Source organism: Gouania willdenowi, chromosome 8 (assembly GCF_900634775.1).
Source record: "Gouania willdenowi chromosome 8, fGouWil2.1, whole genome shotgun sequence".
In the NCBI taxonomy this organism is placed as follows: Eukaryota; Metazoa; Chordata; class Actinopteri; order Blenniiformes; family Gobiesocidae; genus Gouania; species Gouania willdenowi.
In genome coordinates, this window is record NC_041051.1 from 3,097,318 (window position 1) to 3,164,691 (window position 67,374).

The window sequence follows — 67,374 nt, forward strand, 5'->3', positions numbered from 1 at the left end:
TAAATGTGTGTAGATGTGGTTGTTTGGGAAACAAACAATATGAAGCTTAAAGTAGTCACAGCTAACCCTCACAGTCTGTGATCTGTCCAACCTTTTTCTTTTCCACACTTTACCAAATTATTCACATATTACTGTAAAAAGCATGGCCTCTTACCACCAGCCAAAACTCCCAGCATGCTTTGCCCTATCAATTTTTCATTGAACAACCCATTGCTCACTGCCAGGTTTATTGGGGTCTCTCCCAGTCAGGCCACTTCCTTCTGCTTTCTTTCTACACATTCTCTGCTTTTTCTGCTAAACTGTATGATCAGAGTCAGAAGCACAACATAAAGCCTTCTCTTGAATGTTTTTAACAATTTTAATGCCTACTCAGCATTTCTGAATGCTGTGTTATCGTGACAGGAAGAGGACCCAGGCATTGGTTATAGGTAGACCTGCGTTCTTTCTGCCTGTGTGAAGTTTGTTCTGCTTGTTTCCCTTTATTTTTATGTAAATGTACCTCATAGTCACAAACCTAAACCATACATCCCAACTGTACTCAGGACAAAGCTAGTATAGATGGTTGAATATAATATCTGTACTTTAGAATTGTCATCAATATTTCAAGAAGAAACCAAAGCAATGGTGGGAAAAACGATTGTTGGATAAAAACAAGGAACGAGATTCACAAAATCTACTGTGTGTGTATGTGTGAGGACGGCGCCCTAAATGTGTGTTCATCTGGGTTAATGCTCAGGGACAGAGCTATTAAAGATTAACAGTGAACCACCATGTTTAATTGAGAGCAGCCCACATTTGGAGTCATAAGCTTCCCAAACACAGACAGTCTGTGTTTGTCTGTTCAATCAGGCTTTTATTTCATGTATGTGATCAAAGAAGATGTGTTCTCTAAAACCCTGATGCCACTGTATAGGCTACTGTACATTGGAATCTTAAAGTTCTTTCTCCTTTTTAAAGAAGCTCTACACAGAAAGGTCTCGTCTGTCTCTGCAGATGACTTCCTTATCTATTCACCTCCATTATCTGTAGAATCGTTGACTATGGCAGTGGTTCCCAACCTTTTTTGTCCCGTGCAGTTGTTTCAAATCACGTGTACCCCCTCTTCATTTCATAAGTACCCCTCCATACTTTCATAAGCTCTTTCATATGTGTAGTAGAAGGCTCTCCTTAACTCCTTCCTGTGTCTTGAACACAGTTTCCAATTTTTAATTCATAAAAAATTGCAACTTTCATGTGATTATTTAATTAGCAAGAAAATACTAATGACAATTACTGCTTGCCGTAGCTCGAGTAACTCTGATTGACTGACCGAGATAACCAATCCCAGACCAATTCATGTCTCCTTGTGCCTAAATCTAACCAACCATGGCAGGCATCACAAAATAATGAACCAATCAAAAGCAACACAAGGCGGGTCTTGCGAGCATCTCTGATGACACCTTACAAGGAATAGGTAGGAAGAAAAGACTTATTTTCATCCTTTACTTTTCCCTCCATGAACCTGTTATTAATACCTTTCATTACCTGTTGAACACAGGCATCTATTATCTCAACTTAATATTCATGAATAATTTTATATTTCAGCCATTTTTTCTAGCTTTGTAAAGGAAGTAAACAATTTAAATTCATCACTGAGACCATTTCATATATTTACACGAGCAACAGAAATACATCTAGACTTCACATTTGTTCAGACTTTACCATATTAAAAATTATAAATACCTCTTAAATTACATTTATTCTCTCTTATTTTAAAATAGTCTTGAATACTATCAAAAACAAAAAATACTTATGTACTATTTTAATATATACAATATCCTGCAATTTTAAGGTTTTTAGTTGAATAAATAATTTATTAGTTGCATCAATATATCCTACTTTATTAATAATTCTAATAGCTCATCAGCTCTGCAGTCTCCATGCTCAAATACATTTACCTGGTGGCCACTCGTTAACATGAAGGGGTATTTCATGGTAACGAGTGGTCCCATGAGTAACTTTTTGCTGCTCATTCATAATGAAACCTACAAGGATTTTCATGATTCAGGCTTCATTGCTTCATTGCTTCAGATCAGACTCCACGTTGCCCTCAGTGGAATAATATAAAATTAGCTGAGCGGGTCTTGTTTGAAGGTGAAATCTCAATGGGCTTATTGCATCCATCGGTTGCCGTGGCAACGGCGGATGCAAGACTCCTGCAGTGACAATGCTGGGTAAACACGGACTTCCCCCCGAGATCGAGACGACGGATAATGACACCACAGAGGAAGAAATACTGGCACAAGTACTTGTGAACGATCGCACGCGGGTACGAGGAAGCTCATGGGACTGGGATGCTTCCGTGGCGAATTACCCTTATTCAGTCCAAATTGGGCCACAGGATGGCACCTTCTCCCAGTTGCATGCAAGTGGACACACATTGAGATGGAGTCAATGCTAATTAGCTCTACAACCAGGCCCTGGCTTGCTATCCCCATGTGTAAGTGCATCCTGAGGTGAGAGAGAAGCAGTGTGCTGTTAGTAAGTCGAGTGTCAGGATCCCATTTTCTGTCCTCATTTACGGAAATGAAGTTTGCCCCCAGTGTGACCCGTATCTCCTGACACACAAAGGCATCAGGCTCCAAGAGAGGGCTGATAAAAGAGGGAAGGAACGTGACACGAGGCGTCAAAAGAGGCTGTGATAGTGTGAAGCAGACTGAGATGTGATATGAACACGGACAGGAAGCAACTGAGCCGTAGCGGTCAGTCAGACATTTCCTTCTAAGGTGAAGAGATTAAGCAGAATGCAAAGGCTTGGTGTGTTCATCCTCATGAAGCACATTCATGATTCCCATTCCTTATACAGCAGTGGACGCAGCACTGCAGGCTGTGATTGACACCACTGCACTGCTGTTACTTCTGTTCATCTTACCATTGCTGTTGCTGCTCTGTATGTTGTACCAGCATTATTGACAAAGGTCTTTAAAAAGTCATCAGTGAATGGAAATCAGAGATAACTTTAACAACAGTACATTCTGAGCCCACGTGGAGACGAGCCACCTTTGCAGCAATGACAGCATCAACTATGGATTTTCACATGAGTTTTTGTCCATTTGTTGGTGGGATCAGGCACTATTCTAATGCCAAAGAAACTCTGCTGAGCTCTGTGATTTCCTGACATGTTTTCTGATAATAAATGTGATGTGAATAAAAGAAAACAAGTCCCTGACTGAGGACAGCTGAGCTGAGTGAAGCTGAGTACGGGGAAAAGTGCCTTTTATTAGCTTTACTTTATCATGTGAGAACAAAAGACCAACATCCCCAGAACTCTTCCTTCAAATTATGAAGCACACAATTAAGAATCTCTTTGTTTTTCCAAGGTTAACCTTTCTATTCACTCACTGACACAAGCATTGGTAAACCAGCATTGGTAGTCCTTAAAGCTGGGGACAACCACTAACAATTCTGTATTTCATCCACTACTGATGTCAGGGTGGCCCCAAAAAAGTGATATTTCTGGTGTTTTCAGAGATTGAAAGTTGCACCAAAACATTGACAGATGTTGAAATTGTGGCTTCCACAGAAACACTCAAATAAGGAAGAAACTTTTAGTCTCGTGGTGTGACGTTATACCCTGGTGAACTCAATTAACAAACCAAAACAAAAATGGTGTCAAGAAAATCACTGTCTTCTAGAAACACAAGAAATCACAGTAAGAATGAAGAAAAACCCTTCTTTAGGAAACGTTAATTTTTCCAGCTTCTTAGTACAGGACCTCTTTATTTTCTGCTACTCAACAAAGGTGGTTGCATTTTCCTCTGCTCCCTCTCCCACCCCTATTTGCTGTTGTTGCTGGGTCTTGTGATCTAATCTTGGAGAAATTAAATGCTCGGCTTGCAAGTTAAGGCCACCTTATTGGGTTACTGCTGGAGACCAGGACTCAAGGCTACCAAAATTGTGCTAACCTGAATCAAAAACAAATCACTTATCATCATTGGCTCCCCACAGCCAGCCATTCAAGCAGACGGTGGGAGGGGCAAGTGTGGCCCACAAGATGCTGCACGTGCGTGCCCCAAGCAGGCTGGCTGCAATGGTTTCCTTTTCTCCACTCTAACCCCCAGTTTCCACTGGATGCGTCTCTGCTGCGTTACATCTACGCGCATATGTGTTTTTATTTCATTCTGGTATCATGAAATAATGGAAACAAACTAGAACAAAAATGATGTCCATAGAATCACTGTCCCCTTTGTCTGACGAAGAAACACAAGAAATCACGATATAAAATAAAAACACTTTTATGTGTGTGTTTACGAGACTCCACATCCCACAATGCAATGCCCAAAAATGTCAACATAGTTTAGGGGGCTGTCTGATGATGGGTGTTACGTTACGTTTTTTGGTGTAAATGAATTAATTAAAATTGGGAGCTAACCATGCTGTTGTGCTGACTTTTTTTCATTGCATCTTTGGACTGTTTTTTTCTCTGATAAATAGGAATAAAATGTTTTTATGTCATATCTAAAATGGCTTGTTGAAGCTTATTTGGTAAATTAATTTGTCATCCTGGTAACTTATTCATCTCCGTGTTAGTTTATCATTTCACTTAAGGTTCAATAAGTCATTCACACATATAGTTTCCTTTGATGCAGTTAATTTGTGTGTTTTTAAGCTACAGATTTCAACTAAAAGACAGATTTCATTACTGGTAAGCCTGAGTGTACATGAGCAAAGACAAGCACTAAAAAACGCATCAAATGTTTATTATTTCAGAAACTTAACAAAAATCCTTCAAAGGAATTGTGGAAACCCTATTGTTGTGGTCTGGTGTTGCTTTGTTTTTGCCACAGTATCACTTTCAGTACACTTCTTTTTTCCACAAGATGCAGTGGTTCCTCCACTCCGTCATCATACTTGGTAAAAAGCTGATGTGCAATGCTTGAATATGCATAAGTAGGCCACAAATCAGCCTGTTTGTGTAGAGTTGGTCAGAAAGTGACTTAAAATAAAAAGATAAAAGCGGGTCAGAAAAGGGATTAGAGGATGGATGCTGTTTTCCTATTTTCATATTTTTTTCTATTTTTATTCATTTATACTATTATTCTTTACTCTATTTATTCTTTAAGGGCTTAACTGGGAACCTGGGGATGTTATTTCATCCTGGTTGTGCACATGACAAATAAAATCCTTTAATTTTTTAAAATAAATAAATAATATTTTACAGAAATAACTGAAATATCTTTAAAAATAAAGCTTCTTCAAAAAAGATGAAAAAATATATTGTTTAGTGCATATCTAATAGTTATTTTCTTACTTTATTAAACTAGTTTTTAGGTGAAGGCGCAACACGTTTTTTATTTTTTTTTTTTAAAGAAAAAACTTTAATCACATTGTTCCATCATTACAAGGTTTCAAACAGTTTTAAATTACACTTTAGCCTCAAGGTGTGGATATATATCAAATGTAAATGAATAATAATAGTAACAATAATAAATAAATAAATAAATAATAATGATAATAATGATAATAATAATGGTAAAAAGTAAATAAAGTAAAACCCTTATTCGATATCAAGTTCTGTTTTTAAAAAAAACATCACTTCCAATCGGCCCGTGGGTGGATATTTATCTGCTTTTGATTTGCCTTTTTTTGGCCTCTATATAGGTTGTCATAGCAACCACAGAAGAATGTTTGTTGTACCAGAAAAAATACAAATCGTTTACATAAACCAAATGGATTCTATGAAAGTTAAGGGAACATTTCCTACGGAAGCGTAGAGCTGCCACAGGTGAAAATATATTTTGGAACACTATATTGTATGAACAATATAATTATATTGTACAAACATGATATTATATTGTACAAACGTGATATTATATTGTCCAAACGTGATATTATATTGTAAGAACAATATATTATATGTACAAATAATATAGTATAGTGTACAAATGTGATATTATATTGTACAAACAATATACTTATATTGTAAAAACATGATATAATAATGTCCAGATGGTGGAGGTAGTGGAGTTAAGTTGACGTACACGTACGCATGCAGTGATAAATGAGTGTCAAAAAATGGATTCTTCACTATTACGGTTTCTTTGTAATCTTTGTGTGTCTGAGCAGTTCCTTTCTCACATGGAGGACGAACATCATCTTTTTCTAGGGGCCAGGGCAGGACATGTTTTAAGGCAGTGTGGGAAGGGGCGGGTGTGCGTGCATTCAGACTTCGTAAAGTGTAAGTGTGCGCTGTATTCTACTTCTCAGGTCATCATCAATCCCTTTTTTGTAGCTTGCTCATTTATGGGTTGCGAGGGTCTGATGGTGACCATCTCCAGCTGTCATCGGGTTCTAGGCTGGGCGGGGTTACACCCTGGACAGTCCAATACTTTTAAGCTTTTTCCTCATAGTGTTCATAGTATTAATAATATCATCCACTCAAAGAAGCATCATGAGGATTTCTCCATGTCTCAGCCCAAGCATGAAGTAGAATTTGATCAAATCCTGCATCGTCTTATCAAAATCCGTAGGTTAGATCAGAACACTTTTGAACAATGTAATGATATTGTTTGTACAATATAATATCATGTTTGTACAATGTAATTATATTGTTTATACAATTTAATTATGTTGTTCATACAATATAGTAATCTAAAATACATTTTCACCAGTGGCAGCTCTACGCTTGCATAATTTCTCACTAGAAATGTCATCAAAACAATTCTAAAGCCACAATCTATCTTAAAATAAGGCAATTTCCCACTAAAGTATACAAAATTTCCGCTGTTGTTTTTCATGAGTCAGCAGTGACCTGACTTCAGCCCGTAGAATTTCGTGCAGTTAATACATTGTGCTGCTGTTGCACGAAGACAACACTTTATTCGTGCTCTTATAGCACTAATTAATAGATATACTGTTGTGGTGCTGATGCATGAAAATCTGAGACTGGGTTGTACATTTACAGCTAGCAGCAGCAGGTGCACATTTCTGTTAACTTACATTTTAAAAGAGTCTTGAATTGATACAAGGATATAGGTCAGTACTTGTCCTAAGCAATTTGGTGCCCTGGGCATGTTTTCAGGTGGTGCTCCTTTTCTTCCTCACACAACTGAATATCTTTGTTTTTGATTTGCTCCTTATTAATTAAAACACATACCTAAACAATAATGCACACATACATTTAATATTTAAATAAACAAACACTAAACATTATTTCAGAATAAAAATAAAATGAAAAATGGTTCAAACACACTGTAAACAAATGACATAAAATACATTATTTATAGAAAAACAATTAAGCCACAGCACAAAATAAGATATAGAAACAAATAATTAAACAGTGACGTGAAGTGGTGATTTCTGGGGTCACATTAAAAAACTCACCCATTCCCCCTGAGAACAGTTACATTCCAATCCTGTTTTTTTCCTTTGCAATCAATACAATGCACTTATGCAGCCATGTTGTTTGTCATTAATCATTTATAGGCACTTCTAAGCCACACAGCAGATTATACATTATTTCTGCTGCAGGTAAACCCTTTAAAGTTGTTCATGTTCATTCTGACATCTTTAGGACAGAAACAACATTCACTTCTGCAGCAGTTTGAGCTCTTTATTGCTATTAGACCAATGAGAGCCTCTATCTTTCCTTTCCTTTCTTGAATGTTTTTGTTACTCATTTCAAGTCTGTTTTTACATTTCCACTGTTTCCATTCCTTTAACTTTCTCCAATCAAATCACAGGCTATTAAACTTCCAAAAATTGTGCCAAACATCCCTAATCCGGTTAAGTGAGTTAACCATTTGTCATTTAGACAGAGCAGAAATGAGCTAAAAATAGAAAGCATGTGCTGAGATCATGACATTTTTTGTTTTCTAAAGCTAATCACTAGACCACCGTTTTATGGTAAACAATATAGTGGAAATGTGTGATATTGTCTTAAGAACTCAAATACACCTCACGGTGATACTTGGACATGTCATCAGTGATGGGTCATAGGGTGTTTCAGGTCTTAAATCATCAGACACCCTCACCCGGGCAACCCAGCCGGGGTGATCAGACCCCAGCCTGTGTCCAAGTGGCGCACCACGGATCCACAGCCACCTGGTGGTCTTTTCTGTGGCCTCAAGAATGTTCTTGGTGGCTTTTCTCAACTACTGTCCTGCTGTCCTAAAGACGTGTTGGTGAGGGTTTAGTCTGTGTCATATAGATATTTTCATTTCAGAAAGTGAGATCCCGTCATATCGTGTAAACAGATTTTACGGAATAATTTTACATTTGCCTCAACAGTACTCAACATTTATTTAAATATACCTTATAACAACAACACAATGAAATAATGAGCCACACACACAAGCCAATCCCAGGAAATGTTTTAGTTTAATACCAATAAATGAAAATATGGAGCAGTTTATGGCTGAGATAAAACAGAATCACAGCAGGGTAACAGAAAATAAGAAAAAGTCACACTATTATGACAAATGCCTACAATCTCATTATCGTTACAACACAGATTTTCTTTGGTCTTGCAAGGTTTTCTCTGCCTTCTTCCTGGATCTTTTAATTCAGTGGTTCTTAAACATTTTTGGCTCAAGCACCCCCTTTCTCTTATTTCTAAATCCAAGTACCCCCTTTGTCCGACTACCATAAAACTATTTAAAAACATCTGTGGAATGAACACATATTTTAAAGAATCTCATTTGGTAAATAAGTGGAAATAAACAGTATTTAGTGCAATGCTCTTTAACCTTTTTTGGATCGTAATCCCATTTTGATATCAAGAATTTCTGGCGACCCCAAAAACATTTTGTGTGTGTCCATATCAGCCTGTGATTGGTTGATCTGGTTAGATCTCTGAAGATAAGCACGTCTGGGCCTGGTTAGTGGTTGGATGGAGACCACTGAGAATTTCAGGGGCCACAGTGGGGGACAGTCGCTGCTGTGGTATCTGTCACTTCACCCACATTGCCTAGTATGAGTGTAGTGTGTGAGTGAGTGTTAGTGGTGGTCAGAGGGGCCGATGGTGCACTATGGCAGCCTCGCTTCTGTCTGTCTGCCCCAGGGCAGCTGTGGCTACAATAGTAGTTTACCACCACTAAGTGTGGAATTAAAGAATAATCCCTTAATGTTGTAAAGTGCTTTGAGTGTCTATGATAAAGTGCTATACAAAAGTATTATTACTATTTTTTTTCCCCTAGAATTAGTTTTTGATCATGTTTGAGCTTAAACATTAAAAAAAAACTGTCTACTGCATTTTAGTTGAACTATATTTATATTTCATTCTCCCGTCTGGACTGAAGTGCTTTTTTACGTGCCTGCAGTTATGCATTTCTCTCCTGCGCGTATTCTCCGGTCCAGCCTCCTGACACGCCCACTGCGCGTAAATCAACCAAAAGCGCGTAGTCTGTGATGTCATTATTTTTGGGCTGTCTAGAAATCATGGAATATGGAGTTTTAAAGATATATATATATAAAAAATAACAATTTCAAATATGGGCAGCGGGCCAAAACGAATCCCTTGTGGGCACACATTAAGAAATACAGAAATATTCCTTTTAGTCTCATTTTTATTTTCAAAAGAACATTGGACAAAGTGCATCCTTTATCAGTTCAATAAAGGCTGCATAGTTTTATGTTTTATGTACGATAATCTAAAGGATGGTTGGTGACCCTACATCATGTCGATGCACCTTTGACTGCATCACAAGCAGTGTTTTCTCCTGGTCACCCCCCTCAGATAATCCTCGTTTCAGCTCCTCCCACCAGTGATCAGACCTCGTGCTTGATCCGGTTGGATTATATCCACTAAGTGGTGTCGTTGTTAGCTGGGTTATCTCTACTGGTCTCAGGGAGATTGATTACTACTTGGATGATGTGAGTTACTGTATCAGAGCTGGAAGTGTCATGATATTAATCTTAACTTAGAGCGTCTGCATGTGTATCGATCATATTTGGCTCAGATATTTTCTACTCTTTAGGATTTTGGCTCATATGAACTGAACTTGAGAAGCAGAGCAGGTTAATAGCATAATAAAAGACAGGGTGGTGTAGCATAATGTAGCGTGGGAGCTAAACTCAACAACCCCAATGAAAACTTCCAAAAACAGCAAGAAAAACAGCTTCTGTTAGAGCTCAAGGGTTCGTCTTGTCGTCTGTACCTACTTATCCCGTACATCCAATGCTTATCCCAGCTAGCATTTAGTGACAGTGTGTTGGGGGAGACTTTAACCCTCTAAATGCCTAAATGTAACTTTTTTTTTTATTGAAACACACCCTGCACCCCCCCCCCCCCCCCCCCCCAAACTAAACCCAACACGTAAAATTCAACTTTAGTTTTTTAAAGTTAAATTCCTAAAATGATGGTTATCGTAATGATGTAATGACGCAAACCAGTTGCAGTGGATATGAAGGTCTACCTTGTCAACTAACGAACTAAAGACGGTAGTTTCCATGACAATTTGATGATTAAAAACTACCGCCTTAGCTTAGCCCACTCTCTCATCGTCATATCCGAGGCTGAGTAAAAAGCCACAAAGAAGAAAAATCCTCTGAGTTTGGTGAAAGCTCCATCTGGAAAGAGGTGGGAGTTATGTGAGAGTGTGAGAGGCTCAGTGGGATTAACCCTTCCTGCTGTAATGAGCGTTGATGGAAAGCCTAAAGATGAGGGAATTTGAAGCTTCTGACATCAGCTCATGTAGTAATCTGTGAAACATCTTCATCGGTCTCAGAAACCCACAGTAATATTTAGCTGTCAAATAATAGAAATCCATAATGGTCAAAAACATAGTGTAAATGGAACTACAATAAAGAAATTACTAATTCACTAAATGGTTCATTATTACCGATTATTATACAGAAGTGGAGCGAAATCCGCTTCGCGTAAAGCAAAGAGCGGTAAGGTTATGTTTTACCCTCCGTTTGTCTGTTCGTCATTCTGTGTGTTGACAAGATAACTTGAAAAGTTATGAACGGATTTGGATGAAATTTTTAGGAAAATTGATAGATGGGACAAGGAATAGAAGAACCCCCCCACCAAAAAAAACACATATACAGTACATATACAAATATGGCAAGCTGTTCAGGAAATTATATATATATATATATGAGACTTAATATATATATGAAAGTGTATTTATATATATATATATATGTGAAAAACCTGGACGCCATCTTTGTAGTCATTTATATTGTTTGAGACAGAAGAGGTAAAGACAGGCAGACACTGTGTATCAGCTCCAGCTCAAACTCATATTCTCACACCTCTTCTGTGTTGAATGACTCTGAGTAAATGGGCTAAAGTTGTAAACAGAGGTTTTTAGGGAACTTTCTAGACAAGTGCTGCACCTCATTTCGTTCTACCATTTGACACTTTTACAAAAACGATTTTTACGGACAGTTTATTTTGCACGTTATAAAATTTTTTAAACGAAACGTCATCGACACACAAATTACACCTCTGCTATCAGTGTGAGGTGGAAAACATGATACAAGATCATTTTTATCAAACGCAGCTGAACAAAAGTCTGTCTGTCGGTCGTTCTGTGTGGTGTTTTTCATATATATATATATATTATATTATTATACCTGTTGGCTGATATCACACACTGAGCAACTTTTTACTTAATTAAGCTTCAAAAACATGAGCCACACCTTAGCATAGCAGGTGATTTAATTTTTTTTATCATAAATTTATTTTAGTGATTGAAATGGGTACAATTCATTCTCCTCAGATGAGACTGAGGAATGAGATTTGGGCCCCTTGTGGCTCATGAGATGCTATGCAATTACAAATCCGTGTATCATTCGTTCATTCGTTTTTTTATTATGTAACAAAAACATTGAAAACGAAAAAAACACTCATTATTTGATATTTGTTTCCAAAATTAAAATGAAAAAATGGAAAACACCTTGTTTTTCAAATTCAAGCTCTTTTGCTTCAGTACAGAAAACGGCCAATCGGTAATAGAGAAAACAAATAAAGGTGTTCGTTTTTCATTTTTCCGTTTTTTCATTTTGGTTTTGGAAACAAATATCAAATAACGAGTGTTTTTTAAATTTTTCATGTTTTTGTGACAATGAAAAACAAATGATACACAGATTTACCTCGTCCGCCTATAGCTAGAAACACCTGTGAGTAAAAGCGTTTTTAACTGTAACAATCGTTGTATTTCTGATGCACTCTAAATTATTCAGTTTATAACCTGGGCAATATATCGAGAGTCATGATCAGTGTTGGGGCATTGTAACGCGTTACCGTCCCAACATTACTTTTTACAGTAACTAGTACTGTAACGCAATATTTTTTTAAAGAAATAAGGCCGTTATCGTTACATTATGGTGCGTTTGTCCATTAATTTGCTAGCTGCAGTGTACTTCCTGTTTACAGTGATGCTACATATTTTTCCGTGCCAACCACGGTAAAACAGAAGAAGAAGAATAGGAAGAATTGTCAACGTGTTTCTGTTTACATCACGTGTGTCAATCATGGCGAGTCAACGCGAGAGCAGGACGTGCTTCTCAGAGTATAAATATGTGTATTATTTTACTCTCTGTCTCCAAAAGATGCATCGGTGAAGCTAAGCTAACGCTGCATTGGTGTACGTGATGGAAGCCTCTGCACCGAAACTACAGCGTATGGATTTTAACGGACTGTGACTGTTATTCAGGGACAGATCAGCCAAAGCTATTTATCAGCATGTTGCTGTAAATAAGAAGCCTGTCGCTACTGCTGAGTCACTGCTAACAGCAGCTTGTTAGCCTGATATGTTTTGCATTGTGTAGCTGAGAAAAATGCTGTGAATTTGTTTTTCCACATTTATTTTTATAAGCATTTTCAACAGCAGAATGTCCACCTGGAATACACACAGCTTACTTTACATTACTGTGCTAAGGCTGAAAAAAACTGTTTTAATTTTGGAGCAGCTGTTTTGTTCTTTATATGAACATCATTTATGGTTGTTTTATAGCAGTTTTTGCAAAGCAGAGTTGGTCAAAATTTATTCCGAATGTTTATTCAGATTACTTTCATTTAGAAGGTTTTCTGTGTTTATGTTGAACATTATGCTAGTTTTTGTACTTAAGCTGTAAGGGAACATTCTAAGGCTAAACACAACTGTTTTATGATGCTGAAGCCACTTTAATTTTTTATCTTTGATTTTGAATAATATTTAGGTTGTTTTGTGTTTTTTTTATTTCACAATTCCTTGTAACATTTTCAGTTTCTGCTGGTCTCAGGTAAATAAACTGGTATTGAAAGAATACTTAGTGTTTGAGTCAGATTGGTGTTTGTAAAGATTAATACTGAGCAGAGTTTAGTTCTGTTAATGTAAATGATTATAAACTGTAGGGTTGGATACAGTAACGTTTCATTTATCAGAGGCTTTTATCCAAAACAATGTTAATACAGGGGCACAGTTGATCAACAGTGGATTATTATATTATTACAGCACTGATATGAAGCTGTATGGACACAAATGACCCAAAATAAATAATACATTCTTTAATTCTAAGTAACTCAAAAGTTACTTTTTACAGTAACGCATTACTTTTTGGTGTAAGTAATTAAAATAGTAACTGAGTTACTTTGTGAATGAAGTAACTAGTAACGGTAACTAGTTACTTTTTTCAGTAACTAGCACAACACTGGTCAAGATATATTGATATTTCTATTTTGGCAATATAGAAAACTACAATATTGTCTATAAAGATATATTTTCAGTTGATATCTAATTTTGTATTAAAATACTAGTTTTAGGAGTCACTGCTTTCACTGCTTCTCAGAACAGCATGAAAAAACCCAGTTAGATGGATCACTGAGTGCGTCATAACTCGGACCTTCACTTAAACAAGCCACGCTACAGAACTCACTCACATGTGCTGTCCCTTACAGAAGAAAAAGCCAAAAGTGTCACATATTGCGAAGCTGTTTGTTAATAAATGTGACTGTGTGGCATTTTGCATTATCAAAAAATATTGCCCAGCCCTGTTTAAAAGTGACTATTGTTGTTGAGGTGAGGTAAAACGTCTTCAATGAAAGCTCCAAACACGTCTGTTTATTTAACAGAAGGCTGACCTGCATGACAGAGAATCCCTGAAACAATTACAAACAATAATGTAAGTAGAACACATCCAATAGGATCGCTGCAACTGTGGATTAAAGACAGACAGATTAAGTGTTGACCTCAGCAGCACAAGAGCAGTCACTCTGATGTGTGTGTGTGTAAAATGGGTCCATATGGACATACATTTATGACACTTGGTCAGGGGAGGGGCACGAATGTGTACACGCCACCATGAGTGTAATCTGAGAGTAAGTGAGGGGTTAGAGTGCCATTAACCCGTGCATTAGCAGCATGCACACAGTGTGTGTGTTTGTTTGTGTGTGGATGGACATCTCCCAGGAGGAAAGGGGGACAATGGGGAGTTAAGTGCATTAGTGAGTGCATGTGTGTGTTTAAAGGCTTGAGGGGATCTGACCCATATAAAGCAGACGGACACACCCAGGGCGAGAGTGGTCTGCTCCACCATTCTTTCTCCTTTCAAATTGTAGTGCATGGAAACTATATTTTTCCACTGAAACATTACAATGTCACTGTGAGCACCTTGTGGATTAGGAAACATATCGACTCCAAAAATGTTTCAAGTGTACCCCTAAACTTTATGCCAAAACAACCAGTTCATCCCAATTTATGCAATATTAACATTTGATTTCATGTTCAGAACATCCTAAAGCATTAGAAGAATACACTGTTGGAGGCAGGGTTGGGGTCAATTAGATTTTTCAGTTACAATTACGTTGAGCATTTTTTTTAAAATCAAAATTAAATTACAATAATTTTTTTCCACCTGAAAGTCAATAACCATGTCTTAAATCAACTGTCAATTACACTAAAACAATAATTTGTCATCTAATTTGTTTCTCATCTCTTGGTTAGCTGGTTAGTCTTAAATCAAAGTATCGTTTGATTTAATTTTTTAATGGTAAAATTATCTTCATTACATAGCTCATAACATTCAATCCATGTTTAAAAAAACAAAAAAAAACTGCCCTTTACAAGGTACAGCAGACCATGATTCATGCTGAACAACTGTACCTGTATGGGTGTGAAGATTCACAAGGTACTATTCATCATTGCATCTGAGGAATGTAAGGACCAACCCTGATTAACATGTTGGGATTAACTCACTTTTAGGAGGTAGAGCAGACAAGGATTCCAAGGAATACAATGGGTCAGTGATTTAAGGGTGCATTCACAATGGCAGCCCAGACCGGGCCAGGTTGTGCATATGTGAAACCATTGGGGGCCATTGTGAGGCTTGTGTAAAGACTGGGATACACTGTGTGATTTTTTCAGTCGTTGTACTCAGCTCCAGCTCAAACTGTGCGACTCATGTGCAGAGCCCGAATGTGCGCAGCTCACGATTCATATTCTCACACTGTACGGTCCGACACTCTGACATGATCTGACTGCTCACACTGTACGTTCATACGCCACACGTCGGTTTCTTGTTTCCGGAAATGCAACGAACAAATTAGAAGAAGCGTCGCCATTAAAACAGACGAAGAAGAAAAACCTGGAAGTGGAGAGACACTCGCAAATCTCAGCAAAAAGAGCTTTAAAAAAGAAAAGATGGTGATGTGATGGACCAGGAGCTGATGGACAGACGTGGGCAGTACAGTCTGTCGATTTTACAGCGGTGCGACGGTGTTCGCGAATGCGCAGTGTGAGCGTTTATGGTAAACTGGTCCGTGGCACTGCTTCAACTGTGAGATACCCTCACGAGGAGCGACATGTTTGATTTCCTTACAACCTACGATTGCTGATCGGGAGCTGGTCGTGAGGTGTTCATCGCTTCTCGTGACCCCATGTTTACTACACCATGCACGACACATGCTTTAGCAGAGACTCGCACAATCCCACAAAATAGTCGCACGAGTCAAATGTCGGCTCACAATGAGCCAAGAATTGTAGTGTATGCCTGCCTTAAGTGACTACGTTTACATGCAATCTATATCCGCGTTAAGGTCAATATTTGGGTTTCTGAAACATTAGGAATAACTCATTTACATGCGTGAGCAAAGAGAGTTTCTCCTGTATACATGGAATTTGTAAAATCCCGATCTAAAACGCGACGCATGGATAACGTCTGGACGTACGGACACCGTCATGACGCAAATACGCGTAATTTGCTGCTTCTTCTTCCTGTATCTAAAGACAACAACAGCAGCAGCAACACTCCTCTTTGCTTTCTACCATCAACAAAAGACATTACATTCATGTTTTTCACCACACTAATGAAGTAGTCGGTTTCCTCCTCGCCCCAAACATGCAGCGTGATGCTGTGTGCCTTCCAAGCTTAGCTCTGCTTCTTGTTTACTTCCGGGAGGCTGCCTGCTGCATACAACAACTTACTCAAAAGACCAAGATTCCTTGCGAATAGAACATGCACAGAACACAAATTAATGTTCTTTTCATTGGGGATGTCCCAAGACGTGTTTACATGACCGAAATATTGGGTTAGAAAAGGAGTAACCTGGGGGTCATAGTCCGGTTTTTAAAAACCTGGATATCAGCATATCTGGGTTTTTGACAGTGTTTACATGACCATGTGCGATCGGGTTATTGCTAATATTTCTGTTATGAATGGGTTATTGGCTGCATGTAAACGTAGTCAGTGTTAACTTCCAACCAGACCTTCTAGGCCTAGTTGGAAGAAACCTTGTTGGTCGCTCATGTATTTTATAGACAGGGACAAGGCTGGCCTAGAGCAGTGAGCGCTATGTGATATGTGTAAGCCATAGATTTTTTATTGAATTTTCATTACAATTACAATTACAAAGTCAATTATCTAAACTCAATTACAATTTAATTACGATTAAATTGACCCCGACCCTGGGGTCAATTATGATTGGAATTGCGTAATTGATAATTAATTATAATTATGGCATAATTATAATTGTAATTGTAATTTTGAAAATATGTTGCTTTTGTAATTGTAATTAAATTGTAATTGAGTTTAGATAATTGACCATGTTACAGTTCTACATGTTCCATATCAAGCTCTTCCGCATTTTACCATTTAAAAAAATTGAAATTGAGGTGTATACTGACATTAAAAAGGCTTAAATATCTACACCATAAATATTTAAATCTATATTTTCATTGATTAGGAAACCTAACAAGGTAACCAATAAATAGGAAATAAATTAGATGATAGATATATGTTTTTAGAGATGCTAACAGAAAGCTAACACAAGAGGAAGGTTAACTTTTATTGGGTTATTTATTTCAGGCTCAGTAACTGTGATTAATTGAAATTTAACTTAAGTAATTAAGAATGTAACTTCCTGGGGATCAAAATGTAATTGTAATTGGAAAAAAAAAACTGGTCACTGTAATTGTAATTAAACATGGATAATTGAAGACGTAATTGTAACTGAAAAATGTAATTGACCCAACCCTGGAGGTGCACTGATAGCCTTGGCCATGGAGCAGACACAGCTGCATTATTTATATGCTCCGCATTACAGAAGACAGAAAGGATATTGTGATTCTGAGGAGAACAAAGTTGTCTGTGTTGTACTTGATGGTACAAAAATAATTTTATGGTGTGTATTTAACACTATTTTCATATCAACTAACAAAACCTTTAGATATTGGCTTAATGGTCAAACATTAAGAATTTGTCAGATACTTAATAATCACGTTCAAAATAGAATTTAATTACTGTTTTGTAATGAGTTATAAGAAAGACATTTTTAGCAAGCTGAGGTTCAAACAATACCTACCTATCTTCTTGCAAATTATTTTCAAAGATACTTGTGCACAAATTTAAAAAAAAACACCCAGACCACACGTTTGTCTAAAAATCTTCTACTTTATTCAATTTGATAAATGTTTTTGCAAAACATTCATTAAAAAACAGTCGTCTATTTATTGCTCGTCATCATCTTTACATTATGGACGTTTGATCTGATGCATATTGTTTCCAAAGCACTCTCATAAGTAATGCAGCTAGATAGTTAGATAGGGTTTTACGCTGTCATCCTACAAGTAGTAACAGTTATAATAAAAAAACAAAACAAGTGTGTAAAGTTACAGCAGTTGGACAGAAAACGAGACGAGGGACAGGAAGTCGGGCAGGCTTTGCTTTGGGTTCAGTTTTTAATGGAATATTAGTCGCTTAAATCTGCATCTTATATGTTGCAGAAAGCTACAGTACTTTATTCTACGGGAGGTCACCTTTATTATCAAAATGATCTGCTTTCACCTTTCATTTTTTTTTGACAATAACTAAGGCTTAACCTAACAAGGCTCTACTTTGAACATCAATACTTTGTCAATAAAGACTTCATACCTAATATTAATAATTAAGAATATATAACGTGCAATGAAATGACTATTGTATAAATAGCAAAAAATGCAATAATGCAAAGTCAATGCAGTGTTTTTGGGCTCTTTGTGAAGATTATAACTAAATAAACTACATTTGAAATGCGAATAAAGTTGCAAAGGAGCAGAAAAATCTGGTAAATTTCCACAGAAATTTAAGATTGAGAATTTTGGGAATAATCTTAATTATTTATGGGAATTAACCACAATTTTGTTGCAATTTTAAATAACTGTATCATGTCCAAACATAAATATTAGCATCCATAATATTTATACAATTAAAAAACATTTCAACAGATTTATTTGAAACTATTCAAGTTTTGTGAGCATCTGATTTTTTAGGATTTGTGAAAGTAATACAAACCTAAACATGAAAACCATTAACACTGGTACTAATTATTGCTCTTTAACCGTAAACAGTGGAGTGTTTGTTTTAACTTTGACTCGCCTGTGCATGTGATTGAGAAGTATATATTAAATCTGTTTATTGAAGTCAACATACTAAATATATATTTACCTAACAATATGTAACATCTGTGTTAGGGCTGAGCTTCAATTTAGTAAATTCCCTGTTTGTTCCAGTTAATTCCCATAAATTCCTGTTATATCTCGTGGAAAGTTTCCAATTTTTCTGGAAATTTTGCAACCCTATAAGTGGGCACCATGTCGTCTTGTTGGAAATCAAAGTCCCGAGAAGACTCTCCTGTCCCAGGTCTTCTTGGAGATCCCACATTCTGACACGCTTTCCTTCATGCGCCTTCACCACAGAAGTGTGTGTTCTGGTTTGTGTGATCGCGCTACCAGTGAGGGAGCCTATTGTTGTATTCAGCACCCACATAAACACACTTATTGTCACATGCTCACACACATACACACCCAAAGGACAATCCAGAGGTCAGCTGTGATGTTTTATGTACATTCTTGTTTTAAGGAGACTGTGTACAAGGCGGTAGTAGATGCGGAGGGAGGTGTTCATTTTTTCTTTTTAAGTTATATTGAAAGAAAAGAAGAGGAGACGTGGGAAAGAAAACAAAAGGTGAAGCAGAGGTCACATAAATAAATAAATAAATAAATATGTTATTAAGTTCAAGAAGTTAGTCTGTACATGTGTGGAGAGAGCCTGTGTATGTTCTTTTCCATGTTTCTGTGGCCCTCGGGGAGCTGTAGCTAAGGAGGAGAGAGAGGGCCACTAACCCAGAGCCCTCTCCAGGGACCCCGGGTCTCGCTGTGTGCTCTATCTGACAACACAAACAGAGCTGCTATGACACTCGCTGACGCCAAAGCAGAACATCACAGTGTGCAGCAATCGCTGTGGTTGACAAGCTTTGCTGTGCAGGCAAAGTTCCTCAATGTAAGCACACTGGGTCCAGTCTACTGGAGTTTGTTTTTGATCACTGGGAGAAATTGTTGGAACCGAGGTTTGATGTTTTGAATCTGACTTGATTAAGCAAGACTTCACATGAATAACTAAAACTTTAAAGAGTGGACATGATAGTCAGACCTTTTGTTAAGCCCTACTGTCTTAAAAACTGTCCAAAATGATCCAAAATCAACAAAAAAAAAAAGTTTGTGAAATCCAGACCTGCTTTGCTTTTGTTTTAACCCATTCCACTTTTCTAATGCTACATTCAGATTGCAGGTTTTTATGCACAATTTTTTCAGTTTAGAGTATGAACAGAATGCGACCATGAAGTGACCAGCATGTGCAAAAGAGGTCGTGAGGTAATACGTGACCAAGCAGGCATGCGCTGTGTTTACTCAGGTTATTATGGAGGCAGACACACTTGCCTGCAGTCTGAATGTAGCCTTAAGAATCTAATCTGAATATATCCTGACATAGTCGCTTTAACAACGGGGTCAGTTTTTTCATACTTACTGTTGCTGACTATTGTTCTCTGTATGAGTAAATCACTTAATCAAGCTTTTTCTAACGTTCTGCACTACAAAATAGGCATTAAAAGTATGTAGATTTGTGTTGATATCATATCAGCTCCATATTGATATCGGCCAATACCCAAAGTTGCAATATTGGTATCGTATCAGGACCAAAAATGTTGTATTGGAACACCCCTAATTCTTAGGCACCAGCAGGCCCTGAACAGGAACAAGATTGATGGCCGGATCTAAGGTTCATCCATGCTAAACACTGTTAGCCTCATAGCATAATATCCTCAGTCATATTTTAGGTTTTTTTTCACGGTGATAATAACACTGTGTTAGGATTAGAGAGATTTCACAATATGGCAAAGTGAAAACTCAGGCAATTATGCTACAAATGTGAACAAACCATAAGATCCTGTGAAAAAGTGTGTGTTAGTGTGTTAAGTGTTTGGATTTGTTGAAGACAAGAAGGAGAATTAAATTAAAGGGAAGGTAAAGACACAACATCATGTTCACAATCAGTGGAAGTCCTTTGGTTGGAAGCCAAATGTTGTGAATATGATGTGTTCAATTACGCACACAACTCAAACTCTATTGTAGACAGGCATTCACCACTTTGGATGTCAATTAGGTTTAAAAAGCCTCCATAAAAAACAAAAACTAATTTCAGTCTTAAGGCTCAAACATACTGGGGCAACATCCGCCATGCCAATTAAGTGCAAAGCTCTGATTTTGCGTACCTGGTGTCACACAAACACTGCTCGACATGTATTTATGCATTAGATGTAACACCAACCTGCATTTCACCACCTGGTGAAGGCGAGCAGCAGGGATGAAGACGAGCTTAGAGGAGAGACTGGCAGACAAGCTACTAGTACAAGGACTACAGAGAAGCGCTTAGGATTGTCTGAAATGTGGTGCGCTTCAGGTGCTCTCGAGTTTTACAGTAAAGCTCTGAGGAGTGCGTACGATCTGCCCCAGTATGTTTGAGCCATTACTCTTATAGGTCCCTAAGGTCAGGTCTTCATCCACAGCCTCGACCCATGTGTCATTCAGTGATTGTGATGGTAATGAACTGGCAGTGATAGTCTGACAGCTTTCATTTCCCATTAGGAACAAAAGGAGGGGGGAAACATATGACTAACAGATGCATAATAAATAGGTTATTATATATTAGTATACAGAGACATTGGTGTGTTATTTTCATAGTAACGATGGATTGCAGTGAATGTGTGGCGGTCAGAGAGAAGCTCCACACTCTGGCGTGTCAGACATGTCGTGTGGGTTTTTTCTGTTGCCTCTGTGTTCAGGTGAGGTAAAGAGATTTCCGCGCTCGTACATTCACGGTGAGAGGTTAGGAGGCGCTATCCTGCCGGGTGAGGGGTCGTCTGTAACGGAGTGAGGTGGAGCACTACGGCAGGGGAGAGGTGAACCCTAAAGTATGATGCACTTTCCTTTCTCCACCCACGGGTTGTTCTTCATCAGCTCAGGGTTCAGGAAGGGGTCCTCTGGGACGCCATCTTCTATCCACTTTACCAAACTACAGGAAGATGGACAGGGACAGACATAAAGTGTATATATCAGTGATCAGTGCTGTCAACAGATTAAAAACAATGTGCGATTAATTAATTATGATCTGTAATTAATTAATCTATATAATCTCTTTTGAAGATCACATAAAAATTGCTGAGAAATGCCCTCAACTTGAGGTATTTTCATTTAAATCACATTATTGTGGCAGATTAAAAGATTGATATATAACAAAGTGGCTTTATAAAGTTATTTATTGTTTTTAACAGACTTGTAGACATTTACGTTCCTCTGTATGAGAGACTAGTTCCAAGGGCTGCTCATACTTTTAGTTTAGATCATCAGTGTGAATATTGGTGTGTACTTTTGTCTTTCTCTAAACAATAGAAAATACAAATGAAATAAACATCAGGTCCATACGTAGTGCTATAAGTTAGCACATCATAAACAGTAAGAACACTTTTCTGAGCAATACATTTATTGAACACTGAAATCGTTGCTTTTTTTCTCCTTCACAAAAATAACATTTATCCAGTTACTTTGTTCATTTGTCACTCATGGACTTTTTCATTTTGGCTCTGAACCGTGTCATCTTGTCCAGTGTGGATTGGAGAAACTGCATGTACACAGCATGTTGCAGTTAGCACTGTCCAAGTGTCTGTGCTAGCTGTCCGAGCTAGCTGCTACATGTTTAACATTGAGGTGGTAGCTGCTACATGTTTAGCATTGAGGTGCTAGCTGCTAGATGTTAAGCATTGAGGTGCTAGCTGCTACATGTTTAGCATTGAGGTGCTAGCTGCAACATGTTGAGCATTGAGGTGCTAGCTGCTACATGTTTAGCATTGAGGTGATAGCTGCTACATGTTTAGCATTGAGGTGGTAGCGGAGGCTGCAAAGCTCTGGTGATCGACAAACTCTTGCACAATTTGCAAACAACAGGGCATTTGTTTTCCATCCAGCGTTTTTATAAACTAAAATTAATGCCAATGATGCTGAGAAGCTACGCAGTCTCCCGTCTTGTTATTGGAGTTTGTGTATCAGTATTATGGGTATACCGGGAAGTCTTGAAATGAAAAAAAAAAGTGATTCACTTAAAGATAAAGACATAGTGTAAGTGTCATAGATCAATAAATCTAAGTACATTTACTCACAAATAAATGTAGAAGGTTGGAAGTTCCGCTCGAAAAGTTGTTTTGATCTCCACCGTAAACGGTTACATTCTTACCCTGACTTCTTGTGTTTCTTCACCAGTGATTGGTTTGACTCCATTTTTGCTCTTGTTTGTTCCCCATTTTATCTGTGATATCACCTCACTCTGCCAGATATTCAATTTCATCCACATTCAAAACTTTCCATGTGATTCTTCAATGAAATTACCAGAAATGTGTTGGCAGAGTTTTTAGGGCAAACACAAGAAGTCACGGTAAGAAGAAGTAAAACACTTCTACGCATCCGTCTACAGGACTCCACTTCCCACAATGCAGAGCGCAAAAACCTTTCTGACAATGTCAAAAAACACTATGTCTTTATCTGACCAATTATCGTCTCCAGCAGCTTTAAGGAAAAATTATTCATGTTTTCACTCAATCACTTTCTTTTGAAATTAAAAACTTGTGAACAGGTGAAACTACGTAAGTTAAAAAACTCAGCCTTATAAAAAACAAGGATCCGAATCTATTCATTCAACATCATTCAACATTTCATAAAAACATTAATGAAACATTTTTTAAAAGACTGTTTTCAGCATGGATTTTTACCTGCAAATTTTAAATAAAGCTAAAAGAAAAAAAAGAGAGAAAAAACATGAAATAATGCTTGATCTTTCTATTAGGGATGTAACGATTCACTCAACTCCTGATACGATTCGATTCACGATACTGGGTTCACGATACGATTTTCTCATGATTTATTTTACAAAATGGGACGGTAGACAAATATTCCTTTATTTTTTTGGGGGAAAAAAAATACTGTACTATTTTCCTTTTATATTTAATTGTCAAAAGAATCCCTTGATAAACTATTCAAAACAATGCAATTTAACTAAAAATAAATCTTGAATGAAATAAATAAAGGAATAATACAAATGAAGAAGAAGCCTATTAACTTAAAGTCTGGTTCTATAGTAAACAATGCAAAACTTCATAATAGTTCTTTTTCTTTTTAAAATTGCAACTGAAAATGTATTTTGTGCCTTAACAATTGGACTTTAAAAAAAAACAAAAAAAAAAAAACAGTCTGCACTGTATTTACGGCAGATATTTGACATCCCTACTTTCTATACATATTTTATATTAATTGTGTTTTTTCACAAGGAAAATTATTGATCAGCATTCCAACCTCTGATCTAAACAACCATGGGTACAATCTATATCTACAGTTCAGATTTTAGATTCCACAATGGAAACTAATCAGAAATTAACACTAACTTATAAATTAGCACCTTGCACAGCAGTTCAGCCACTTTTGGCATGTGAATTAGTCTGATTATGAAAAGCAATTTCAGTTACATTCAGTATGTGCTGCTATAATCCGTAAATAAAGTAAATTTACATTCACAAGAATGGGCACAACCTCCTGTGTAAGCAAAGAAGCATTTGACATTAAAATCAATAATAACAACAGTTATTTCTAAGATTATTATTCTAAACAAATATGAATGTCTATTAGTGTTTTGCTTGAATAGACAAAAGTACAACGAAAATACAAAAGGGCAACAAAAATACACAAAGAAAAAGACAACAAAAATTAGCAACAAGACAACAATATTTCAGAAGAGGACAGCCAATACTCAACATGGCAAAAATACACAAAAAGACTCCAAATATATACAAAATAACAAAAAAAAGACACAAAATGACTATAAAAATGCCACAAAAATCTAGAAAATGTGGCCCTCGGATCAGACAATCATATTTTTGATAAAAGTTGCCCATGTCTGATGTAGAGCTCTTGTTAGTAAAGGTGGAAGTTCATTTCCTTGTGTCCAGTACTTTACTGTGTGTAATTCTGTAAGGAAAGTTGAAGCAGAGCTAAATAAAAGGTGGTTCGAAGGCGTCATCGTTAGCACGGCTACTCACTCAGTCACTGTTTTGGATGATTTCTCTCTCTTGAAGGCCAGCTGGTACTTGAGGCTCTCCACCTCCTTCTTCATCTGTGGTACGTCCCACTCATCCATGGCTGCAGCTTGATTTAGGGCTTTTCTACCTGGACACAGAGTGAGGAAGCCCAAGCTATATTTATACAGTGCACTGCTAAATAAAAAGACAAGCCCACTCACAACATTTATGCCCTGCAGCAAAGCAGCACAGAGTACAGTACATGTGATTTATAGCTGCTACTCAGTGGTTCCACCTCCAGGAGGGTCAACACTCGCTTTTAGGTTTAGAAAGTACAAACAAAAGCTGTCAAAACTGGCCGACTGTTTAACACAGAATACATTTGATAATTTGTTTATGTCTTTTGTGCTATGTTTTTGCATTTTCTTTTTTAGCAAAAAATATAAATTTATTGTGTTAAGCAGTTTGCTGCTTTACTTTTTTAAATCTCTCACAAGAAAAACCAGGACAGGTTAGAGAGCTGTCGTCTCATACCTCAAAGCAGTGGTTCTCAAACTTTTTTGGCTCTAGTACCCTATTTCTTAGCACTGTCCCAGTGTCTGTGCTAGCTGTCCGTGCTAGCTGCTACATAATGTAATTATAGGAATACAGTTGTTTAGGATTGTGTGTTATATATTTTTTTGAAAAAAGAATAATAATAATAAAAAAAAATAATAATTTTGCAGAAATTTCAGGTGACCCAACATGGGGTCCCGATCCCAAGGTTGAAAAACACTGACTTAGTGGCTCTTGAATATATTTATTTCTATAGTTTATAGTCATCTCACTCCTGGGGTGGGACCAAGTCAGACTCTTTATTTGTTAATTTTCCACTGACTCTCTCTCTCATGTACTCCCTGTAGTACCATCACCTTACCCCTAAAGGTACACATTCGTACCCCCATTTGAGAAACACTGCCTTAATAGAATGAAAGGTAAGAGTAAAGACTGACATTGATCCTATTTTCCCAACAACACCTTCCCTCTTTATCTTAAGGAAAATCAAAGCCCCCCACGTCTTTCCCATTCAGTTTGAAAGTTCACAATTATTCAACTTAACTGATGCTTCAGCATCTTGTTTCCTGAAATCATATTCAGGAAATATCACATCAGCACTTTTAGACACTCTCTCTGCTAATCAAATCTTACATTACACAAATACAGCTGCAGATCATAAGCTCTTTGTCTAGGCTAACAGGATCAGTGTGTCTCTTCAATACAACTTCACACATTAATGCATGATTCAGGTGCATATCTATTTCACATAGGAGGAACCATAATCATGTTGAAGATTAAAGTGATTTCTATTTCAAAATTTCCCAAATCCTCTTTCAGCAAATACACATTTCCGTTCCCTAATTTTATGTAATTTATTGACAAACTAAAAATCTTAGAATCGAGCCAAAAATGCTCAATAGAGAATACTTTAGTTAAATCATTTAAATAATTGTATTTTTCAATGCTTCAGAAGTTGATAGTGTGCAAGACTTCGTAGTACAAGGAGATTTCATATTATTAAATTTTATAACAATATCTTGTGTGCTTTGTTTATGATTTCCAAACCATTGCTACACATTTAGGGACATTTAGGGAAAATAAGCCCCCAATATGACACGTAAATACCTCATATAACACATTTAAATGCTAATTTTCTTAGGAAATTGGTGACTGAATGTCTAAGAAGTGTACTAAACTAAACAACATTTGCTCATAATCTTGTTAGAAATCTTGCGCTACGTAATCACTGCTTAGCAGAATTTCGTGCAAAATAAAATGGTGATAACTATACGACAAGGACTAAACAGTTATTTACATGTTTAAGGACAATATGACAATTTTGGTATTTTTCCCATAAAAAGATGGCTGACATTCTTTCTACATAATGTGTGTGAATTCAGTGTAACTCCCTGGCTTCTGTAAGTCATCTGAAGCATGGAAATATAATTATAATCAAAGTTGTCGACACTACCCTACCTAGCATGTTTGGTATGAATTTGAGAATAAAACTGAAATGGAAGAAAAAAGGGAAGATTGATATGATGCGAAATGGGAATACTCTGAAACATAATTCAAGAAATTCTGAAATGGAAAATCACATTGGAAAATATGGTGAAAACATGTAGGTGAAGATATATTCTGTGTCATAGCTCTTTCCGATACAGGAGTGAATCCCACGCCTGGTGGCTCTGAGGACCCAGCACACAGCAAAACAAAACTAGGAAAGAAGAAGCTGAAATGTGCTGAAACAACAAACGCCTGTTCAAAAAATTCCATTCATTCTTTCAGTCAGTTGGTTCATCTGTTCAATTATCCATTTATTTATTTATTCATTGTTTATCAGTATCTAATGGTGAGATGAAGCTTCTTTAATAGTGGACTGATGACTTACCCAGAGGTATTGGCTGACGTGCGTCTAGGCTGGAATTTATAAAATTGCCTAAATTATGGGCGGAGTTACCAAAGCAATAAAGACACACCCATAGTTATGCTATGCGAACTACCTACTCAATACGCAATATACCTCTCTTTTCACAATACTCCCAATCCAACCAACTCGCCATGGATTTCAGAGTTGACAAGTATAGTTGTTATAGGGGGCGGGGCCAACAGTGGTTGTTTGTGACGTAAGAAACCACCAAAATGTCACAATCCACCATTCTAAGCCAACAGCAAAATTTGATTGTAATAGCCGGATTTCATCCCATAGAGGGCAGACACTCTTACATTTTTACAACATATGCAATATTGGAATACTTTGACTAAAATGTCAAGAGTTGAACAATATTCAATCAACAACTCAACATCATACCCAAATTGGTTTTCTGTAGAAAGACTAGTGGTTTTGTGGTTCAGTTACTTTTTACAGTGCTAAGAGCTGTGGGCGGGTCAGCTGCTAGAGTGAGTAATCCTTGGTTACTATTAGAAAGTTTTCAGTATTCATGTTGGCTTTTTTCTCTGATGTGTTTGCAGCACAGGTAATGGACTAGTGATGTGTAGTAGTCGGTGTAGCAAAGGTAGGCTTAGATAGGATCCAAGGCCAATAACCAACACAGAGAAAGGCCCTAAGAACTGAATGTGCTGATGGTCGGCACTCGGCAGCAGTGAAGTCTGTTCCTCACTCCCTGCCCACACTCATTCATGAATCATGATACTCTCTTACTGTAATAGTACTCTGCCCCTCCCTCATGAGTGTTTGTACCCCTGTGTGTTTATTAGTCTGTGTGAGTTATCGGAGCACTTGGTCTGCACTCTGAAATAAGGCTTTTGATTTCCTTCAACAGAAAAACAGGTTTGGTATTTTGAAAGGGCGTCACATAAAGCGTGATGTTACACTTGTTTCATGAGTGAAGGTTATGTGTGTGACGTGTTATCGGCTGCTTTGTAATGACAACGCTGATTAACTCTCTATAGATAATTGGTCCCCCACTTTTATTTCCGTGTGACCCACATGAGTACTCCTTAAGATTGGCAGACATTGTGCAATTTTTTCAATCATTGTACTCAGCTCCAGCTGAAATTGTGTGACTCAGAGACCGAATGTGCCCAGCTCACGATTCATGTTTTCATACTATACGGACTGACACTCTGACACCATCTGACTGCTCACACTGTACGTCCATTAGGGATCATTTCTAGTATTCATCACGATAACAATAAAATTACAATAAATAAATCAAACAATTCCCAATCTAAAGTGCGAACAGGTTCCTTACAAACACAAATGAAGTTGATTACATCAACACTCAACTCCGAGAACTGCCACCTTAACGCGCTGGGGTTGTTTGAGTGCCCGAAAGATCCAAGGAGCTATGTTGTCTGGGGCATTATGCCCCTAGTAGGGTCTCCCATGGCAAACAGGTCCTCAGTGACGGGTCAGACTAAGCTCAGTTCAGAAGACCCTTTATGGACAGAGTAAGAACAAGGACAGTGACGTCGCCCGGTATGGCGCAGCCGGGGCCCCATCCTGGAGCCAGGCCTGGGGCTTGATTGGGAGTGCCTGGTGGTCGGGCCTTTGCCCAAGGGGCCCGGCCGGGCTTAGCCCGAAAGGACGATGTGGGCCCGCCCTCCTGTGGACCCACCACCTGCAGAGGGATCCGTAGGGGTCAGGTGCAGAGAGGACTGGGTTGCGGTCGAGGGGGGTGCCTCGGCGGCCCGGTCTGCGTCCACAGCTTCTGGCTGTTGGGACATGGAATGTCACCTCGCTGGGGGGGAAGGAGCCTGAGCTTGTGCGGGAGGTTGAGAGGCACCGGCTAGATATAGTCGGGCTCACCTCCACGCACAGCTTGGTCTCTGGATCCTAACTCCTGGAGAGGGGCTGGACGTTCCACTTTTCTGGTGTAGCCCGCGGGGAGAGGGGGCGGGCTGGGGTGGGCTTGCTTATTGCCCCCCAGGTCAGCCGCCATGTGTTGGAGTTCACCCCAGTGAAAGAGAGGGTCGCCCCTTTGGGTTGGGGACAGGTCTCTCACCGTTGCCTCGGCCTACAGGCCCAACATCGGTGCAGAGTACCTTCTTGGAGTCCCTGGGAAGGGTGCTAGACGGTGTCCCATCCGGCGCCTGAGGAAAGGGGAAGCAGTGCTTCACCAATACTGTTTACAGTGCAGGGGGGGAGCTGCTGACCTCAACTGGGGATGTTGTCGGGCGGTGGAAGGACTACTTTGAGGGTCTTCTCAATCCCACTGCCACGTTTTCCGATGAGGAAGCAGAGGCTGGGGACTCAGAGGCGGACTTGCCAATCACCCGCGCTGAAGTCACCAAAATGGTTGGAAAGCTCCTCGGGGGCAGGGCTCCGGGGTTGGATGAGATTTGTCCTGAGTACCTTAAGTCTCTGGATGTTGTAGGACTGTCTTGGTTGACATGTCTCTGCAACATCGCGTGGCAATTGGGGACAGTGCCTCTGGATTTGCAGACCGGGGTGGTGGTCCCACTCTTTAAGTAGGGGGATCGGAGGGAGTGCTCCAATTACAGAGGGATCACACTCCTCAGCCTCCCCGGCAAGATCTACTCCAGGGTGCTGGAGAGGAGGATCCGGCCGATAGGCGAACCTCGGATTCAGGAGGAACAATGCGGTTTTCGTCTCGGTCGTGGCACATTGGACCAGCTCTCTCGTGGTGCTCTACAGGGGGTGCTCCGGGAGTATGAGGTCCAGGGTCCTTTGCTAAGGGCTGTCCGTTCCCTGTATGACCACAGCAGGAGCCTGGTTCGCATTGCTGGCAGTAAGTTAGACCTGTTCCCAGTGCATATTGGTCCTTTTATGGACAGAATTTCTAGGTTCAGCCAGGGACCGGAGGGAGTCCGATTTGGGAACCTCAGGATCTGATCTCTGCTGTTTGCAGATGATGTTGTTCTGTTGGCTTCATCAAATCAGGACCTTCAGCGTGCACTGGGGAGGTTTGCAGCCGAGCATGAAGCGGCCGGGATGAGGATCAGCACCTCCAAATCTGAGGCCATGGTTCTCCACTGAAAAAGGTGGCTTCCCCTCTCTGGGTCGATGGAGAGTCCTTGCCTCAAGTGGAGGAGTTCAAGTATCTTGGGGTCTTGTTCACGAGTGAAGGTCGGATGGAGCGTGAGATCGATAGACGGATCGGTGCGGCGTCAGCAGTGATGCGGTCGCTGTATTGAACTGTTGTGGTGAAGAGGGAGCTGAGTTGGGGGGCAAAACTCTCAATTTTCCTACCCTCACCTATGGTCATGAGATTTGGGTAATGACTGAAAGGACAAGATCGCGGATAGAGACGCCAAAATTAGTTTCCTTCGCAGAATGGCTGGGCGCACCCTTCGAGATAGGGTGAGAAGCTCAGTCACTCGGGAGGAGCTCGGAGTAGAGCCGCTGCTCCTTCATGTCAAAAGGAGCCAGCTGAGGTGGCTCGGGCATCTGTTTCGGATGCCTCCTGGTGGTTCAGGTGTTTCAGGCATGTCCTATTAGGAAGAGGCCTCGTGAAAGGCCCAGGACACGCTGGAGGGACTATGTCTCTGAGCTGGCCTGGTGTCGCCTCGGGGTCTCCCCAGAACGACTGGAGGAGGTGTGTGTGGATCAGGAGGTCTGGGCATCTCTGCTGAGACTGCTGCCTCCACGACCCGGCCCCGGATAAAGTGGAAGAAAATGGATGGATGGATGGATGGATGGATGGATGGACATCAACACTAGACACATTACAAAAGGCCACAATAGCTGCTGACTCAAAGAGCTCATGGGCTGATATTTTATGGAATATACAGTATTTGTGCATGTGGGTCACTCTATTAGTGTTATTGTATGTATATAATTTATTTACTCACTTAAAATGATTTTTTTTTTTTTTAAAAAAAAAGCACATGAAAAGCAAAAATAACTCCATTAGTGTTTTTAAAGCTGCTGAATATTGTTTATTTTATATCTGATGATGAGTTACATAAAGTTATGGTTGGTAAATATATTTCTCTGATTTCCTATAATTAAACCAGATCAAGCTGATGATTTAATCATTCAGTATATTTTGGTGTAATAATCTCAATAGTTACATTAGTCTAATGAGACCAGCTTTGTCTGTGAACACGTGAAATATAATTAAAAAATATTGTGTTTCACAAGTTTGGACCGATAAACAGTGACATTAGTTTAATGCTAACATTTATTTCACACAATGTGTGACATGTTTAGTTTTTATTCTTCCATACAAATCTTAAATATTACCATAAACAAATCAGTGGTTATGTGTGGTTTAACGACAGTAAGACGTGTACTTTTTACTTGGTCTACTTTTACTTTTATGAAGTCGTTAGCATTAGCTCTTAGTGTGTCGGTGGGTTAGCTTAGCTTAGTTAGCTTTAGTTGAGTTTCCAGTTCCTGTTCATTATGGGAACTTTGGGTGGATCTGGTATAGGATCTTGGACTGGTTCACTTTGTTGGATGGTTGTCTGATCATAACCAAGTCGCGGTTTAAATTCAGGTAAGCCGTGGCGAGCACCGCCGTTTGTGTGTGTGTGAGGGGCGGGAGTGGCGGCGTACACTGCGTAGGCTCCGCGGTGGAGCTCCCATAAACACCGTTCCACCCCAGAGAATAATAAGTTGTTGACCAAAAACTTGGGGGCAATTTTGGCCCCTGGAACAAAGTTTTTAGGGACATTCTTGGCTAAATTGAGGGACAAATGGCCCGTGGCCCTCGCTAAATTCCGACATGGGAATTTCTCGTTTCTATCATGGGATGACATATTCTTACCGGTGAGAATGTTCTTGTTTTGCTCCATGTAGAGGCCAATACAAGTTCCCAAGCGTGGAGGACAGCTTGTTTTGAGGAAAATCCGCTTGTAGCTTAAAATGAAAATGAACGTTTTGAACATTTTGCAACACCAAATTACTCTAAAATACACACACTTGGGGTATGTGGCACACACCCACACGAATACAGAACGTTCTTGCTTTTATTAGTAGATTAGATAGATGATCCCTCTCTTCTATCGCGTGCAGCAGTAACTAGACATTTTTGCTGTTTTTTCATATATTACTAGATTTTTTGTAGGTTTTGATATTTGCCATTTCTTCATGCAACACTTTATTGTTGACACACATATCTTTGCTCCTCTAAGGAAAAGGACATTTGTCCTCATGTTGGAAACTCCTTAACCATTGTTTCCATGTACCCCTTGTTATGTTAACACGTATCTCTATGGCTACACATTTAGGAGCAAAAAATTAATGGAGGCCTTCTATGTTCAGTTATTATGAGTGGCTATCAATTTAATCAGACATGGATAACTTCTTTATTATAGTTAGTTATTGAGCTTGTTGTGGTTTCCACAGTAAAAAGGGAAATCATCTGTTGCCTCAGAATTGCTAAAATAAATGATATCTTTTCTTTTGGTAACATACGAATAATGACTAAACTCAGTTTGGTCTATGCCTTATTGATCCCCACATTAGTCATGAAACTAAATCTGACATAAAACAAATGTCACACTTCCCATCATGAAACTGAAATAGATACAGTATATGACACGGACTAAACTCTCACCTAGATGTGTTGGGACAATATCACACATTTCCACAGTGCTTTTCTAATGCTAACTTACAAATTATGTCAAATATTGCAATAAGCGATTTTAGAAGACATTAGCTTTGCACATCTGAAGCTTAGAAATCTAAAATTAATAACAATAGTAAAGCCCATCAACCCTATTAAGTATGATTGGGACAATTATTTGATTTGTATTTACCATGCATGCATTTGACCTCTTAGGCTGACACTGCATGAATGTTTTTGCAAAAAAAATAAATAAATATATATATATATATATATATATATATATATATATTTATATGATATGTAAATGTTTCTTAGAAATGAAAACAATAGGTTGGTATTGTTAAAGGGATCAGTCTCTATTTTCTGTTGCATATTTAAAATTGAGCTTTACAGTAATCAATCAAAAGTATGTTATCCAATTACTCATTAATTGATGAAATAATTGATAGAATACCCAATGGTCAAAATTATGTTTAATTGAAATAATAAAACATGCATTGCTGTTGTAAAAAGATTTCACTACATGTAATGTTGACCTTCGACAGCATGTGCAGACAATAAATAAATAAGATTCAGCTTTAATCAAGCAAAAGTATATGTTGTCTGATTACTTATTAAATAATTGATAGAATACCCAATTACTAAAATATATGATAGCTATTTCTATACAAAGATTGATTTGTTCTCTTGTTAATTGGTTGAATATATTTGGGTGAGCAGAAACAAATTAGGTCAATGATATTTAAATTTTAAAAGGTAATTCATTCACAAATGCACCATTTCTAAACATGTTAGTCTTTAAAGCACACATTTTTCAATATTTTTAATTTATTGCAAAAGTGCACATTTTAATGAATTTGTTTAGATTTTCTGGATTTAACACATTTGTTTTGCTCTGTTGGTCTTCATTCATTTTATTATCTAAAGTTCCTCAGCTAAATCTACATGTCTTTTGGTGCACAGCTACTTTATAAGAGACATCAGTGATATCATAGTAGTAGTGTAAATAATCATCTGAACATCCCAGGCTGACTTGGGTTTCAACATGAACATCTTGTATTTGCAGAGCTTGGTCCTGTATCTCCAGCTTTATTGCCCCACGTTGTGGATCAAAGAAAGCCCAGACTGAGGCAACGTGTGCGACAGACAAAGACACAGCGCTGACTCAGTTAGGTGAGTCAGCGCTGTGTGTGCTCGTGTCCCTTTGTGCAAACACCAGGTGCATTATTACACTAGCATGTGTGTGTCTTACCAATATTACACAGACAGAAAGAGGCAGAGCAATGGCCATTTCCTGCCTGAGATCAGATTTCAACATCGACTGCAGAACTCATCTCTTACGTTCCTGTTTTCACTCTGCATTGCTTCCCAATTTTAATTTATTGGTTTCTCCTGCACATTATCACTCTTTATTTGATCTATTTTAAAACATTTGGCTGCTGCTCAGCCGCCAAGGAAGAAACAACAGCTAAAGTAGGCTCCTCAAGACAACAAAGGAACAACAGAGAAAATGTCCATCAGCGTTCCAATCAAGGTCCTGCATGAAGCAGAAGGCCACATTGGCCACGGTTACATGACGCTTTTTTAATTCGGAATTAGTTATTCAATCATTCAGAATGAAAGTGTTCTAATTCGTGTTTAAATGGAAATAGGGATGCAACGAACGACTATTTTAATAGTCAACTAGTCATCGATCATTGAAACGATTTATTAACGAATCGGATGACAAATTGTACAATTATTTGCTCTATGTTACTACAATCTTTTAAATTTGGCTTGGGTCAAATTACGACAAATAAGAACAATAAATAAATAAATAAAACTATTTTCCAACTTAAAGTGTAAACAGGTTCCTTACAAACACTAATTAAACTGAATCCATCTACAGTAGAATATGCTTCAGTAATAACATTTACACATTAAAAAAGCTACAATATCTGCTGACTCATAGAGTTCATGGGCTGATATTTTATGGAATATATTTGTGCATGTGAGTCACTCCATTAGTGTTATTGTATGCAATTCATTTCTTTCCTCATTCATAATTAAATTATTGTCTAAAAAAAATAAAAAGCACATGAAAAGCAAAAATAACTCCAATAGTGTTTTTATTGCTGCTGAATCTAGTTTATTTTATACCTGATAATGAGTTCCATAAAGTTATGGACTGATGTCCTATAATTAAACCAAATCATTAATATACTGAGAGCATTAATAACAGGATATTCTGGTGTAATAATCACAATATTTACATTACTGTCTAATGGGACCAGCTTTGTCTGTGAACAAGTAAAATAGAAGTAAAAATATTGCGTTTCATAAGTTGGAATGGATGAATAGTGACGTTAGTTAGACGTCTTACTGTATGTTTCGTCTCTGTCAACATGTTTGTGGGACCTTAGACTTTGTTGGGTGGGGGTCTGGTCTTTAACCAAGTATCGATCCATGATATATATCACTACACAGCAATTTAACGTAGGTTATAACGTAAGCAGGTCTGTGTGTGTGAGCAGCGTCGACACCGCTGAGCAACCGATGACATCGCTCCAGAGAATAATAACAAAGTGAAGACGTACCTGTACATTTTAGTGAAAAAGCAGAAAAGGTTTTGAAAATAAATCTTAAATCAAAAAAAAAAACAAAAAACAAATCGATAGCACGAGCATATCGATAATTGATCGTGAGAAAAAATATCGTGATATACCGGCATATGGAGATATCGTCACACTCCTAGTCGTCACCAGCGCTTCGATGTAAACCCGGCCAACTGTTCGTCAGTAACTCGCACAACACTGTTTTTAGGTCGGAATAAAATGTTTTAATCTACACTTTTCAATGTATTCAGTTTATTAATTGTCGGTTTTTTAATTTTTTTATTTACCCGTTGGATTGTCCTTGCCTTCTCAGATGACACTGGTTCTCATGTGCCCTACAGGTCTCTATGTAAATATCTCCATGTTTGTCCTTTGTCAACTTTGCTTTAGACTCTGTTTTTAGTCGCCACACTGTACATTTAAAACCACTTTTTGACCGTTTTGGTGCCGTGCTGCTCCCAGCCATCTAACACACTGACTTTTTAATAGTAAAGATAGAGTGAAGCAGCTGTCCGCTCTGCTGCCTTCTCACTCGCTTTCTTTCATTGTGCGCTCATATCTATTTTCTGTCCGTCTCCTGCTGTCTTTCACAGATGTCTCCTCACTAACTGCTTCCTTTTCACCAATTTGAAACATTTTATCCATTACTACACATTAGCAGACTCCACATGCGCTGCTGTTTCTCTCTTGGCCTCCAAAGAGCAACTCATGTAACACCAGTGGTTCTTAACCTGGGTTCAGTCCAACCCCAGGGCTTTGCTGAGTGCAGGAGTGAAGACACACACAGTTAGAATGTGTTACACAAAAGGAATTTCCATGATAAACTAGTAAATTAAAAGATGAATTAGGATAACAAGATTACATTTAAATCTTAAAAAATAATTTTTAAAAATAAAAACTCGTATTGTTCATGACGTCTCGCTCCGCTATCATCACTTAATTTGTGATTTTTTTAATCTTTCAATCACTTCATACTAAAAAAATAAAGTGGTTTGGAGAACATGTACAATGCTGTGTATGACGGAATGTGATGGAAGGCGTCCTCAGTGCATGGTTTGCAGTGCAGTCGACCAATTGTAGTCAAGCGCTGGCAAAACTAAGGCAACACTTCATGGAGATGAAAAATACAAGAACACACAACTGAATTAATGATGAAATCATATTTAATTTTTCCAAGTACAAACATTTCGGTGAATGCACTGATGAAGCTTGCTGGGTTCAGTAACAACCACTGTATTAAACTGTGAGTATCTGTAATAAAAGAATTGGAAATATCACCTTTCGTCAGTATTTATTTATATTTAGTGTTGTTGGTTTTTGTTGAGTACATTTATGCAACTAGTTCTAATGGGACTAACTAAAACAAAACCATCCGTGTATTAACTGCATGCGCCCTCTCATAGAAATGTAAAGGTTTTTAGCGTACGTCAGCTGAAGTAAGCGTACTTACGCACAGTTTTATAAATGAGGCCCCTGGTCGTAAGAACACAGGGGAGGTGAGTCAAGCTGCAGCAGGCTGGGGTGAAAGTAGACCTTTCAAAATAAGAGAATTGGTGGAATTTTTAAACTGAGCGTAGCGGTGTCGCCCTGTCCGACGCCGCCCCGGGTACCCTGCAAGCCTCCCGCCCTCTTTCACCACAAACTTTCTAACGTTTAATAAAAACATACAGATGTCTTTTTTGTGTTTATTGGGACTTTGATTTTACTAAAAAATGTGTAATTTGTTTAAGCACATATTTGTTCTCCTTGCTTTTCTGCACTTTAGTTTTTAATTCTGTTAGGCAGAATTTTGTTGTCGTGGTGAATCCTTACAAGACTGCAAGTCAAAGTATTTAAATTTACAACTGTAATTAAAGTACATAAATAAACTGTCTTTAATATTAATTAATGCTTCATTTTCATTTCTCTTAAGATAAGCCTAGCCTATAAGAAAGAACAATTTATGTATAATTCATCTGATATTGTTTATTAGAACACAATACATTGATTTATTGATTATGCTTATTGAAAAATACATGAGAAGAGGACCTTGAAAAAATAATCACAAATAAAATCACAATCGCAATATTGAGGAAAAAAATCGCAATTAGATTATTTTCCAAAATTGTTCAGCCCTAGGTAGATAGGTAAAAACGTCACTGTAAAACCAGTAATTTAAAAAGAAATACTTCTCTTAAGTCCAGTTGTTCAGTCCTAAACTGTAAGATGAGAAGTAAGATGTATTTGAGTCCAGTCATTATTATGTCTGTGTATTTTGTGTGGGTTGACAGCATTGTGTTAATGTCAATGTAAAAAAAGCCACTTTGCTGCTTTTCTTTGCATTGATCAGGTTTATTTGGCCACTACAGACTGAGAGACTCCACACTTTGGTCAAAGTCACTTTTTCCAGCTTCTTGATTACAGAGTCTTGGTGGACAAGATGGCGCCTGTGCTCGGCCAAGCCTCTGCTCGACTCCTATGTCGGCTCTTGTTGAGTGTTCTTGCAAATTATGTGGTCATATCAGCCCGACTATCAAATGGATTTGTTTCTGCTGTCCGGAGTTACGATCGTGGCTCTCTTTTTCGCATAAAGGAGTCTATGGAGTCCCTATATAGTAAGTGGGACAGGTACAAACAAACTTTTCCTCCCCCCTTTGTTTGCCCGCGGGACTCACCTGAGTATTTGTTGCTGTCTCGAACTCCTGGCAAAAAGAGGAGGCAGAGGAAACGAGGCTGTCGGTCCGGCGTCCAAGTTAGACGCAGGTGGGCTCCACGTTTGGGAACCGACGCCCTGGATCGCCGGGTCAGGTGCTTACGGAGGATTCCTCTCCTTGGTGTGCGCCGCGGTGGCGCCGCGCTCTCCTCCCGTGTCATCTCCTCCGGTTCCCTGGAGCCAGTGCAACGTTGGAATTGTGATCGTTGGGATATATCGCCTCCATATCTTTCCGTGTTTACACCGGTCAACAACCACCTGACTTCCCGTCACAGATGGAGAGCACATGACCGTGTTGCGTGCCTTCGACCAATCCCGCTGTGTCCAGCTCGTACAGCTCCAGCTGACGCAAAGTCCGTGACGTCACCCTTGATTCGGCTTGGCCTATTGAATGCCCATTCTATTGCGAACAAATCTTTCTCCTTGAATGAACTGTTTACCATGAAAAACATGGATTTTATGTTCATCACGGAGACATGGCAGAGAGAAGAGGAGTTTATTCATCTAAATGAACTCTGTCCTGACAGCTGCTCAGTTTTTGGGAGGCCCCGCCCCTCTCGTCGCGGAGGAGGTCTTGCTATGGTTTACAGGGACACTTTCACCTGTAAAGTGATGAATACTCAAGTCTTCCCTTCCTTTGAATCACAAATGTTTAAAGTTGGTTCGCCCCGCTCATTTTATTGTATGCTGGTTTATCGTCCCCCTGGACCTGCTGCTGCCTTTTTAAAGGATTTTAGTGACTTTTTATCTTCAATAATCAAGTTGGAAAATGTTTTAATCCTTGGAGATTTTAATATTCATGTTGACGACAGCACATCCTGCCCAGCAGTGGAACTTTTAACAATGATTGAAACTTTTAATTTTGAGCAACACGTCTTTGGCCCTACTCATCAAAAGGGTCACACGCTAGACCTTGTTTTTTCACTTGGTCTTAATGTTGCCAACCTTTGTATAGAGGATGTCCATATGAGTGACCATTGCTGTGTTTTATTTGATTTAATCTCCAGTCCTGAGCCTGTCCTTTCTGAGCTTAGGTCACAGAGGCGGATCATCATGTTTAACTCGGAACTGTTCTTGCAATGTAATGATGTAGACAGTCTCATCCACAGCTTTAATAGCCATTGTGAGTTCATTATGGATCTTGTTGCACCTGTCAAATCCAACCTGGTGACTCGCAAAGCACCGAGTCCCTGGATTAGTGATGGTATTCGTGATTTGAAGAGACTATGTCGAAAAACTGAGCGTCTGTGGAAGTCTTCCAAACTTGAGGTTCATAGGTTGCATCTGAGGGAACTTATGTCTTCTTTAAACGAAATTATAAAAAATGCCAGATCTGACTACTTTCGTCAGCTGATCACTTTGAACAAGAAAAAACCTCAAGTATTGTTTGATACCATCAACTCTATTGTATGTCCTGCTGCTCCTCTTAAACCTGTGTTCTGTAAAGCTGACAGCAATGATTTCCTAAACTATTTTATCGATAAACTCCAGGATATCAATGATAATCTTCCTTTGCTCTCGTTCTGCACACCTGGTGCTGTTGAGCTTGTTTCCCACGAGTGCTCCTCTTTTAGCCTTGTAACACAGGCCGATGTCTCATCTATGGTAACCAAAATGAAGCCCTCTTTCTGTATGTCTGATGTTCTGCCCTGTAGATTTTTTGTAAAAGTCTTTGATGCCATTGGCCCCTGGGTTACCAATCTGATCAACCTTTCCCTGTCAACTGGTGTTTTCCCCAGTTCTTTCAAACACGCAACTGTAGAACCACTTCTCAAAAAGCCCAATCTGGACCCAGCAGATTTAAAAAACTTCAGGCCCATTTCTAAACTTCCGTTTTTGTCCAAAGTGTTGGAGAAGGTGGTCTCTGATCAGTTGGTACCCTTCTTGGAGAAACACAACATTTTCGACACTTTTCAGTCCGGTTTCCGTAAGAATCACTCCACGGAAACCGCCCTGCTTAAAGTGTCCAGTGATATTATGATGTCCGCGGACTCTGGAAAATGTGCTGTTCTTGTGTTGTTAGATCTCTCGTCAGCATTTGACACTGTGAATCATCTAACCATGTTGACAAGACTGCATGACCTGGTTAGAATGTCTGGACCAGTCTTGGAGTGGGTCTCCTCGTATTTGTCGGGGAGGAGTTTTAGTGTCTATGCAAATGAGTTCCTGTCTGACCCTGCTGATTTGCTGTGTGGGGTTCCCCAGGGCTCTGTTTTGGGCCCGATTTTGTTTTTACTCTATATCCTTCCATTAGGGAAAATTATCCAGACCTTTGATGATGTTTCCTACCATTTGTTTGCGGATGATATTCAGCTTTACTGCTCTTTTAAGCCCTCTGAGATCCAGAAATTAAGCTCTCTGCTGAAATGTCTTGCGCAAGTTAAACAATGGCTCGGTGCAAATTCCCTACAACTGAACCCAGACAAAACGGAGGTGCTGGTGTTTGCCCCTGATGACGCTATCCCAGGGATTCACCAGTATTTGGGCGACCTGAGTTTGTCTGCTAAAACAAGCCTTAGAAATCTTGGCATTATCTTTGACAAAGCAATGTCATTAGAGCACCACTCTAAACTGCTGACAAGGAACTGTTTTTACCAACTGAGGAAAATCTCTAAACTTCGTTCACTTGTGTCCAGAGATGATCTTGAGATGATTAGCCACGCCTTTGTGTCTTCCCGTTTAGACTATTGTAACAGCTTATTTTCTTGTCTAAACTCCCATTCTAAAAGCCCTTCATTGGCTCCCAGTCACTTTTCGTTTCAATTTTAAACTTCTGGTGCTGACCTTCAGAGCCTTGCATGGTCAGGCTCCCTCCTACATTAGAGACTTGTTGTGTCCTTATACCCCCTCCCGGAGGCTGAGGTCTCAAGATCAGAACCTGCTCATGGTCCCCCGTACCCATTACAAGACCAGAGGAGATCGCTCCTTCCAGGCGGTCGCGCCAACGCTCTGGAACGATCTTCCGTTTTCCTTGCGTTTGCTTGATTCCGTTTGTAACGCTCTTGCTCCCTCTAATTATTTTGAGCAAGGCCCTGGGACTCTTTAATAAAGGATATTGATTTCTAAATTAGCATATCCAATTACCAATAACATACTATAACATAACACAAGGAAAACACATTCAAATAACCACCAATAATAACTACCAGAAGTAAGGAGTAATAGTTCTTTATATGAAACGTTTTGTTTTAGTCCTTTTGAATCAACCAATCATAAAACACATTCACTGTTTTGCCAATGAAAACAAAAAAACAATATGTGGGCCCACTGTAATAAAATAAAACGAAAAAAAACCCCAAGAAGCCGGCATATAAAATAAAATAAAATAAAATGAGTTCAGGCCTGTATTTCGGGCGATCTCCTCTCTTTCCCGCTCTTTCAAATAGAACCTTGGGGTTCTATTTGATCAGGACTTATCCTTCAACTCTCACATAAAACAAACTTCAAGAACTGCCTTCTTTCATCTCCGTAACATTGCTAAAATCAGATCTATCCTGTCTCAGGGCGACGCCGAAAAACTAGTCCATGCTTTTGTTACCTCTAGACTGGATTATTGTAATTCTCTTTTAGCAGGCTGCCCGAGCAAGTCGCTTAAGACACTTCAGCTGGTTCAAAATGCTGCAGCACGTGTACTGACTAAAACTAGGAGAAGAGATCACATTACTCCTGTATTAGCCTCTCTGCATTGGCTTCCCATAAAATATAGAATAGAATTCAAGATTCTTCTTCTCACTTATAAAGCCCTAAATGGACAGGCACCAGTCTATCTCAAGGAGCTTGTAGTGCCATACAATCCCCCCAGAACACTACGCTCTCAAAATGCTGGACTACTCGTTGTTCCATTCATCTCTAAAAGTAGTATAGGAGGAAGAGCTTTCAGTTATCAGGCCCCACTTCTCTGGAACCATCTACCAACCACGGTTCGGGGGGCAGACACCCTCTCTACCTTTAAGGTTAGGCTCAAAACATTCCTCTTTGATAAAGCTTTTAGTTAGGAACCAGCTCATAGCTCATAATTAAGATGCAATAGGCATAGACTGCCGGGGGGGGGGTCTGGCATGCTCGGTTGGAGAGAGGTTGGAGAGGGCGTTAAGAGAGAGGTCATTTAGGTTAGAGAGGGACCGGAGAGGGTCCCATTCCTCTTTCAAACACTCCCTCTATGTCTGCTTACTCCCTTGTGTGTTTGCTCCTGTACTCCTTCTGGCTTTTGTCTTGCAGGTCCGTGGGATCCTCAGTGTGGAGTTACAGAGACTCAGCGGCTCTGTCTCCACCCTTTTCTCTGCACACACCCAACACAGCATAACGTGGATGGCTGTTCATCATAGGAATGGGATCCACACAAGGTTCCTGCTGCTTAACAGAAGGTTTTCCTTGCCGCCATGATGAATTCATGTTGGGTGTGGGATACATATGTATGTGTATATACGTATATATGCATATGTGTGTATCCATAAAATGAAGAGTCCGTCCTTAAGACTGCTCTACTGTAAAGTGCCTTGAGATACCATTGGTTATGATTTGGCGCTATACAAATAAAGATTGATTGATTGATTGATTGATTGAAGATGACTGATCTCCGTGGTGCGTTCCAGATTCCAGCGCTCCTCGTGGTGTTAGCTCCTCCAACATTGACGATCCTCTCCGCTCGCCGACAGCCGCAGTCCTCTTCACGCAGCCCTGACTGGTTTCTCCTCTCGTTTCCCGAGCAGGTCAGGTGGATGGCTGATTGACGCCGTAGCACGTATTTACTTTGCTGGACAAGCAATGCTAAATGCTAACGGTTGATGTCCGTGCGTCGGTCTGACGTACCACTTCCTCCAACTCACACACAGAGTCCATTCCTTCGACTGCGTCGGGCTGACGATCTCACTAACTCTTATGTGTGGTTGGTATTGTCCAAAATGAAACTGTAAACAGAGTTCCTTTTCTTTTTAAGTCTTTACTCTATCTGCTCTGTCATCTCCTTCTTTCTCCCGTTTTTCATTCTTCTTCTCCCTACACCCAGCGTGGCCGTCTCTTTTTGCTCACAGCTCCCCCTCTGGTCACTTTTGGTTACCACACATACTTTTTTTTAAAACCAAACAAACATATTCTTTGAATTATACAAATGGTTTAGGTTACATACAAAAATAACCATTACTTCTAAACTATCAGAAAAATACAAATCTGTGTTCAAATGTACAGAGTTAAATAAAAACAAATAACCTTTAGTAATCAGTGAACATCCTCTAATATTTACTAACAAAAAACTGTTTTCCTACTGGGCTACACGTTGATGCTTTTAAGAGCCAACTGAAAACCTATTTGTTTCAGAAAGCATTTTAAATTCCAGTGATAAAGGGTTGTTTTATGACCATCATATTCTTGTGACTGTAACTGCAATTTGTATTGTATTGTATGCACTGTATGTATTGTGAAGCACTTTGTGACTTCTGTCTGTAAAAGGTGCTATATAAATAAATATTACTTACTTACTTCTCGCACTTCAGCTTTGATGGTAAGATATTCACTTCCTGCTGCAAGTTTTCCACCTTTTTACAGGTGTCATGATAAAATATGATTAGCGTTACCCTCTCAGGGAACACAATGTCATTACGGTCACTGTACTATTGTGTTGGAAAACCAACCCTTTTCCACATGCACTGTGCACATCTCTCTGGTTTCACTGGAGCTCATGAGGAGTGCAAAGAGTTTTCACTTTTGACCAGTAAAATAAGGTGATTTAAAGGGGCAGTATTATGAAAAAATCACTTTATAATGGTTTTGCTACAGTGATATACTGTGCATTCAGAGGGATGACATTTCCTCCTTCCCTTGTTATCCCACATTTTGTAAAAAATCTGCTCCAAACGGGTGAGTTGGATTTTTCTCACATTGTTACGTGACATCACTGAAACTCCTCCTCCTGACAATCCTGGCTCCTCCTACCCTATAAGAATGTGAGCTCCTCCCTCTCAAACTACCTCACAGGTAAAACAAGCACTGCAGTTTAATATAGAATATATTTTATTGTCATATATGTAAAGCTCGATACACTTAATGTGTTCTCTGTATTTAACCCCTCGCTGAGGAGCAGTGGGCAGCAACGGTGTAGCACCCAGGGAGCAGTTACAATCAGTTCCACTTTTAGTAGCCGTTACATCGCCTCGTATCACCTTTGACATGATCTGACGTGTTTGTGACACAATGTGACGCAGCAGTTGGACAAAAAAATGATTATCACCTTAAATGCACTATTCCTGTGGTTAGAAATGAGGATGACAAGAAAGTGACTTTGCATCTTAACACTCCAGTGAGTGTTTGAAACAGCTGTCTGACTCCGCTGCTGCTGATGTGATAAACACACACCCAGAAGCAGCGCTGAGACGGACTCGCAATCACAATAACAGCTTACATAGCCATGTGTTTTACTGCAGTTTTTTGGCTGAAAACATGGATAGCAAAAGAAAATCCCTATAGTGATCACTGATCGTGTCTCAGAGCAAGGCATGAAGTCAACGTCTACCGACATGCCTACTCATGCATATGCATGAAGGCCCCAAAACAGCCTGTTTTTAGAAGCGTCATTGAAGTGACTTTTCAGAGGCTAAAACTCCAGAAAACAGGCGAGTTTGGGAAAATAAACCTCAAATACTGTGATGTTGGGGTTCTTAAAACAAATGGAGATGGTGAAAAATAGCTGAATACTGGACCTTTAAATGCTTCATGGTTAGATCTAAATTCAGACCCACTTTTGCATAGCCGCTCAGTGAGCTCCATAAATAAGGATGTGTGTGTGTGCTTTGTCGACCAGCCGTGGCTGATTGGACAAAGTGCTTATGTTTGTGGCTGAGAGCGCTGCAGGGTGAATGTGAGAACAGAGAAAAAGGAAAGGATGCATGTAAGGCCTGCAGGAGGAGGAAGCAGAGCGATGCACATGACTTACAGCAAACAGGAAAATACTGCTGCTTTATTAGCACACACTCAAATTGTCATTTTGGTTCCTTGAAAAAAAAAAAAGTTAATTTTCTGAGTTTTAATCAAAGTTGGCTTGAATCACCAGAGCTGCCAGTGCAGCTAAAACGCTGAACATTTTTCACCTGCTGTGATGCATTACAGCAGCTGTGCTGTCGATATGGAGATGCTCTTACACGCTATTCATTCTGTGGACTCTCTGACCTGAGCTTTATCTCTCTTTACTTTGGAACGCAAACACATTATGCTTTACCTATTGGTTGCTAATAAAAATGAAGCAGAAACAGATTATCACAGGTGATCAAAACTATATTTAGATATTAGTCACTGCAAAGATTCTGCTACTCCTTCCTTGCTAAAGTAAATGTGCCTCTTCATTTTGAGAGAAATAAATAATAATACTAGAAGTCAATTTGTGCATGTATCTCTTTCACACTAGCTTTTTCTGAAACAATTTAAATAAAATCTGTCTATATTACTATAAAGGATTTTCCATTACTGGCGCCCTGTCCAGGGTGTACCCCCGCCTAGCGACCAGTGTGAGCTGGAGATAGGCACCGGCAGATCCCTGCGACCCTGAAAAAAACAGGAACAAGCGGGTCTGAAAATGGATGGATAGATTTTCCATTAGATATAGGGTGAACGTTCCTCCTTATGTGCACTCTTAACAAGTTATTAACATTACCTACAAAATATAAACATAAAGTCATCTAATGACTGTAAAATGAAGGCTACAAATCACCTTTGACTCAAAAATGTCTGATATTAGGGAAAGTGTAAATGTATCTTTTATATTCTGCCAGAAACATTTCAGTGTAATACTGCTTGTCTGATTTCACGAGGTAGAAGCAACATTTCTTTCCCAATACACAGATTAGAGAATACATTGTTGAATGACAAATAAAAATCTATTACATTCTTCTGTTCTTCTAAAGTAGTGAGTTTTCAAAGTAGTGACATTATAATGTACTAGATGAAATCATCCGTTTTCAATCAGTCGATCTAAACCTGGATCAGATACTGTAGCTGTGAAAGTGTGGAGAATAAATATTGCTTCATGTCACTAGGTGGCAGGAGTGAGCACAACCGGGCTGCACTGTGGTAGTAATTGTTAGTTGTACGATTTTAACCTGAAATGTGAAGCAAACCTCAGTGTTTAATTATTTTATTAATCATCAAAAGTTTGTGTAAAACCATTTTGTTCAAAACCCATAACAAACTTTCTCTTAATAAATCCTGATGGGGTAAAGTTAAAGGATTTGTGTTTGCACTGCAGACGTATGTGCACAAATATTAGTGCACAAACCATTATATGATATGAATTTGGCAACAAATTCCAAATTCTTATCCACAGAAAATCTGCAACTGCATCTTTGATTCACAAAGGTTTACTCACTTTGTTCATGCACACATTTTGACATGTGCACACATGAAACTTATGGACTAGATTTTTTAATGAAGGTGTGTAATTACTTTTGAAGCGTCCTATTAATCTGCAAGTCTAAACTGGGACACGTGCAATGAAGAGATCAGAGCTTGCCAAAGCATTATTACTGTTATTTCATTAAAAACTACAGTGTTAATTACATTTTCTTACAAAAGATCCCTCCTTGAACTAAAATATTAAACAATGAATAACATGCAATGAATGTAGTATGGACTAGAGCTGGGCAATATATCGGGATGTATGATATATCAACATTTCTATTTCGGCAATATAGAAAATTACAATATCGCCTATATCCTAATATATATATATATATATTTTATAGCTTATTTTGTTTTAAAATACTTTTTTTAGGACTTTCTCTACTTCTTAGACCAGCATGAAAAGCACAGTTCAATGGAGTGCGTTCTAACCCAGACCTTGACCACACAACAGAACTCACTCACACGTGCTGTCCCTTAGAGGAGAAAAAGCCAAAAGTGGTGCATATTGTGCAGCTGTTTGTTAACAAATGTGCCTTTGGAGAATTATGCATTAGCAAATTTAATCCAGAATTGATATTCTGATTAGACTTCATTGGAATTCAAATTATCAAGATTTATATCATTTTGAGAAAAAAATATTGATATATGAGTTTTGGTCGATATTGCCCAGCTCGAGAGCAGCCCTCTCTGATTTTCCTCTTCTCTAATAGTTTATCTAATAGTTTATCTAATGTTTATCTAATAGTTTATCTAATAGTTTATCTAATGTTTATCTAATAGTTTATCTAATGTTTATCTAATAGTTTATCTAATAGTTTATCTAATAGTTTATCTAATGTTTATCTAATAGTGTATCTAATGTTTATCTAATAGTTTATCTAATAGTTTATCTAATGTTTATCTAATAGTTTATCTAATGTTTATCTAATAGTTTATCTAATAGTTTATCTAATAGTTTATCTAATGTTTATCTAATAGTTTATCTAATGTTAATCTAATAGTTTATCTAATGTTTATCTAATAGTTTATCTAATGTTAATCTAATAGTATCTAATAGTTTATCTAATGTTTATCTAACAGTTTATCTAATGTTTATCTAATAGTTTATCTAATAGTTTATCTAATAGTTTATCTAATGTTTATCTAATAGTGTATCTAATGTTTATCTAATAGTTTATCTAATAGTTTATCTAATGTTTATCTAATAGTGTATCTAATGTTTATCTAATAGTTTATCTAATAGTTTATCTAATGTTTATCTAATAGTTTATCTAATGTTTATCTAATAGTTTATCTAATAGTTTATCTAATAGTTTATCTAATGTTTATCTAATAGTTTATCTAATGTTTATCTAATAGTTTATCTAATGTTAATCTAATAGTTTATCTAATGTTTATCTAATAGTTTATCTAATAGTTTATCTAATAGTTTATCTAATGTTTATCTAATAGTTTATCTAATGTTAATCTAATAGTTTATCTAATGTTTATCTAATAGTTTATCTAATAGTTTATCTAATGTTTATCTAATAGTTTATCTAATGTTTATCTAATAGTATCTAATGTTTATCTAATAGTTTATCTAATAGTTTATCTAATGTTTATCTAATGTTTATCTAATAGTTTATCTAATGTTTATCTAATGTTTATCTAATAGTTTATCTAATGTTTATCTAATGTTTATCTAATAGTTTATCTAATGTTTATCTAATAGTTTATCTAATGTTAATCTAATAGTTTATCTAATGTTTATCTAATAGTTTATCTAATAGTTTATCTAATGTTTATCTAATAGTTTATCTAATGTTTATCTAATAGTATCTAATGTTTATCTAATAGTTTATCTAATAGTTTATCTAATGTTTATCTAATGTTTATCTAATAGTTTATCTAATGTTTATCTAATAGTATCTAATGTTTATCTAATAGTTTATCTAATAGTTTATCTAATGTTTATCTAATAGTTTATCTAATGTTAATCTAATAGTATCTAATAGTATCTAATAGTTTATCTAATAGTTTATCTAATGTTAATCTAATAGTATCTAATAGTTTATCTAATGTTTATCTAATAGTTTATCTAATAGTTTATCTAATGTTTATCTAATAGTTTATCTAATGTTTATCTAATAGTATCTAATAGTTTATCTAATAGTTTATCTAATAGTTTATCTAATAGTTTGCATAAATGTGTATAAAAGGCATATATGGGTCTGTTTATGTGTAACTTATGATGTGCGTATATGTTGTTTGTACACTTTACAAAACAATAACTACATGAGTAAAAAAATGGCCTGATCATGAGATTTGCCTTCAAGTCAACAAAACAAGGAGGTTATTGTTTTAGTTTGAGAGTAGTGCTCTTATAAACATCCATTCATGGATGAACCTTTGGGCTCACATTTATAGTATGTGGCTGTGTCACCTGTGCCTCTCTCAGAGGGGGTCGTGGTGGAAGTTTCCCCACAAAGTGATAGAAATGTGAGCACGTTGGAGATGCAGATAAATAGGAAGCATAGTGGAAACAGAGTGTGGGATTCTTTTTGCCACTAAAGCTACTGCATTGTAAATGGATGCTAAAAATAGAAAGGAACAGGCAGAGCTCCTCTGACCAGCAGAGAGTGAAGATTAAAAAAGAGGCTTTTTTGTTTCAATGAGGCAGAGATGCTGCTGAGGATGATTAATGTTGATGCAAACAGATGATGTTTCAGATCATACGACCACCCTGGTTTTTCTGTTTTTAATCCCATCAATGAGCTCGGAGGTGACTGAGGGCAGGTCAGCTAACATGGCAACATCCAGTCGATTATATCTGATCAATACGGTCGTGAAATGCAGAGGATGGAAATAATGCTGGAGCACAACCACGGGTGAGTATTTAAAGCCAGGGGCGAGGTCAGAGCAGGGACCAGGGTGGTCTATCAAGACCTTAACAACACATTCATAGTTAAAGGACTGAAACCCATTTGCCAAATAATAACTACACTGTATTTCAATAAACCACTAAAAACTATTAAATATATCAAATTAATCCCATTCAAAATTAGAAGGCCTTTGTAGCCAGCCCAACCAAATTCACTAATTTGTAGGTCGCCTCCATCAAAGTGAACTGCTTTTCCTCCATAGCACCCCTGTCGTATGGAGAACCGCAAGGGTCCTTCCTCGGGCCACTCCTGTTTTCATTGTCTCTGCTACTGCTAGGATCTGTTCTCCGTAGATATGGGGTGACATTTCACTTGTATGCTGATGACAGCCAAATCTATGTGCCCCTTAAACGTGAGAATGCATTCTGTATCATTCAACTTTTGGAGCGCATTGATGAAATCAAATCCTGGATGTCTGCTAACTTTTTGCACTTCAATGATAGAAAGACTGAAGTTCTCCTCATTGGGCCGAGCAACTCTGGTAGCGCCACCTCAATAAACCTAGAATCGTTTTCACAGTTTGTCAAGCCCACAGTTTCAAATCTTGGAGTGAAAATGGATCAAAATTTTAAATGTGACAAACAAATGAAATTAGTGCCGTGGTGAAGGCAAGTTTACTCCATCTGAGGCAACTAGCAAAGATAAAGTCCTCACTTTCAAGGCATAATTTTGAAATACTGAGCCATGCTTTTGTCACCACACGGCTGGACTATTGTATCGCTCTGTAGTCTGTACACTGGCATCAGTCAGTCCTCACTCACGCGCCTGCAGCTGGTTCAGAACGTTGCCTTCTAGCTGGCTCATGAAAACATGATCATGTTTCACCTGTTCTGTCTTTCCTTCACTGGCTCCCATTCCAAGACAGAACTGATTTTAAAATTCACTTGTTTGTTTTTAAATGCCTCAATGGCCTTGTTATTTGCCTGACCTGCTCGTGTCCTACTCCCCAGCACGTTCACTCAGGTCAGCAGATCAAGTGTTGCTTATGGTTCCTCAGACGCATTGCAAACTTAGAGGAGACTGAGTGTTTTCTGTTGTTGGTCCCAAACTGTGGAATGAGCTGCTTCTGTACATTCAACAGTCTGACTCCCTTTCTGTTTTTAAATCACACCTTAAAACACGCATGTTCTCTTTGGCGTTTAACCAGTGTTGAAGGTAGGGGTGTCCCAATATCGATATTGAATATCGATATTTTTTGTGCACTTTGATTCTTTTTAGTTTTTTTTTTTTTTTTAATTGAATTGAATTGCAGCATCATGTATCTTTGAAACAGGTTCAGTTGAGACTAAAGAGGAACTAGAGGAGGATGAGGAGGAGAAAGTTAGATGTGATAAACCAGGGTTTCAGGGTGACATTACAAAGTAATTGGGAGTGTATTGTATAGGGCTGGGGGAAAAAAAATCGATTTATCGAATTTGTAGATTAAAATGATTTTTATTTTGCAAATTCGAGTTTAAAAAAAAAAAAAAAAATACAAATTTTTTTTCCCCGTTTTTTTCCCATCACCATTTTTTCTGACTTTTTTGTGTTCCGTCCTTGTGGGTTACCGTAGCGCGATGTGAGACAGCCCCCTCTTTGTTTACCCTTTGAGTAGGCTATATGTGTGCCACAGGCATGTTTAATGTTTTATTCGCACTATGCTGAGATGCTAATATAAGATAAGAGTTTATTTTTTGTTTAATTGTAACGTTATATATTATAAAATATGTAGTTATATGATTTCTTAATTAGAAAATTGAAGCTACTGTGAAGTTACTGTTGCACTTTTGCTTAAACGTGGGTTAAAGCTTGAAAATGTTGAATGACAGAGTCTCATTTACTTTTTATTTTGGGATTGTTTTATGCATTTTAACGCTTGAGGACAATCACTGCAATAAAGTTGTACTTTTGACAATATATCTGATATCTGCAGTCATTTCTAAGTGCATTGGGGGAAAAAAATGAAAATCGAATCGAAACTCGAGTTTTTCTTTAAAAAATCGGAGTTTTTTTTCTCTTTTCTTTTTTAGGCAAAATCGCCCAGCCCTAATACAGTATAAATGAAGAGTGTGAATGATTAATGCGGTGGAAAAGCCAGTAATTGGCCTCCATCTTCCCCTCAAAGTGCTGCAGCAGCATCTCTTACCTCACCGCAGGACGCTGTTGCTCTTTGCCCGGTGCAGGTGAACCGGAGCCGCCGGAGAGAGGAGGGTCACGGACGGAGGAGGGAGCAGCTAATTCCCGGGCACGTTCCGCACTCTCAGCGGGGGAAGGTGTGAGATAAAATCCGCAGTGTCGGATGGCGGTGGAACAGCAGTGAGAGGGTCCGGGCTGTCGGAGGAGGAGGCTGAGGTAGTCGCTGCCTCGGACGGTGACCGAGAAATGAGGCAGCGAAGGACAAGTTAGGCAAGTGGTCGGCTGCGCGCTCCCGACCCCCCACACGGGACCGTGCGTGCGTGCGTGTGCGCGTTAGGAAAGATGACACGGCAACAGAAGAGTCAGGTACAAGGAGCAAGAGGAGCACACTTTGACTTCTCTTCTGCCCTAATATGGAAACAAGCGTGCACGTCCACAGAGGAGTTAGTGGAGTTGGTTCCATGGAGTTCAAATCATGAAGAAAAAAACCTCACGAACACACAAAACATGTTTCATGTTTAACACCACTCACATACAAATGCAGTTTGTTTTGCAAATAAGAAATGTACCTATCAAACAAGTAAAAAGTCATAGAAGACAAGAAGAGCTTTTGTTTTGAAAATAATAATAATAATAATAATAATAATAATAATGCATCAGTTTTATATAGCGCTTTATCATAGACACTCAAAGTCGCTTTTACAGAATTAAGGCATTATTCTTTCACTCCACACTTAGTGGTGGTAAGCTGCTATTGTAGCCACAGCTGCCCTGGGGCAGACTGACGGAAGCGAGGCTGCCATAGTGCGCCATCGGCCCCTCCGACCACCACCAACACTCACTCACACACTACATTCATACTAGGCAATGTAGGTGAAGTGCCTTGCCCAAGGGCACAATGACAGATACCACTGGGGTGACTGCCTCCCCACTGTGGCACCTGGAGTTCTCAGTGGTCTCCCATCCAACTACTAACCAGGCCCAGATGTGCTTAGCTTCCGAGATCTAACGGGATCGGGCAATGACAGGCTGGTATGGCCAGAAAAGGGGATGTTTGATTTTTAGCTTGAAGCCGGTCATAGGATGATGTTATGTTCTGCTTGCAATGTATCATGGGGCGGTTGAGTATGACTAGTGTGCCCACCATGCATACTTAAAAAATGCCTCCATATATTATACATCCGGGTAGGGCTGGGCAATATATCGTGATTCAAGATATATCGAATTTTCTATTTTGGCGATATAGAAAAGGACAATATTGCCTATATTGAGATATATCTATATTTTTTTATTTATGCAATCAGTACAAATCACATCATACATGTATTTAATATTATTCATATTAAATACATATGAATAATATGTAAAGAAGTGTCCTTCTTTACAATTTTTCCATATTTCGGAGATGTATATTTGATAGCTTATTTTGTATTAAAATACTCGTTTTAGGAGTCGCTACTTTCTTACTTTTCAGAAGAGCAATATAAGCATCATTAGATGGATTGCTGAGTGCATTCTAACCCAGACCTTCTCCTAAATGAGCTACACTACAGAACTCACTCACACGTGCTGTCCCTTATAAGAGAAGAAAGAAGACTGTTAATAGTTCAGCAAATTTAAGCCAGAATTGTCTTTCTGGTCAGACTTTATTGAGTTAAAAATATCGAGATTTATATCGTGTATCGCCATTTTGAGAAAAAATATTGAGATATGAGTTTTGGTCTATATCGCCCAGCCCTAAAACCGGGTATTACTCAATCTTTTTATACTACCTAATGTGAACTCATTACATACTAACTTAGAGACAAACTTAGTATGAGTATTTCATTAGTATGCCATTTTGAACATGGCCCATGTTTTACACATACAAAGAAACTTGTCTTTACTTCCAAAAAAAATATTAGTATCATAATATTAGAGTCAAAAGTCACATTCTTGTAGAATTAGTTTTTTTTGTTTGAAGAAATGTTTTTTAGATGTGTAAACCATGCTGTTTGTTTCTAAAGCAATAATGTATGGTCCAGGACGAGCCACCATCGGTGTTCCTGGGGGCGACTTGCAGCGTCCCCTTGGTAACCTAGGCGGCTATGGGCATGGTCATAGTCCCTGGGGGGCTGCTCTCAGTGCTGCTTTCGTTCCGGGTCCTTCTGGCCTGGGGTCCGGTCCCTGCTGGCTCTGGGCCTGCCGAGCGGGAACCCGCCGGCTGCCCGTTCGGCGCGGCTCTGGTCGTCTGCTGGGCGTGGGCCTTGGCTCCTCTGCTGGGGTTTTGGCCGGGAAACTCCCGTATTTTACCCCTCTTTCCCGCCATCTTCCCGTATTAGTATTTTCCAGTAAATATCCTGTATTTTAATGTAATGATAATTAAAAGATGCCTTACTAAACTGAACGCTGTCACTAGCCTCACGAGAACTTCTACCTGAAAAAAAACAAAGAACTGGTGTAAATACGTTGTAAAATGTGACACAGAGTTTATTTTCCAAAAGACCATCAGGATGTGACACAGTTACACGTTCTGTTAGATTAATAACTGATATTATAACGTCTACCACAGCAGAAGGAACCACGTAAGTCACCATGAAAAATCAGCCGATCACAAGCTCCACAAATATACACTGTTTATAAAGTGTTAAATAATGTAAAGTCTGTAATAAATGTGTCTAATAAGTCATTAGTGAATACCAGAGAACCATATGAGTGAGCATGAGAAATGATCAGAAAATATAAAATGTTAATAAAATGTTAATGTCTAACTTAAAGCCAAGCAACGTGAAATTAACAGTAAATATGCAACATGTTGACTTGTATATAAACTGTAAGTATATTAAATAAACTCATGTGCTTCATATACACATTTATGTTTTTATTTAGATTTTTTTTATTATTTAGGAATTAGGGCTGGGCGATATATCGAGATTCAAGATGTATGGAGTTTTCTATTATGGCGATATAGAAAACTATATTATTTCATATATATGTATATATTATAGCTTATTATGTATATAAAATACTAGTTTTATGAGTCGCTGCTTTTACATCTCAGAACAACATGTAAAGCTCAGTTAGATGATTAATGAGTGTCACATATTGATCAGCTGTTTGTTAATAAATGAGCCTGTGTAGCATTTAGCATCAGCAAATTTAACCCACAATTGTTTTTCTGGTCAGACTTTATTTGATAAAATTATCTAGATTTATATCATATATCCCCATTTTGAGAAAATATATTGAGATATGAGTTTTGGTTCATATCACCAGCCCTAGTAGGAATGTTCACAGCATTTCAAAAACTCATAGTGGGTTTAACTTTAGACACATTGATCCCAAATACCTGCTTTAGGTATTACCACTCACTCATTCCCCCTGTCCACAGCCACCACTATTATACCTAAGTTTCACACTTGTCACTATACTGGCTTGATTACACAACATAATAATCACAATTTGTTCTGCAACTTCACATCTCACTCTCACTGTAAAATAGTTTATTCTTCCCCACCCTTTATATTTCCTACCTTGAGTCTCTCCTCCCTGCTCCCTTTCCCCTCCCCCTCCACCTTGGTATAACACTGCTCTCCTTTTTTACATCCTCACTATAATAAAATGTTTCTTACCCTTCCTTAGGGAGGGTCACAATTAAGCAAAAAAATTAATTAATTTATTTCATTGCAATAACAAAACATGCATTGCTGTCTCGTAATGATTGCTCTTCTTGTAGTGTTGACCTTTGACAGCATGTGCAGACAAGTAAAAAAAAAAGAGCCCCAACTGTTAAGCGTCCAGCTTAGGGTTGTTTAGTCAGATGCAGACAGTTTATTTTTCAAAGGTTGCGACTGACGGAATGGTCGGAAATTCTGATGTTGAGCTGAGGGGAGAGTGTGTCCCTGCGAATCTGGTGGCGTTTAGTGCTCTCTTTGCTAATGTTGCTGATAGCGCTAGTCAAAACATGCAAGAGTTGCTGTGCAGAAACCTTGGTATTCGCTATAGAATAAAGACAGTCTTTATTGAACTGACTTATTTTGCCCTCATGCTGAAAACATGACGTGGCGAAGATGATGAAATTTCTGAGTACTGAATTAGAAGTAGTAACTCGTTAAATTACTTGTCTTTGAAGTAAGTGGTCATATTTACAGTAACTAAGTAACTGCAGTATCTATGCCAGAATGTTGGTAGTATATTTTTAAGAAGACCCATTTCAGAATAAAAAGAACAATATGTACGAACCGTCTTTTTTCATTGGTTGAAGTTTTTACAGGGTTGCAGCTCCTACAGATGACGGATTTTTTTTTTTATTCTTGTTTCAGAGCACAAAAGTTCTTAAATTCTGTCAGGACATAAAGACAATTTCAATCAGAAACTTAAAAAGTGCATTGGAGGAAATTACCTACCCTACCTTGAATATACAATGAGTTTTTAGTGCACAAAAACCTTTACATGAACAAGTGAAGTTCGTTACATGAGCATGTAAAGGTGATTCATGCTTCAACAAATGTGTCACTTAATCAACACAGGTATAGATTTTGACAGAAACGTACCGTTCTGCATCCTTGTTGCCGTCATCAATGGTCTGCTGTGCTCAAACTGAAATGAAAATGTGTAAAGCGGTGCCCCCTCGACACCAATCTGGTTTCACTCCGTGCTTGTTCTTCCTGTGAGAACTTCCCAGGAGGTTGTGTTGTCAGATGTTGCAAACTCAGCAAAGGTTCCAGTGGATCTAATTGTGATCATTTAGCATCACTACTAGGGCCTCCGATTATCATTTTCTAAATTTTGTTTCAGGGTTTACTCATTTTTGCTTTACGTCCGCGTAAATGAGAAATCACACCTGATTACTTTGAGAGGGCGATGTTATCCTCCCTGCTAGATCCTAAGCCACGCGTTCACTGGGAAAAATACCATGGAAATGTGTGAGATGGTCCAAAAACATAATTTGTGAAGCCTTTATTTACTGCCACCAGGGGAATCACCCTCACATTTAGCACAAAATCTGATGCAGCTGTGTGCTTGGAGGTGCCTGTCACCAGGTAAACTCATCACCAGTTCAGCTAATACACCAACAGCTAAACCTGTCTTTGTATCAGTGCCTTTTCCGACTTGAATGCATTCATAATAATTTCATCTGCTTGTTCATCATTATGCATTAAAAGTACATTTCAGATGAAGTTCTGCATTCATTTTCAATCATAGTTAATGTGTGATAACATGATTATGTTCAAAATGTGACAAACGGATAAATTCATCCGTTTGTCACATTTTCTAGACATTCACGCACCCGTTTTCCGGTGACAAGTAGTGTGTAAATATGTGATATTGTCCCAAAACATTCATGTGAGGCATTTCTGTGTCATGTTTAGACCTCATTTTGAATAAAGAGAGATAGATTTTTAAAAAACGGTTCAGATTTCCTTACACTATACTATACTACTACTATACGGCCCTATACTAGGTTTTTTATAAATTTAGTGTAAAACTAAAGGACCAAACCTAAGGCAATTGATGTGACCTCCAACCATTCACGCTCCATTTTAGGTGAAGGTGATACATGGGTGTCAGAAAACTGGAAATGGTCACCTGTCAGCATCAGTCTGCCTCTCTTTAAAGTCCTTTTGGTTCGTAAAAGCATTAGCATTGGACCACAGGTGATACACCTACACTGTTCAACCTGACTTGAGCGAGCAGTTAAGAAGTGTGAAGCAGAATCTGCCCTGAGGGAAAAAAATGCAGTGTGATTTTTCTCATTGATTCTCAGGATCAAAAGCCAACGGGTCAGATGTAAAAACTCAGACGTCTTCTTTAGGTTTGTATAAGAGAGACGGTCAATGAACCTGAGCAAAAACCAAGAGGATGACATCAGATTGTGTTCAAGATTAAAAATAATCTTCATCGTGTTGATTCTACGACTTCAGCTGCTCAACAATGTGTTATTTGAGTGATTAACACCCGCCCTTTGCTAATAGAAGGATCTTACAGAGAAATCTGGCTGGATATAGACTGATTAATGTTTGGATTAATGTAGACTACAGAAGGTAAAAATATCCCTTTTGACAAAGAAGTATCTGGAAAGTCCTTCTGGCTTTTGGCTTATGATGAGCCGTTTTTAAATCAGGAAGTTGCCTCTCCCTAATTCGTTTCTCGTTAATCTGAAGTCATTTATAGTGCAACATATTTGATGAATGCTCACAGCTTGTAAAAACGATCCGGATTAGATAAGATTAGATTACATTACATTACAGCCATTAGTGGGAATGCATGGTGCAGTCAGGAGACTGCATGCCACAGACCCTCACATACAGTATATACTGTATGTGTGAGTAGGGCCAACACATTATTGTGCAGATTAATGAGGCTCATTTGTCGCCTGGTTAAAAGTGATCAAGCTATGCTGTGATTGAGCTGTAAATTAAACAAACTCTAGGAATCGAATAATAATAATAGAATAATAATTTAGGACATAATAATAATGTCCTAAATGAACACTATACACCCTCATAAATCATTTAACTCCCTGACAATATTATAAAAAACCCTAGGTTTTTCTTTTAATTTGTATAAGATCATTTGAGAACTTTCCAAGAGACTTACTATATTCCTGAAAAAATCCACAGATAAGTCGCTCCTCGTATTAAGTCATATTATGTTAGCCTTTTTTTAACTGTCTCGTGCAATGCTAAATAACACATATTTTAGCCAATAGCGTGCAGCTTGTATTGCAATGTACGCTATTGGCTGATGTAGGTGCCAGGTATTTATCGACTCAGCCAAGCAGAGCATGCCTGGGGGCGGGCTCTGGTTCTGCTTGTATTGCCCCTGATAAATGGAGCTTTGTTTTATTCCTGTTAGTTTTCCACAAATGCCTGCATCTCCTCCTCACTGCTCCATGTCTGCATATCAGTCAATTTGAAGCTGTTTATGATCATTGTTTAGCCTGCTACGCTAACTTGTAAAGAGGCTTTTAACATTTTCTCAGCTAAGTAAGATGGTGCTGTTGTCTGGCTTAAAAAATGCACAGATTTCTCTGCTAAATAAATCTCATCCTCAATTATTTGGAAAAAACTTTATTTTTCATTAACTCTCTTTTGCTGCACAGCAATACATCCATATGGAGTTTATTCAAAGCACACACTCCACTTATTCAGAAATGTATTAATTTATTAGAAATACATGTAAAAGTTTTTTAAAGACACTTGGTGCCACTGAAACATTCAAGATTTTTTCTTACAGTACATTGAACACAATACGTTATTGCAATTTCTTTTGGAAACACAAAACAACATTATTCCACATTTATTCCACTTGTTTAGTTACATTTATTCAAGGCTTTTTTCACAACCACAGGAGACAATAAAAACCTGTAAGTATGTTCTGAACAGTGCCCTTCTGCTTTAACAATTTGTTTCGTTCTTGAGTGCAATCAACAGCTTTAAAGCGCTACATACTGTATGTTTTCTGCCACAAGTGTTGTACTTTGAAGTGCACATTTATCTGCAAAAGTGTGCCTGTGCACTGTGAATAGGTGCGGCTTCATTTCCCACTGTAAAACACAGCAACCATCAGCACTTAGAGACGAGCTCTAACTCAGCACTGATCATTAATTAATGAGGCATGAGTGGGATGGAAGCTATATTATCAGAAACCTAAAAAATCTAACCAACCAAAATAGATTAGGGAAAAAGATAAGATACCGAGTTAAGTTGAGTAGTTAGAAGTGAAGCAGTTTTTTCTTTCCATTTAGCTTTTCTTTATTTTCTCTTTAAACTCCCTGACCTTCCTCTCAATGCTTTATGGATGTATTCTTAGTAACCTGACAACTACTTCTGACAGGAAAACTGTTTTGTTGCATTTCCCACATCACAGTCAATTGAATTAAAAGATAGATTTAGAGAACGTTGGCTGCTGATGTATTTACAGCCCAACATTGGGGCCTTTATGTCAATAGATTAAATCTCTATTTTCCATCATCCCTGCCTCCTATCCCTCTCTCCCTCCCACTGCCTCCATCATCTTGGGCCGTTTATCCCCTTCATCCCCACCTCACAGCCACCCCGGCCTGGTCTATTGTGTGCAGGGCTGCTTCACTGTAATCCACTGTGTCTCTTTGTGACTGCGTCTATGGCTCAACTACACTTTGGCCTCTAATGGAGCCAGTCAAAGGGGAGAGCGATGCCACCCTGTTGTGTTTATCCAGGTCAAGTGTGCAGACATAAGCCTGTGTGTTTGTGTGTGTATAATGTTATTTGTCAGAAAGCTTGATTTTTGTGTGTGTGCATGTATTTTTATAGGCTAATACCCCTGTTGTTGTGTTTTTAAATTCATGCAAGAACAAATTGTGTTTTGTTTTTCTTTTTATTCAAATTAAATTAAATCAAATCAATTGTACATCAAATTGAATATGAACCTCATTAACCAAACAACAAAGACAGTTCAACTGAAAGACTAACCTTTACCTCTTTATTTAGACACTGCATATGCAATAAAAAGCACTTTAAACACATGTTTGTGGAGGTTAACATGATTAACATGATTTACAAACTGTGACATCGTGATTACTCAAGGAAGAGCTTCATTCATGTAACTCCATTTGGTTTGATGTGGTTTAAAGGCATTTGATGGTGGCGTAGAATTCTCTTTTTAAAAGTATCTACCCTGTTCTGCTGGAAGGCATGTGTTGATCTGTAGTAAGATGAATGATTCTCCTTTCCTAGTGAGAGCAGCCCCGTCAAATAATGTTCTTGACTTTCTTAGGAAAAATGTCATAATGTCCAAGGAACTAAATGACACGTAACTTAGCACTTAAATATCAGATTGAAATTATATTTTGTATGGGAGCATAAATACAGAGGAGGAGTTAACCTGACATGATAACAGGATAAGTGAACACTGATTGGCTGAAATCTCCAAAAAATTTTCCGGGACAGTCCCGGTTTTCAGAGTTACATTCCGTGTCCCGGGATTTCCCCCAAACCATTGATTTCTTCCAGTTTTTCACAGCTCAGTCCTGTTTGACCCGTTTATTAAGAAATAACGTGTGTTGCCGCTAGTGGTGCAACGGATCAACGTTGATCCACACGGATCCATCTACACAGTTGTTCACGTGGAGGGCGCATGATCAAGCCACACTAGTCAAGCACGGCGGCAGTCATGGCTAACAGAGGAGCAGAGGAGCTTGAAAAACAAAATGTTGTTTTTCATTCACTGTCTGTGTTTAAAGAAAGAAGGAAACATGTCTTATATTGCACTTGAATTTGTTTTTATGATTTAAAGTTTTAATCACACATTGGATGGACATCTTGAGTTGAATGTTGTTTTTATTTATTGAGCAAACAATCATTGCATTAAAGGAGCATAGGGCAGGATTTGAGATAAAAAATAAACATTCATTTTAAGCTTTTTTTTTTAATGCTAATGGGTGATGAAGCGCTCTACACCAAAGAGAATGAGTCCAAAAATAATTTGTGTCACATTTTGCTTGTTATGTCTGAACACTGCAGACGTGAAGACAAATGACGCTGATGGTGACGTCAAATGAGGCTGCTGCATGTTCACGACGGCTTGGAGAGGCGGCCCAATAATCCGGAAATAAAAAAGAAAGTGTACAGTACATTTGTACAGTTGCCATACGGACAAACCCCGGTGTAATTGGTAACCGAAGTACACGTACGTAGCGTTTTAGGGTTAGGATTAGGGTTAGGGTTAGGTTTAGTCTTAGTCACACGACCTAAACTGACCAATCACGTGACCTAAACTGGCCAAATAGGGGCGCTGCGCATGGATAGAATGTCGGTATTTAGATACGGCAACCGTATGGATAGCCACTGCCAATAAAAAAAATTGAGAAGAAGACGGCCCGGAGACACAGTAGACTAAACTACTGTTTGGTTCCACAGACGCATGCAGAGTAGAGGTTAGATCGGGCCCAAAAAACCCAGCCGAACCAATCTGGGCCCGCTTTCATAAAGCCCGACCCGAGCAACGCCGACCCATTAACTTAAATTGTAGGCCCGAGGAAAGCAAACCCTATGTTAATTATTATTTTATTGAACATATTGTTACTGGTAGATTAGTAGTGCGGTGCCTCGTGCTGGATGGGGGGAGAGAGGGGGTGTGCGCACACACTCATCGCAGCTCTGCCCAAAAGATATTGTAATAAATGACTCTAGCCATTATCACAGTTTTACAGGCTTTAATGGAGGTCATAGTAACACTCAAAAAATACACAATCAAACACACAAAGAACCGTCTTACACCGTCATACACTCACACTACCGTGGGAACAGAATTGTTTACTCTTTCACCGCTTACGCCCGCCCTTTCCACAGCCAATCAACACTCAGAACACATGTAAACAAAGACACACATTGGCAGAGAAAGCTGCAGTAACCATGATGCCTTCTCGAACATGGGAAATCTCAGCATCAGTTAACCACTGAATACACACAAGTGGAACATAACCAGAACATAGAACCCAATCCGTTACATAGCAGACCAGACCAGGCGGTCAGACCTGACTGAAACATGCAATCATGTGCTCCAGCAGCATGTGAGGAATGCGCAAAATCAGCAAATAATATTCAGTGAATGTAAACGCCGAACAACTAAACGCAACACAACGCCGTCAATATCCCATTCCACGATGAGCAGAAATCACTTTAAAAGCTCGGGTCGGACTCGGGCCAAGAATCTAAACTGTAATGCAGAGGCATGTGCACAGGTCTTGCAGTAAACAGCGAGTGAATAAATAAGCTTGTCACAGAGCGTGGCTCGGGATGCATTTTCTCCGAGTCTGAACACACAGTGAAAACCTTCATTTTTTTTTCTCTCTCAAAGAAATGACGTGTTTGTTTTAGTTTTAAGCACCAATTTTTTTAACAAACAACTGTGAACGTCAGATCAGCGCACGATTAACAAGCAAAGGTGAAACACAAACAAGAGACCCATCGGATCTATTTATATAATCCATTTATCAAAAATAAGGATAATCCATGTTATTGTGCATAAAAAGGAATTTCAATGTTGTATTCCTTTTTAAATGGTCCTATGCTCCATTCTCCTTGCACCGCGGATCACAGCTCCTATCAGCTGTAGCTGCTACTGCACTCACTTCAGACTGCGCGCAAAGCAACACTATGTGACCGAACCCGAACACCAGTTCTAAATATCTGTCCAAACCCGACTCGTCCGGTGCCGTCGGTTCCAGTCAGGGTTTGGTCAGGTATCCATCCTCTATCCACAGTATCAGCTCCGCTGATAAAGAAACATTGATGCACGCTCCCACGGCGGCTTGGCTGAAGGCTGCAGTTACACTAACCTAACCACCGTCAAAATAATAACAAGAGCAGACAAAATACACACCATGACACCAAAAACACAGAAAATAACACAAAAACACATAAGATTATTATAGAAATGATCTTGATTACAAAATGAACAAAAAATACAAGGGTGTGTCTTGGTCCCACACCACGTAGGAGATGACCGGAAATGCCAAAAACTGAAGAACTAAATCTATTCAGGAGGCACTAAAAACTGTTTCATCCACTTATTTACAAAATTCTGTTCTTAAAAATGTGTTACCGGTAGTTGTTTTTTCACAGAATTCTGAGCAAAATGTTGCGGTCAGACAAAGGGAGTACTTGGATTCAAAAGTAAGAGAAAGGGGGGTACTCGAGCCAAAACAGTTTGTGTAGAGAAATCTCTCTTGATTGGCTGGGTGAAGAACACATGGTTCTTGAGTTCACCTAGGCACAGGACTGGTGCCAAATGTAATGTGTGCAGAAATGATCAAAATCAGTCTCTTAGCTGATGTAGGGAAGGACTCAGTTTCTTGGTGAATGGGAGTCCTGGAAAATCTGAGACTGAATGATTTTTACAGAGAAAGGATGAACTTTGAAAAGAAGGTGTTGTGTTTTGGTCCCTTTCCTATGGGTTTAGGAAAACCTCAAATGTGTCATGTTCCTCAAGGCAAACTGAATTATAGTGAAGTGCATGCATGACACAGCATGATGTGGACACAGAGCACAGTTACTGTTACTCCATGAAGGAATCTATTGTTCAATTCAAGGCCTTCTTCATCCCTCAGCTTTGTGTTTTCAGTCAGCCGTCAGGCTCCATCATCTGCACATGAAGAGACAATTGTTTGATGAAGGAAGCCATAAAGAAGTATCTGCTTTGAATCGGCCTGACTGGCAGAGACTATCCAAGCACGGCATCAGATGCTGGAGGCATTCTGTCATCTTGAAAGGAAGACGACGAGGTGGGAGGGCTGCCTTTTGAAAGCTGCTCTGTTGGTGTGACTACGGTTAAAACAGGAGGTTGTAAACAAGTCCTTCAGAGAGGCCGAGAGGAGATAGGTGCGATGCAGCTAACAGTTGCACGTGCGGTTTATTTTAGTTGGGCTGGAGGGTGGACGGTGATAGAGGGGGAGGCTTGTCAGTGCTGTCTCAACAAAGAAGATAAAGCCACTAATGGCCTTGGTTTCCTCTAATGGAACGCTGTGAGTGTGTGTGTGTATGTGTGTGTGCGTGTGTGTGTGTGTGTGTGTGCGTGCGTGCGTGCGTGTGCGTGCGTGGCTGCAGTCCTCCCTTTGAGGTCGGTCAACTCCAACCTAATTTTGACTATTGTCCTTTAAAACTCATTAAGATGACATAAAATGTGCAATCACATATTTTAAAACAGCAATAATAAAGTTGTTTCAGTACAAAGAAAAAAAACATTTTTTAATGCTCAATATTCAGAGAGGCCGTTCTCGTGGCCCCACCGGACGTCACGCACCCTGTTTGTAAACCAGTGTGTGCTAGCCTATGCTACTCACGAGTCCAGTTTCTTTTGCATAAAGCTCAATTAGACATAAAAAAAATTCTGTTGGGTTCCCAGTTAAGTGAAAATTCTATATATTTTCACTTTCACACAAAGTGACTTGCAATCCCCATTTTTTACTCACTAGATAGTGCTGCTAAATAGTCGAGAGAAAAAAAAAAAGAATCAATGGATAGATTGCTCCACTATGTAAGTCTCATCTTTAATTTTTAAATAAACAAACTATCATTTAAAAGGTTTCTCCCATGTCATATACTTTTTTATATAATGATCTAAAAGGTTGAAATATTGAATAAATATATATCTGCATCAAAATAACAATAACTACAAATGATCAATAGCGGGTTTTTACCTACGCCACATTCTGGGCAGTAACCCAGATGAGCGGCCATATTGGAGGCACTCGGAGGTAAACACTGTGATGGATAAATGTCTGCAACCACAGAAAAGCTCCTGCGTTATAGATGCAAAGCCATACAGTGAATGACTAGAAAAGTTAGGGTGGTGCGGATACATACGTCTTGGATCAATAAGGACCAGGAGAGTCTTTCGTCTATTGTGTATCCTGATATGGCCAACGACCTGTTTTTACCCCTAACCCAATCTGGGTCACCCTTTAGATGAAGGACAAACCTATTACCTGCAATACAATGAGAAATACAGCACATTTTAGATCTACATTTTAACAACTGTGTTGCTACTGTAGCAGGATATTAAATGTGATTATATTAAGTCAATAATGTCACATGCAGTAACTTGATATGAATTATATTATCACACTAGAAGATTAGTTAGAGCCGCTGCTATCAACAGTTCACTTACCCGACAGGAAATGGGCCGAACAAATTCGGATGTTGTCCAGATGTTTGCCTCGTAGGTCCTGGTTTAGCTTTGCTATCCATAAGCGCCTCCTTTCCTCTTATCATTTTTGACAATGTTTTTCACGGTCTGATCAATTGGTACAGCCAAAAACACGGCAATAATTCACCATTTCCTCTCGATCGACTTTTGGGATCTGCTTGAGTGTGCTGCTTTGTTTACCTGCTGAGTACTTCCAATATGGCGGCTTCTGGTTTGATGACGCGGTGATGACGCACCGTGAAAACCCCAAACTTTGATTTCATTCAAATGTATATTCTAATTGGTTCAAATGATATGAAGCAGATGGTCACAATTTTGTGTTGATGATAAATGCATAGCCTATATGGAGTGCTTTTGTTGTACAAAGTATGTACAGGAGATGAGAGGAGACAAGAATACTCACACAGTATATCATTGTTCTGACTTTGCATTTTTCTTGTTTGCAAAGCACTGTCAGGAAAATCTGTAAAGGACCGCAAAGCAAATCAGTGCAATTTGCATTTGAAGTGATGAAACCTTTAGTGTGCATGACTATGTGATGGTTTAGTCTTTATTCCTGCCCTTGGCTCACTGTCAAAACAACCTCTGGGTAAGTAGCGCCCTCTGCTGGTGAAAAAGGGAGGCGTCATAAATGATGCAGAAATGACCTGACTCGTTTTGGAGTTTGAAACAGTTTCACAACATTTATTTATTATCATGAAGGAAATACATAAATATTGAACCATTGTCATTATGTTCAAATCTTAAATGTTTGCTATGAATAGAAAGTTTAAGAAAAAATAAATAAATTAATTAATTTTAAAAAAAAAACAAAAAAAAAAAAAATATATATATATATATATATATATATATAAACAGTGAGCAAAGCAGCAAATGTTGGGTTATTTGAAATACAACTTCACATTGTACTTGTGTGTGTAATGTTTATAGTGTCATTTTGACAAAGGAAATAAATTTATAATCTTTATGGGACTTTACTGGATAAACAAAAGTTATATAAATATAAGAAGTAAGACTATGTTATTTTTTTGTGCCTTGCACTGAATACTGAAAATTGGGATTTCCACCTTAGCACAGGACTGTCAAACTCATTTTAGTTAAGGGGCCACAGATTTTATGTGGAAAAACAAGTAATTTCAACATTATTGTGCCCTAGTTTGCACTTCTATGTACACAAAAGATAAAAAAAAATATCTGAGATCAGTCCCAACAGCATCTTCACTCTTAGTTTTCTTGATATTGTGACCAATTTCTATTTAATTAATTGAAATATTATATAATAATTTGAGGAATAATAAAGGATGTAAGAATTTTTTGTTTTTTCAACAGTTAACATTAAAACTGACTGCCAACGTGTGGGAAAACTGTGAGGACATGCAATTATTGTTGAATTTAATTTACACAATCATTTCTCTGTAATTTTTGCTTTCTCCTGCGGGCCAAATTGGATGGTCCAAAGGGCTGGATTTTGCCCCTGGGCCTTGAGTTTGACACATATGCCTTAACACAACATTAAGTTAGCCATTTATATCATGAATAAGTTAACAATGGTGGAAAAGTTTTATGACAGCAGGGGCCACAAAAATCAACATTCATATAAGACTGATAACCAAACTGAGCATGAACATATCCTTTTTGTTTGTAATTGTGTCTGTTTTTGTGTTTCTTTGGAGTCATTTGTGACCATACCAGTCTATCATTGCCCAACCTGGATGGAGACCACTGAGAATTCCAGGGGCCACAATGGGGGACATTTGCTGCAGTGGTATCTGTCATTGTGTCCTTGGGCAAGGCACTTCACCCACATTGCCTAGTATGAATGTAGTGTGTGAGTGAATATTGGTGGTGGTCGGAGGGGCCGATGGCAGCCTCGCTTCCGTCAGTCTGCCTCAGGGCAGCTGTGGCTTCAATAGTAGCTTACCACCACTAAGTGTGGAATGAAAGAATAATTCCTTCATTCCATAATGCGACTTTGAGTGTCCAAAAAAATCACTATATAAAATTGATGCATTGTTTTGTGTCATTTTTGTAAATTTTGTCTGTTTTTCAGTTATTTTCATGTATGGTTGTTGTCATTCGCTTATTGAGTCATTGGTGTATTTTTGCTGTTTGATCT

At 38.5% G+C, this 67,374-nt stretch overlaps 1 protein-coding gene and 1 pseudogene across 1 annotated transcript; both read right to left on the reverse strand.

Moving 5' to 3' along the window:
• Positions 1–21,545: 21,545 nt before the first annotated feature.
• Positions 21,546–51,903, reverse strand: gng13b (guanine nucleotide binding protein (G protein), gamma 13b). The gene is made up of 3 exons (XM_028456292.1): positions 51,598–51,903; positions 24,860–24,986; positions 21,546–21,792 (listed from the first exon to the last, which is right to left on the reverse strand). The coding sequence occupies exons 2-3, from the start codon at positions 24,955–24,957 to the stop codon at positions 21,687–21,689; spliced, it is 204 nt and encodes a 67-aa protein (XP_028312093.1). The 5' UTR covers positions 24,958–24,986; positions 51,598–51,903; the 3' UTR covers positions 21,546–21,686.
• Positions 51,904–52,515: 612 nt separating this feature from the next.
• LOC114469102 (uncharacterized) lies at positions 52,516–52,633 on the reverse strand (annotated as a pseudogene).
• Positions 52,634–67,374: the final 14,741 nt, after the last annotated feature.

Excerpts from the sequence above, each read along its gene's own strand:
- gng13b (XM_028456292.1), bottom strand. The coding sequence starts at position 24,957 with ATGGATGAGTGGGACGTACCACAGATGAAGAAGGAGGTGGAGAGCCTC. Across the intron at positions 21,793-24,859 it reads TCATCCAAAACAGTGACTGA|TTTGGTAAAGTGGATAGAAG; the intron begins GTGAGTAGCCGT and ends ATCTTCCTGTAG.